General features: G+C 46.3%; 1 protein-coding gene across 1 annotated transcript; it reads left to right on the top strand.

The window, feature by feature from the left end:
* Nucleotides 1–29,431: 29,431 nt before the first annotated feature.
* Nucleotides 29,432–71,119, top strand: LOC108539192 (solute carrier family 23 member 1-like). The gene is given in 10 exon segments (XM_017887697.1): nt 29,432–29,585; nt 29,880–29,965; nt 33,674–33,828; nt 52,586–52,744; nt 63,775–63,957; nt 70,312–70,463; nt 70,466–70,517; nt 70,519–70,540; nt 70,781–70,889; nt 70,986–71,119. Coding segments are annotated over 10 exon segments (1,206 nt in total).
* Nucleotides 71,120–72,089: the final 970 nt, after the last annotated feature.

Here is a 72,089-nt window from a genome sequence, read left to right as displayed (position 1 = left end):
TCAGAGGAGTCCTGATTGCTCCTGTTCTATGGCAGGCAGCCTGGCCCCTTTCTAAAAGATTTCCTCATTAACCCTTGCAGCGAACTCAGCCTTCTTATGAGGTTCTCTTCCTTAAGTCCAGCTCCATTCGGAAACAGATATGGTGACTTAGGAAGACTTTCTGACAGTGAAGTGAAGGCCATTATGGGGACCGAGCTTGTGATCAGAATCCCAGTCAGGTGGCTTGTACTTTCTAGCTCGAACAAGAAAAGGCAAGGATTGGGCCCCTTGGAGGAAGAAGACAGAACGGATGGCCATGAGTGACAGTTCTCCTCTCTTGCCACAGAATCTGGAGGGGATGCCTCCTGCGGAGGGCAGTGTGCCCCAAGTCACCTCTGCTGTACTCGGAGGCCCATAGCAGGAGTCCAGGCATGTGAGCATCTTGCCCCAGCTCCAGGGATTCCAGCCATGCCAGGGAAGCTCGGTGGGTGGCAGGCGGCTGCTGGGGGAGGCTAGTGCGCCGGAGCAGATCCTTGGCTTCTGGAGAAGGTGGACGCATGTCGAAGCTACTGATAGGGCCCCTGGTGCAGGCACTTTTGGAGATGACCCTGGTCTGCCCATTGGCTCGAGGAGGCTACCCCAGACTGCTGCAAAAAAGGAGAGAAGAAGGAAGGAAACGAGAGGGAGCCTGGATGTGAACAGGTTAGAGCTGTGGCTGGGCTGGATGGGGTTGTCCCGGTTTGCACCGAACCTGCTGTCTTGCTCTTTAGACATGGATGCTCCTCCTGACTCCTAGGAGAGCGTGGGTCTCTTTTTCTAGTATTCTGTGGCTGAGGGGATGGGCATTTTATCTTGTGACAAGCCCCTCCACTGTTTTCTTCCTGCTTCCCCTAATGTATAGATGACAAGTGCCAACAAGGGCAGAGTCCTGCTCCCTGCTGGAGCCATTTTCCAGCCACATTTCTCCTGCCTCCAATCACCATCACCAGGAAGCTGCCTATCTAACTGCAGGCCTTGACCAGCCATTGGAATGAGGTCTGCATTGTCTTGCTGTGTTCAAGGCAAATGAAGTCCAGGTAACCAGTTCCTGGGCAAAAAAGGAGAGAAAAAGAAGGGGAGGTGGTACCTGCTTCTGGTGACACATGCTCAAGGCCCAGATGTGTCCACCCTCCCCCCGGCACCATGAACTTGGCTGGAGAGGGGAGCCAGCGAGGACACCCAGGCAGGGCCTGATGGGAAGGCAGGGAGATGCTCCAGGGAGCAAAGCCCTCCCTGCAGGGAAGGCTGGGTGTGTGTTAGGGCTCCGGCACCTGGAAGGGAGACGCTTCATGGAGACCTGGAGGGAGCTGGCAAGAGTGTGGCCAGAAGAAACTTGAGCGTGGTCCTGAACCCAGTGTCTGGGCCACACCCAGCACCCTCAGCTCAGTGTGCTTCTGGTCTGAAGCCACCATTCAAAAGTAGGGGCTCAGTTTCTGCACGACCCATACTGCCACCTCGCCTGCTCATGCTTCTGGGGCCCTGGGAGTCAGGCTGAAAGCCTGGCTGTCAGCCGGTGAGGGTGACGAAATAAATGGCACTGTGGGGGCAGGGAGATGGCTCTAGGACCCCTGCACATCCTTCTCCCTGGGTCCTAAGTGCCTCTAGGTGCCAGGCTCTTCCTCTTGGGTGGGGCTGCTTCCCTGGGTGGTACCTGGGGGCCAGAGGGTCAGGCCTGGTCCTGGAAGGGGCACTTTGATAGCCACGATGGCTGCGTGGGCTTCCCACTACACAGCCTGTGCTTCGGGGCCCCTGAGCCTCTGAGAGTGAACTTCAGTGTGTGAGGGCACCTCTCCTTCACCACCAGCTGGCAGATGTGGGGACAGCAATGAAGAGGTTGCCCAGCTCCCACCTATTTACTTAAAAAATCACAAGATCTATACATTTAGAAGAGGAGACTTTATTTTTTGTAAAGGCTTACAGCCTGCAAAGTGCCCATCCCACAGCTGGGAAGCGTAGCCCCTAGCGGAGGCCAGAGACAGGCCCTTAGGAGGAGGAGGAGTTGGGGCAGGGCTTTATGCCGAATGGGTCGGCTAAATGTACGTATTCAACAGGTTACAGGAGGAAATATGAATATTCATGAAGGTGGTCCTGACGCACATGGATTAAACATGCATGTAACATGCGACCCATGTTCACCTTGGGGTGGAGACTTAACATTTAAATGCGCTACAGTTAGGCTCTAAACGTCAAAAGGTAAGCAGAGACACAAAGGCACTCAAGTGTGCAGCCTCTGTAAACTGGCCAGAACCAGTCCATGGTCAGTGGCCTTCTTATTCAGGAGAGTTACTGCAATCAGCCTCTTGTCCAATGAAAGCTGTGGTTATGGCTGGTAGAACAGAAGGTTAGTCCATGCCTGTGAGCTGCAAGTGTTGTAATAGTTTCCGTATTGCTTATCTTGAGACCACTGCTTGTTTAGTGGCTGGAGACAAGGAAGACCCTTGTGGCAGTTGGACATAGTTTATTCTTTTAGTGTAGGGGTGCACAACTTAACTCTTCTCTGGCATGGTCCTAGGTCCTGTTGATAATTTGGTATCTTATTGCCACAAAGAGTCTGTTCTGTCAGGCTTATGACTTCTGTTGTAGCATTAATGCTGGTCAGTCATTGTGTCTAAACTGCAAAAGGGAGGCGGGTGTAAGGTGTGTCTGATTTCAATTCCATGATAGCCAGGAATTTAGTTTTTCAGGATTCTCTGGGCCCCCCTTGGCCAAGAGGGGATCCATTCAGCCAGTTGGGGGGCTTAGGATTTTATTTTTAGTTTACACACCTCTCCTGTGTCTATTCTCCCCAGGGTCAGATCAGGGCCCTGCGTGACACAGATCCGCCCTGCCAGTCTTGATGCACTGGTCTGGCTCATGTGGCTTCTGTGGTCCTGTCTGGAGGGAGCCCAGCCAGGGGCTGTGCTGCCAAAGCAAGGCATAGAAGGAAGGCTGGTCCTGGCCCCCAAGGGCCCCATCCCCACTGCTTAGTGCCCTTTTGCCTGGTCCTGGCTTCCTCTTTCTGCTCAAGGATCTCACTCAACAGTTCTTGAATCAGGTCGGACCGCAGTGACTGGAACCTTAGCCCAGGAACCCTAACAATGTGGGTCTCCCCTTCTTCCAGCTGCTGTTCCTGGACTGACCTGTGTGCCCTTGAGGCAGGTACCTTGAGGCTATTCTTAAGACGTTATTGTCGGGCAAGTGGTCTCGTGTCCACTCCTCATGCCGTCCTCTTCCTCTGGGCCTTCTCATCCATGCCTATGATGGCGGTGACCATGCATGCAGAGTTTACTCTCAAAGTTGACATCTCCACGTCTCTCCTGGGAGACCCTCTGCATGTACATATGCCTCCTTCACATTCTCACTTGCATGTCTCAAGTCACCCTGAACTCAACAACTGCATTTATGTTCATCCACTCCAGACCTGGGCCTCTTCCAGTTTTCTCTAACTCAATACAAATCCCCACCTTCCATCACGTCAAAAAAACCCCAAACCCCATGTCATCCCTAATACTTCCTTCTCCCTTATTCCACCCAATGGCCAATTCATCACCAAGTTCTGTTGACTTTGCGTCTAAATATCTCCTCTTCCCATTCAGTTTTGCCCATTTTCACCTTCACCTTCACCATCACTTTGGTCTGAGCCACCACCTTTTATCATCTAGACTCCTGCAAAGGCCTCCTCCCTGGCCTTTCTGCATTCATTCTTCCCCTTTCTAGTCTGTTCTCTACATAGCAGCCAGAGCAATCTTTTTGGAACATAAACCTGCTCATGTCACCTCCCTAACTAAAGCATATCCATGACTTTCCATTGCTCTTTAGATAAAAGACAAAACTCTTAACATGGCCAACAAGGCCTTGCATGTCTGACCCCTGCCCACTCCTCCAGCCTCAATTTACAGCCCACTCCTCCTCACTCCCTGAACTCCAGGCTTCTTTTAGTTCCTTGAGTGTTTTTGTGCCTTTGCACAAGCTGCTTCCTCTGCCTCAAACCCTCTCAACTCATCTACCTATATCAAAGCACAGTCATTATTTCTCAGAAAAGCTCTTTCTGGCTTCCTTGACTAGGTAAAAAATCTTGTAATAGTCTCACAGCACCACTTGCCTGTTCTTCATAGCACTTATCACATCTGGAATTATGGATTGATCTGTGGTAGTATTTGATGAATGCCTGTATCTTCTCCCAGACAATAAGTTTCATGAGGGCAGGGACCTGTGGGTCTGTTTTTGCTCGCTGTGATATACCCATCACCCAGCACGATCCTCAAAACATACCAAGTGGTAGTAAGTGCTCTAGAATGTGTTGAGTGGATGAATGGGTGGGTGGCTGGAAGGAAGAAAGCATGCAATGAAGGAAGGGATGCCTGTTTCCTAGGCATGCTCTAGCAAAACCCCACAGCTAACATTCTCTGTTAGGTTTCTGTTATTAATTGCAAAGGCTTTGTAGATTGAGAATAATATCTTTTATCTCCTTGCCTTCTTTTTGTAGAAGAGAAGAGGAATCGACCATTTGGTAAAGGCCAGGACTTGAGCCTTGCCTCAGGAAAACAGCATTAGAGGCTTGGGAGGTCACCTGTGGTTGGTGGCTGTGTGAGCTGTGGCCTTAAAGTCCCTGAGACAGCAGACATGCTAAGTCAGGCCCTGCCATCGACATCCCGTCTGGCCCACCCTTTCTCCCATCTAGGATGTCAGCACCATGGACAGGACCCAAGCCCAGCCCCGGAAGGTGGGGTCTGTGAGGAATTCTGGTGAAGCGGAGGGCAGTCCCGTGCCCATCTCTAGGTGGAAGGGAGCTGGTGTACATATCTCTACTGGGTGTCACTGCTGCCCTTGTTTTCTGTCACCTGAGGCTCTGGCAGGCTGCAAGGTGATGAATCAAAGGGCGCCCCTCCCCCTCCTCCAACAAGGGATGGGGAAGGAATTACCTGGATCAATTTAGATAATGCTGGCTTGGGGCCCAGTTATAGGTTTTAGTTTTCACATGCTACTTACCACACAGTGGCCCCATTTGACCCCAGTGGTAATAGAGTTTGGGAAAACTCTCTGATGGAACAACGTGAGGCTGTTTCCTGCAGCCAGGACTTCCTATCATGTCCATGTCATCTCCTGCAAACATCTCAGCAGGGTGGTGGCATGAACACTCCTGAGAAGGTGGAGGGGTACGGGGGGCTTGGTGTCCCTGCCTCCCTGTGGGCCTGTCCACTCATAGGGTCAGCACAGGCCCGTGTGTGCTCAGTGTGCCTGGCCCTTGGGAATTTCCACGGGCCAGGACAGGTACACAGAATGAGCAGCTGCAAAGCTGCCCTGTGGTACCTGCTCCCGGAGGAAGCACAGGGCGAAGAAGATGGAGTCAGCTGGAAAGATGAGAGAGAGGTGCTCACTGCTCTGTAGAAGCCATCCTTGGAGGGCTCAGGGGTTACAGGGACAAAAATGGCTTGAGAAAGTGAAGGGGCAGCTTTTGTCGTGGTTCCTGCCTCCAGGGAGAGCCTCACCATGTGTCAGGGTGGTGTGGGCTCACCCTCCGGAACTCTGAAGAGCAGCACTCTCCCCCTCAGGACAGGCCAGTGCTGTGCTGCCTGTTGGCCCCCAAAGGAACTTCAAGAAGCAGGTGACTCAAACTGCAGCAGCTTTCCTCAGCGCTAAGCTACTTTGCACCCACTTCCCTCTGAGACCTTTGGCACCCTCTCTCTTCCTTCTCAGCTCTGAGGTCAGTTTATTTTTCCTGTCAAGCGGCAGAGATTGTTCAGGAAGTATGCATGGGAGGGTTTTATTTAACGCTCTCCATTCTCTCTCCTAGAAGTCTTCCTTTGCCCTTTTCCATGGACCTTTTTATGGAGGAAGGGACTGTTGAGGTCATTACAAAGGGGATGGGCTGGTGTGCAGTGGGTTATGCCTGTAATCCCAGCATTTTGGGAGGCCGAGGTAGAAGGATCACTTGAGCCCAGGCATTCAAGACCAGCCTGGGTAACAAAAAGAGGCCTCATCTCTACAAAAAAATTTAAAAATTAGCTGGACATGGTGGTAGCACACCTGTGGTCTCAGCTACTCAGGAGGCCAAGGCAGGAGGATCACTTGAGCCCAAGAGGTTGAGGCTGCAGTGAGCCAGGTTTGCACCACTGCACTCCAGCCTGGGTGACAGAGTGAGACACTGTCTCAAAAAAACAAAAAACAAAAAACAAAACAAAACAAAACAAAACAAAAAACCCAACAAGGAAAACAAAAACAAAGGGGATGGTGGCAAAGGTGAGACTACTGGTTGACTGCTGTGGTGAGCAGGTACTGGTGAGAAACCCAAGGTCTACCCATCTAGCATTGTATTATCTATCTTCTGGCATTTGGGGTTCTCTGACTAGAGACCGTCTGCCTTTCTAGAGCAATTCTTAGAGTGTTTTTAGAGGTAGCAAATAACTTCCCTGCAAGCCTGCCCGTCATTTGCAAACTAACCAATCCAGAGCCCATACTCTCAACCACCTCCTTTATCAGGCCAAACCACTGTCTTCATGCCATAAGCACCCTAGGGCCAGGTGGCAGACAACTAGGGACAGCCCTATACCTTAGAGCCTGCCAGAATTATTCAAACCAGCCAATCCTAAGCCTGCTTAGCTGCTTAGCCTGGGTCACCCATACTTCCCCATGAAAATCACAATCAAGGTTTTTGCCTACACTTTCTCCCCAATCCTTCTGCCTTCTGATGACTTTGGTGCTTCCCCGTATGGCTCTGCATGGCGTGGTGTGCCCCCTCCTCTTGGGAACTGTGAGTAATAAACTATCTTTTCAATGGCTGTCATGTCCTGATCTGCCAGTCTCACCATAACCCAACAAAAACAAAATCCCAGGTACGTTTTAAAATTAGCAAAGGAGATGAAGGACCTTGGTAAAGCCATGCCCCTTTCTGAGGGACCATTTCACCCTCTGAAATGGAAATCAGATTTCTAAAGTTTTAGAGAAAATCCCATCCTGTGACTTCCCCTGTGGCAATGACAGCAGCAGCTTCTGCTTTGGGGGTCCACCCACTGAGTGGCCAGCCTCACATTGTCCATCCTGAGCGCAAGCACAGAGGAGCAGAACACAGCCTGTGCTTTCAGAGATCCCCTATTGTTTTATAGTCAGAGCCTGGGACAGTGGAAGGAGGGCCCTGAGGCCTACCTCTTTATGGACAAAGAACTGGCCCAAGAGAGCATAGGCACTACTCAATGACTGACACATGCTGAGTCAACTTGGATAATCTGAGCCAATCCAGTTGCTATTGGCTGTGTACGTACTTGTGTATGAGGTGCTGTGTGGGAGGGTAGTGGTGAACAGTGAGGCTTGGAGGAGCCAAATCAGGTCATGGAAGACGTCATAGGATGTGCTAAGGATTAGATTTACTTTATTCTCAGGGTATGGGGGAGTTAGGAAGAGTTAAAAAAATTTTTTTCCTTTGTTCTATTTATGTATTTATGTATTTATTTATTATTGATATGGTTTGGCTGTGTCCCCATGCAAATCTCATCTTGAATTGTAGTTGCCATAGTTCCCAAGTGTTTTGGGACAGACCTGGTGGGAGATCATTGAATCATGGGGGTGGTTCCCCCATACTGTTCTCGTGGTAGTAAGTCAGTCTCATGAGATCTGATGGTTTTATAAGGGTTTCCCCTTTCGCTTGGCTCTCATTGTCTCTCTTGCCTGCTGCCACGTAAGATGTGCCTTTCACCTTCTGCCATGATCATGAGGTCTCCCCAGCCACGTGGAACTGTGAGTCCATTAAACCTCTTATTCCTTATAAATTACTCAGTCTTGGGTATGTCTTTATCAGCAGCGTGAAAACAGACTACTATAATCTTTTTTTTTTTTTGAGATGGGGTCTCGCTCTGTTGCCCAGGCTGGAGCGCAGTGGTGTGATCTCGGCTCACTGCAGCCTCCACTTCCCGGGTTCCAGCTATTCTCCTGCCTCAGCCTCCTGGGTAGCTTGGATTACAGGCACGTGCCACCACGCCTGGCTAATTTTTTGTATTTTTAGTAGAGACAAGCTTTCACCATGTTGGCCAGGCTGGTCTCAAACTCTTGACCTCAGGTGTTCTGCCTGCCTCAGCCTCCCAAAAGTGCTAGGATTACAAGCGTGAACCACTGTGCTTGGCCTACTACAATTATATTTTCAGAGACAGGGTCTGGATTTGTCACCCAGGTTGGAGTGCAGTGGTGCAATCATGTCTCACTGCAGCCTTCAACTCCTGGGCTCAAGCAGTCCTCCCACATTAGCCTCCTGGGTAGCTAACAGAGGAGTGTGCCACCATGCCCAGCTAGTTTTAGTAATTTTTTTTGTAGAGATGGGGTCTCGCTATGTTGCCCAGGCTGGTCTCAAACTCTTGGCCTCAAGCAATCCTCTCGTCTGGGCCTTCCAAAGTGCTGGGATTACAGGTGTGAGCTATCATGCCCAGTCAAGAGTTTTAAAAGGGAAGGACATGACCGGATTTATGTTTCAAGAGTTTACCTGGACTTCTGTGCATAAAATCAATTAGTGGAAGAAAATAGGCTGTGATGTGACACGTAAGGAAGCCAGTGTAGAACTGAATGAGAAGTAATGAAGGGGCTTAAATGAGGTTAATATATTTGCTACCATCAGACAGAATGGAACACACATGAGATATATCTAGAAAGGGAATTCGGTGGAATTTGGGAAGAGTTGCATATGGTGGACCAGTTTACAAGGCTGACGCTCAGGCTGTGGCTTGGGTGGTTTGTTGGATGTTGGATTAACTGAGACAAGGAGACTGACCAAGTAGATTCCCTCCTCTGGGCTTTACTTTCTTCTACAGTTCCTTCCTCCTTTCATAGTCTAGATTTCTACTTCTCAGAAAATTTCTCTGCAAGAAGGTGGAGGCCAAATGTGGGAAGGGATGTTGACATGAATAGGCCCTGTTAGTCTCTGAACATGTTGCCAGGCTGGCCTTCAGCAGAGGACTGAGGAAAGGTGGGTCTGAGTGCTTCCCAGGAGAAGCAGCGGCCCACTCTTCAATTCATAGCCCAAGCCAGTGCTACTCAGTTCCCTTAGAAGCGATAAAAGAGAAGATGAAGATTTAACTGTGAGCAAGATATATTTAGGTCAAACTCCTATCGAGAAGAATTGAGGGGAAAAAAGGCCTGAAGCCAAAAGCACCATTCTCTTCTTATAAAGCCAACCATAGGAATTCCACATGTCAGATCTTAGAGGTCTCTGGCCCTGGGCCCCACACTTCCCAGTTGCAGTTGATTCACGTAGAGGAGCCAGTGCTGCACGCTACAGTGGAAGGACATTGTATCAGTTCATTTTCACCTGCTAATAAGGACATACCTAAGACTGGGGAAGAAAAGCAGGTTTAGTGGACTTACAGTTCAGTGTGGCTGGCGAGGCCTCACAATCATGGCAGAAGGCAAGGAGAAGCAAGTCACATCTTACGTGGCAAAGAGAAGAGAGCTTGTGCAGGGAAACTCCCCTTTTTAAAACCATCAGATCTCATTCACTATCACAAGAACAGTACAGGAAAGACCCACCCACATAATTCAATCACCTTCCAACGGGTTCCTCCCATGACACATGGGAATTGTGGGAGTTAGAATTCAAGATGAGATTTGGGTGGGGACACACCCAAACCATATCAATCATGCAGGAGCCAGGCGCTCCTCAGCCCTGGGCTCCCACATCCCTCAGCTGTAGTCAACCCTGTCTAGTGATGGAGCTGGGTGCCAGGACACCACCGCTGTAAGGACAGCACCAGGGATGGTACGATGAAGGGCACGATCTTGGGCCTCCTCCTTGAGGGCTGATCCTCAGTGTGAGCATTTTCCTGCAGGTGGCATGCAGAAAGGACAACCGCTCTGATTCTGTCCCATCCATGGCCTGTATGACCACAGTCACACTCCTGCAGAAATGTTCTGGGATCTGGGGGCTAGCCCTCCTTTCTCGTTAAGGTGCCCATAACAAATATACATTGAGTCAAAACTGCAGATGGGCCACAAGTAAAAAACATTAACTTTTATTGTGAACCTCCATTCTGCTGGGGCTTTGCAAGTTCAACCTTCCAGCCTGGGGTTCTCCCCGTCTCTGGGGTTTGCAGCTAAGCTCCAGTTGTAGTGCCAAGGCATTAAAGAAGGTCCCATCTGGCCCTGTGTCCCAGTCCTCAGGTGTCCCTGAAGTGTCTATCATCTGTGTGGTCCACATTCTTCAGTTCACATATGTTCCCACTGAGAAGGCCCCATCAGCCATCGTGACCAACTCTGAGTCAGGCTTGAGGACCCAGGAATTATTTGACTGCTTCTGTGTCCTGTGGGGGTGCTGTTTGTGGCACTGATTCTCTGGACCCATCACACAGATGTACCCTCTCTGGGTTCTTGCTGTACCCTCTGGACTCTCACGCAGGAATGGGGCACAGTTACCTCTTGGGAACACACCAACACCCAGCTGTCTTTATGTTCCTTATCTCACTATTCACCTCCCAACCCTCCAACCAACTACTTGCAGGGAGAAAGCCTTTCTCTATAAATAGTGCTGTTTTCTCTGAGGTATCCAGCATTAACTCCTGCATGGGTAAGACCTTCAGATGCAAATAAGAAAAAAAAAAAAAAAGCAAGTGACAGGTATACAGGTATTTTGCTTTCTGTCCTCTCACAATGAAGGGAAGGAATGAAAGAGGAAAATACTTGAAGAAAAAAATCGATTATTCTTCTCCAAACATTGTTCTTCCACAGTTTTCTTCCCAATAAGTCTGTGTCCCCACCAAGAAGAGGGGAACTAGGCTCTGCCCAAACTGAATATCCCTGGTCAGTGGCTGCTCCACTCAAACTGCCTGCTCTGTGGGTGAGACTTTCCCAGGATCTCTCAGGACAGCTGAGGAGGCTGCACACTGGGCAGAATTCTCTCCTCCCTCCTCCTGGCTGGGGGCCTGTCCCCATTCTCTCCCTTGCTTTCTCTAGCCTTGCTATGGGTTCAGATTTCTCCCCTAGCTCAGTCTCTGCACTGGGCCCCCCAACCGCTTGCTGAATACTGGGGCCCTTTGGTCTTGGCTGCTCAGTTAGAGGTGTCCCCACCTGATGGCCGGTGACACCTGTCAAGTGCCAGCCAGGGCTGCTGGCTCTGGTAGAAAGCCTCTTGCCCCAGAGGGCAGACCCTGACAGGTGCTTCAGAACTTCCCCTGGAGGGAAAATTCTTTCTCTCCAGGAGGAAGGTCAGTTCTTTTAGAAATTCTCAGTCTGGCATAAAGGGCTTAAAAATCATCCTCCATGCCCTTCTCTTTCTAGATATTTTCCTGGGAATCAGGAATTAATCTGGTCCACAGCCTCTAGTCGTCTTCATCACCCCCTTTCTTCATCCTGGTGACCGCCCTGAATCTGCTGAAGGCATTTACAGTGGTCTGTTGGACCCTCTCTCATGCAGCTTAGGGAGCGCCCTCTGAACCCGGGCCTCCTAGAGGCACACGAGTCTGCCTGGGCTCCCCACTGCCTCGAAGGCATGGCTCTGTCTTGGTTTGTGACCAGTCCCCGATACAGACATGATCTGCCTGAGGGGTCTTTGCCAACCAGGTTGAGTCTCCACACTGAAGGGTAGGACTCTGAGTCTGCAAAATCAGGGGTGCAAGAAATTACTCTATTGCTCTAAAACTTGGTGAAGTGAGGATTCCTGCCAGCTTCCCTTGGAGTGGTCCTCTAGGACAGATGGGGCGGAAACAGGGAAATACCCACACAGAAAATGTGCGTTCATAGTTCATACTGTTTGATAGCACAGTAAGGGAAATTTTCTGACTCCTCCACCCAGGATATTCCCACTATGGTAACCAGGGAGTATCCGCCTCTTTCTTACGTCTTCCTCCTGCCATTCTTTCCTTTCCTTTGGAAGAACTGCCCCCTTGCTCCTTCTATGTGCGTCCTGGAGAACTGCCACTCATAGGAACCCACTTCCACCCCCATTGGCTGCCTGAATGGGTGGGCACATTACCAGCCTGGGCCAATCAGCTCTTGTCTCCTGGGAATTTGACTGTTGAGTGATGGCACAAGGAAGAGAGGGTGGGTGGAGCTATGTCACCTGAAAGTAATACCCTATAAGAGAAAGTCCACAGATTTCTGCTGCTGTGATCTCTAGAGCAACCATTTCTATCCTTCCCAGTGCCAGGTTGTTGAACTCATTCGATGAGCACCCAGTATTCTTTAAACACATATTTGTTTCTTGCTTAAGTTGGTCGAGTCCATTTCTATGACTTGCAAGAAGAACCCTAACTCTATCCTCTGGTTTACACCTCTCAGGTGCCCTCTGGTTTCTAATTTCTCTGATGGCCAGGCAGTAGCAGGATGAATCATGAGTTGCCAGGAAGGGCTTTAGAATACTGTCCTCTGGGCATGTGGGTAGCAAGCAGCCACAGCAAGGCTGCAGGCTGGTCCTCTGGCCAGGGTGAACAGTCAAGGAGGCACACTACTGGACACTTTCAGGGTGAGGCAGTTTATTGGTCCAGGACCTCTCCCTCCAGACACATCTCTTTCTGAGAATCCGTTCTGACTTTCACAGGACTCTGCTCTGTCCAGCTTATGGGAGCCCAACCTTCCACTCTGAGCCTTGGTGAACCAGTGTGGGGAAACCCAAGTACAGTATATAGGAAGAGCTGGAATCAGGAAGATGCCAAAGTTGGCTGCAAGACCTGCTGCTACAGATCAGGAGCAGCTTAGAGCAGTAGTTACATTTTGGCAACCTGTTTTCCAGTTTGGAATCAGCATGATATTAGAGTAGTGATTTTCAACCATAGATACTAAGTCAAATCATCTGGGTTTAAAACAAAATCAAAAGCCATTGCTGTGTGAATGGGGTGGTGGGGAGTCAATTAAGTAGGAATCTCTGAGAGGTGAAGCAATATGCACCCAGGACTGGGAACTGCTTCCGACCAAGTGAACCTCTGTAAGCCCTGATCCTGCTGCATTTATGGGAAAAGTTTAGGCTGGGCCCTTGGCCCTGTGTCCTGGCCCCTCAAGGAAAGTTGCTGGCTCCCATCTCTGAACCTCTCTTCTGAGCCTGTTTGCTCTCAATTAGTGCCTTCTGCCCCTGGCCAAAGCCTTTGCACCTGGTTGCTGCCTTTTCTTTTTTTTTTTTTTTTTTTTTTTGAGACGGAGTCTCACTCTGTCACCCTGGCTGGAGTGCAGTGGCCAGATCTCAGCTCACTGCAAGCTCCGCCTCCCAGGTTCACGCCATTCTCCTGCCTCAGCCTCCCGAGTAGCTGGGACTACAGGCGCCGCCACCTTGCCCGGCTAGTTTTTTTTTTTTTTGTATTTTAGTAGAGACGGGGTTTCACTGTGTTAGCCAGGATGGTTTCGATCTCCTGACCTTGTGATCCGCCCGTCTCGGCCTCCCAAAGTGCTGGGATTACAGGCTTGAGCCACCGCGCCCGGCCTGCTGCCTTTTCTAAATGATGCTAAGGAAGCGTGGGTGACCTGACACCATAAGCTGATTTTGCACCTTAGTTCCACATGTGCCAGCTCCATCCCCTCCAGGTATTTGTTCCTGGCTCCAGGGACCCTACCTGGATATTCTTCCCTGGGCCCTGCTTGTCCAGTAAAAGACCTTGGAAATGGAGAGACAGAGACAAGCTGAAGGGTTAGCAGAAGCAGTTAGTTATACAAGAGCAGAGATGGAAGATTATAAATGGCAAATTGCCCATTATGACTGTTCCTGTTAAGCAGCCCTAGAGTAATGTCTGTGTTCTGCAAGACTGAACTCAAATAAAAGCTTGCAGTGTGCTTAATCCCTGAAGAGAAAAGCAAAGCTATTATCAGTTGAAGAGAAGAAAATATAGTTTTTAAAAAGTACTTAGTTATACTGATTGCTTCTGCTTATTTAAACCTATCTACATTGTATATTAGTTAATAATAAAGATTAAAATTATATGCTGAAGACTTAAAATTGAGTCTTTCTTTTCCTTCTCTCTCTCTCTCTCTCTCTTCTTTTCCTTCCTTCCTTTTCTTTCTTCTTTCTTTTGTTGTTTCTTTGTGTCTTTTTTTTTTTTTGAAAAAAACCAACACTATATTAACTATAGACTTTGGGCGATAATGGTAAGACAATGTTCATGTGTGGCTTTATGTACACTGGCTGTGTGAAACTGGTTTAATTTATCTGACTACTAGAGGCTTGATGGCAGGAGACAGCTTGTGGAATAAAATCAAGAAATTAAAAGGTGACCACCATCACTGCTTTTGTGAAGCTGAATGGCCTATGTGCAGATACTGAGTTAGGATGGGCAACAAAATCTCTATTTCCTCTGAAATTCCCCTAGGGAATAATCTGGCTAATGGGAAGGAATATAGTTATGAACCTTTGACTAGAAAAAAGATTATTTATTACTGTAATATTACTGTCTAGACTCAGTACCTGCTGGGTGACAATAGATTTTGGCCCCAGAATGGAAGTACTCAATATTGGACTTTGATAAAATTAGAGGACCTTTGTCAGAGAGTAAGGAAATGGGACAAAATACCATACACCCACTCTTTTATGCTATTGCAGAATCAGGACTCAGGACAGGAAAGGGGCCATAGGATATTAGCCATGCAGGGAGATGCGAAGAAAGTACTCCTAGATAGTCAAACTCAGGAAAAAAGGACAAGAAAGATTTAACCCTTTTATAGGCCTTGAACCTGGCAGCCACTATGGGTCTCATTGAGGCAGCTGTGGCTCAACCAGCAGCCACCCTTCCCCCTGGTCAAGGCAGACCCATAACACAGACATTCCCACGGGGCCAGCAGCTGCTTTCTTAGCTGCCATGCCAACTGCTTCCACCCCACCTTATGAAGAAGTAGATTTAAAAGAGGGAGCCACAGCCCCTTCTGAGTATGAAGGAGCTGGAATGGTCTCTCCCTCAAAGATCTGGCAGGGCACCCAGTTTGCACAGGGCAAAAGTAGGATTGGGGCAGGGCAATTCCCATTTAGGCAATTACCAGTAGAAGGTTTAAATAAAAATAGACAACCCGCAGGACATCATTGATAGATATACAGCTCATTTTTAACATATGACTTATTGAATTAGAAAACTTCCAATCCACCCTACTGGGAGGACCCCAAGAGGATGGCAGACCTTTTAAAATCCATTTTGCCACCCATCAATACACTTGAGCAGATGTACAGGCCTTCCTGAATATGCTTTTAGTGGCAAATAAAAAGATATTAGCAATTAAAGAGGCAAATGAGGAAGTGTAGCACCTCCATAAAACCAACCCATAAAATACTCCCAATCCTGCCATGGACATTCTAGGTACAAACCCTCACTGGGACCCCAACCAAGCAAATGATATGGCTTGCCTAGAACACTAATGTAAATGTGTCATAGTTGGACTCAGAAAGGGAATACCCAAGCAAAATTGCCTGAACAAAGTCCAAACAGTCATCCAGAAGGCAAATGAGGATCCTTCTGAATTCTGAGAACAAATCTACCAGAGTTTTTGTAGAAATACAGGCATAAACCCTGAGAAGTCTGAGAATTCAAGGCTATTAAATGTGACTTTTATTTAGAGAAGTACCTCCAACATAATGAAAAAAATTAGAAAAATATGATGAGTTGCTGGAAATGATCCCAGATCACTTGGTGGATGTTGCTTTGCAGCTGTATAACCACAGAGACAACAAGGGAGAAAAGGAACAACAACCTGGCACTGCATATATGGCACAAGCAGGGTTCCTCAATGCCCTAGGAACTGGGGCAAGCCCCCTAGGCCACAAAAAATGTGCTTACTGCATGGAGGAAGGCCATTGGAAGGCCAACTGTTCAAAACTAAAAGAGACAGGGGGCCAAAGAAAATCAGGATCCATCCAGGAGTGAGGTCATAAACGGATGCTGGGACAGAGCTGTGATAATTAATGGGGATGCCCATGGGCTCCCTTAGGTCTTTCAAAACCAATTAACACTTCCCCAGAAGAGCCCTGGATATTATTGACAGTGGAAAGCAAACTTATTAATTTCCTGGTTGATACAGAGGCTTCATACTCCATTCTTAACACCCCAGAAGCACAGAGCATAAGAATAACAGCACCTGTGATGGAAATAGCAGGGGGTATCAAGCAAAAAGCCTCTTTTCAACCTTTGAAATATAAGTTGGGGGATCTGGAACTAAGGCATGGTTTATATGTATGTCAGAATGCCCCAGCTCTCTGCTTGGATGATGCCTACAATGTAAATTAAATGCTCAAGTAGCCTTCTTCCCTGAGGAACAGCAGTGATGCTTGCAGGTTCCCCCACAGTAAGAACTTTGGTTACAGATGTTGCTTACCCTCTAAACAAAGGAGGAAAAACTTTTCCCTCCAGAAATCTACAAAAAAGGTGAGTAGTTGTGGCAGATAGAACTTTGGGAAAAACTAAAAATGTGCGGCCAGTGCATATATAATTAAATAAAGAGCTAAGGTGACCCAGAAAAACAAAACCCACTAAAAAAGAAGGCCTTAAAAGAAACACAACCAATTTTCCAAAACTTTTAAAGGAATGGGCTAATTCATCCTTGCAGATTCCCATATAATACCCTCATTCTGCCTGTAAAAAGGTCACACTGTGATGCATACTGATTTGTCCAGAACTTAAGAGCAACTAATGAGATAGACCAGGAAGTTCACCCAACTGCGTGTAACCTTTCTACTTTACTAACTGCCATACTTGGAAACTACAGATGGTTTTCTGTGTTGGACCTTAAAGATGATCTTTTCTGTTTTCCAGTTGAGGAACCAGCTCACCAGTTATTCACTTTTAAATGTTAAGACCTGGAGACCAAAGTGACTTTCCAATATTGTTGAATAGTACTGCTTCAGCGGTTCAAAAACTCTCCCACTGTTTTGGGGGAAATACTGGCAAGAGATTAGAGACTTGCAACTAGATGAAGGAATTTTGTTACAATATGTGGATAACCCTGATTATGAGAAGTACCTATCGCTATTCTAGTACTAAATCAACTGGCTCAGTGTAGGTAAAAGGTATCCCCTGTGGATATAAGATATCCTAGCAGAAAGCTCACATTTGCAAACAAAAGGTCATTTATCATGGCTCCAACTTAAAGCTAGACAAGAGAAGCCAAATGACTGATTGAAAACAGGCAATAGCAGCCATCAAAACCCTGGGGAAGAGGAGGCAATTGCATGGATTCCTGGAAATGACCCGTTTCTGTGGGATCTGGATTCTAATTTTGGGCTGACGGCCAAACCGCTTTAGAAAGCCTTAAAGGGACTAGACTCAGAGCCCCTTTAAGGATAAATTAATAACAACCCCAGCCCTGGGGATACCAGGTCCCCAGAAGCCATTCAAACCTTATATCCATAAAAAACAAGGAGTCAATTTGGGCAGGTTAATTCAAATGCAGGAGGCACACTGCAATCCATAGCCTATTTCTCTAGGCAATTGAATCAGACAACCAAGGCATGGCCAACCTACCTTCAGACTGTGGTAGCTACCTGTATAGTTTTGCAAGAGGTAGAAAAATTTTCCCCGGGACAGTCAGTTACAGTGTTTGTGCCCCACCAGGTATTGACTTTACTAAAACAAAAGGGAGATTATGGCTCACTGCAGAGCAATCGGGCAAACACCAGGCCATTCCCTTGGATGACCCACAGGTTACCTTGCAAACTACTACACCTCTAAACCCCACCACACTGCTCCCAGCTACAGGACCCAATTCTGATTTACAGCATGGCTGTTTAAAAATCCTTAATGCAGGCCAAGCAAGGTGGCTCACCTCTGTAATCCCAGCACTTTGGGAGGCCGAGGAGGGTGGATTGCTTGAGCCCAGGAGTTTGAGACCAGCCTGGGCAACATGGTGAAACCCTGTCTCTACTAAAAATACAAAAATTAGCCAGGTGTGGTGGTGCATGCCTGTAATTCCAGCTCCTCGAGAGGTTGAGGCATGAGGATTGCTTGCGCCCAGGTTGCAGTGAGCCGAGATTGCACTACTGCACACCTGCCTGGGGGACAGAGCGAGACTCAGTCTCAAAAACGAAACAGAACAAAAAATCTTTATGCAGTCTATTCCAGCAGACCAGACCTGGCAGACCAGCCAGAGATCGAGAACTCTACACCAGTGGGAGCAGTTTCATGGAGGATGGACAGCACCAAGCCAGGTATGCAGTGGTAACTATCAACCGGGCAAAAGAAGCCCTTGCCCTTCCTGCTGGTACCTCTGCACAAAAGGCTGAGCTAATTGCCCTCACCAGGCCCATGGAGCTATCCCAGGGAAAGTGGTTACACTGATTCTAAGTATGCCTTCATGGTAGTGCATGCTCATGGGGCTATCTGGAAAGAGAGAGGCCTCCTGACATTAGAAAATAAAGACATTAAACACCCAGTGAAAATTTTAGCTCTATGAGAGGCGGCTGCTCTGCTCACCCAGACCTCCATTATGCATTGCCCCAGGCACCGAAAAGATGACTCATTGACAACTAAAGGAAATTAGGCAGCTGCCGGGAGCTTTAATTCCCCATTTGGACTTGTCAGATTTCAAACCCTGTTACACTGAGCAAGACAAGAAGCGTGCCTAGGGACTAGGGATTTGATAAAACAGACTCAGATTCATTCTGGAAAACTGATGCTTAGGGAACAGTCTTACTCCCCGAGGCCCTGGTCTATCTAGCTTTAAAACATTTGCAGGAAAGAACACACAATGAGAGAGGCACCCTTGCAGACCTTGTGTGGCCATATCTCAGGGGCCCCACCTTTGGAAAGCTATTCAGAAAATTACACATGGGTATGTTTTGTGCACCAAAAAGAACCCCAAGACTGAACATAATCCTGCCAACAGAGGAATGCAACACAAAGGACTGTGCCCTTTTAAAGAGTGGCAGGTGGAATTCATTCAGATGCCTACAGCCAGTGACATAAATTCCTCCTGGTATTTTTTTTGAGATGGTATCTCGCTGTTGCCCAGGCTGAAGTGCAGTGGCTCGATCTTGGCCCACTACAACCTCTGCCCCACAGGTTCAAGCGATTCTTGTGCCTCAACTTCCCAGGTAGCTGGGACTACAGGTGCGTGCCACCATGCCCAGCTAACTTTTGTACTTTTAGTAGAGACGGGTTTTCGCCATGTTGGCCAGGCTGGTCTTGAACTGCTGACCTCAAGTGATCTGTCTGCCTCGGCCTCCCAAAGTGCTGGGATTACAGGTGTGAGCCACTGTGCCTGGCGCTGCTGGTATTTATAGACACCTTTTCAGGTTGGGTAAAAACATACCCCACCAAGTCCAAAAGAACCACAGAAGCAGCTAAGACATTATTCCAGAAAATCATTCCCAAGTTCAGACTCCCATGCACTACACAGAGTGACAGCAGTCCTTCTTTCATTTCAGAAGTTACCCAAAAGGTAAGTCAAGGATTACAGAGCAAATGAAAACTACATTCATCATAGAGACCACAGTCAATGAGCATGACAGACAAGATAAACCACTCTTTAATAAAGACAGTAGCCAAACTCTGGCATAAAACTAACCTGAGTTGGGATAGGGTTTTACCTGTCACCTTGCTCCTGGTCAGGGTGGCACCCCGAAGCAGGCTTGGGTTAAGTCCCTTTAAAATGATATAGGAGAGGCCTTTCCAGACCCCTTTGCCAGAAACTCCACCTTTGGATGTGGTCAGTAAGGCCAGAGAAACAGCATGTGCAGCAGTTGGGACAGACGTTGCTGGCTGGCCTGCCAGGGTGGGGGACTGTGGTGGGCAGTGGGGTGGCTCATTACCCTGATCCAGGCTGGCCAGGCCTTCCCACAGCAACCAGTGGATGTTGGCCCTACTCCTAGTCCTGGCCCGGCAACTCGCCCGGCCCAGGGGATTGTAGTCTTATTGTTTTCAGGGGAACTGCATAGCGGCAGGAGCTCCTGACTTCCTGACACCCAGCAGTTCCCATCTTACTTCTGGGGTGAATGTGGGGCCCTAAGCATGATGGTGGAGGATCCACACTTCCTCCATGGCCACACTTGCTGAACCTCAATCAGAACCTCTCTGGGCCATGGGCCATCTCCTCCGGAGCCCCTGCCCAGGCCTAGAGGGTGGTGTCTTCACTCACCATCCTCTGTATGTCATGGGCTGTGGAACAGCCTGGGTTTGAATCTCAGCTCTCACATTTATTATGAACCTTGAACAAAAACGTAACTCAACAACATCTGAATTTCTTTCTTTCTTTTTTTTTTTCTTTTGAGACAGAGTCTCACTCTGTCACCCAGGCTGGAGTGCAGTGGCACGATCTCGGCTCACTGCAACCTCCACCTCCTGGATTCAAGCGATTCTCCTGCCTCAGCCTCCTGAGTAGCTGGGACTACAGGCGTGCACCTCCACGCCTGACTAATTTTTGTATTTTTAGTAGAGACAGGGTTTCACCATGTTGGCCAGGCTGGTCTTGAACTCCTGGCCTCGAATGATCAATCTGCCTCGGCCTCCCAAAGTGCTGGGATTACAGACGTGAGCCACTGTGCCTGGTTGTCTGAATTTCTTATCTATAAATAAAGATGTGAATGCCAGGTGTGTCACGAAGATGAAATAAGACAGTCCATATAAAGGCAGAGCACAGTGTACAAAGCCAAGTGTCCAGTAACAGTCAGTGGCTTAGCGGCTTTTGACTGTCTCTTCAATCTTGGTTTTTCTGTCACAGCCCAAGCCTCATCTGTCTTCTCCTTCTTCAAACATCTTTTGAATTCAAAACATCTAAGACAGGTATCCTCAATCAACTTGAAAAGTGTATTTTGCCAAGGTTAAGAATGTGCCTGTGACGCAGCCTCAGGAGGTCCTGAGGACATGTACCCAAGGTGGTTTTACACATTTTAGGGAGATGTGGTGGGGGGTGCGGGGGGTTCCAGGTCAAAGGGGGTAGATAAGAGACAAAAGGTTGCTTTGTTCTGAGTCCTTGATCAGCCTTTCACTGAATACATAATTTGGTTTGGCTCAGTGAGTCCGCATTTTTTTTCTTTTTTGAGACAGAGTTTTGCTCTGTTGCCCAGGCTGGAGTGCAATGGAACAATCTCGGCTCACTGCAGTCTCCGCCTCCAGGGTTCCAGCAATTCTCCTGCCTCAGCCTCCCAAGTAGCTGGGACTACAGGTGTGTGCTACCACATCCAACTAATTTTTTATTTTTAGTATAGATGGAGTTTTGCTATGTTGGCCAGGCTGGTCTCGAACTTCTGACCTCAAGTGATCCACCAGACTGGGCCTCCTAAAGTGTTGGGATTACAGGTGTGAACCCAGCCAGAATCTGCATTTTTACATAAACAATAGGGCAGAGGAAGCAATCAGACATGCATTTGTCTCCAGTGAGCAGAGAGATGACTTTCTGTCCCACATCTATGAAGATGAGCCATCAGTTCACACTGCTAGGGTGAAATTCCACAGAGCTGTTTTAGGGTAAAGATCTGGAGGTCCACTAGGAGTTTCCTTGTAGGCAAATTGTGAGTGAGGTATGCAGCGTTTTTATCTTTGCAGCTATCTTATTTAGGAAACACATGGGAGGCAGGTTTGCCCGAGGCAGTGCCCAGCTTGACTTTGTCCTTGGCTTAGTGATTTGGGGGTCCCAAGATTTCTTTTCCTTCCACAATCTCATCGTCATGTTCTTCGGGGCTTCCTTTTGGACCAACTCCCATTGACTTTTATGTGGGTCCTGCCATGTGCTTCCTGAGCCTTGGGAGCCAGTGCCACCCTTTCCAGAACATTCTGCCACCATGAGGAGCTGGTATTTGCTTGCTTTGGACTTCATGAAGTGGGGTTTGATCAAGAGCTTTTGAGGAGGGGCTTTTAAGTGTTCTGTGCAGAATCAGCGAAACTACACCTTCCTGGACTTCTCTCTTTAGAAGGCAGATTATCAGGTGTTTCTGGGTCTTTGGGAAACCAGCACAAAGGGTTGGAAGCATTTGTCTCTCAGGCTCTCACCTGAGCCTTGTGAGGCCTTTGCCGTACCCATGAGCCTTAGCGGCTGTGGCCGACAAGGAGTAATCTTCTTCCCTGTTAATCATCTCATTAGGCATCGCAGGGGTCAGGCTGTTCCAGCTATTTTGCAATGATTTCCATTCAGCTCAACCAGTCACAAGGAATCAGCTTAGAAAATGGAAAAGCCTCTATGTTCCAGCCAGAGCCTCACCCTCATCCCCCTCTTTTTCTGTCCCCTCGAACCTGGTTTCCAGAAAGTGCTCTTCTGCCGCACCCTGATGGGCTGTCCTCCGCTTGGTTTCCTGAGTGCTGTGGGGGATCATTAACTCCTCTGCAGCTACCAAAACTTATGAAACATTTCCTGCAACCGAATGCACCTTGGTTCCCTGCAGGACAGGCTGGAGCGGCAGCCTGTTATAGATGAGCAGGCAGGTAGGAGCTGAAGGCCCCTCCCTCCTGGGGGCTGCCTGGGCAGTACCAGGACCCGCACTCGGTGCAGAGTTGTGCCTAGAGAAGTTAATCTCCGTCTCCTGCGGCAGCTTCACCTTGTGTGTGTGTGTCTGTGTGTGTTTCCTGCCCTGCTTCCCCAGAGGAAGCCAGAAGGAGAAGACCCCAGTTGCCATGAACTCTGCCGTCACCAGCCTTGAACACTCCACTTCCTCGGTGAGGCCCGGTGGGAGATAGAGGGAGAGAAAGATGGGGAGCAGCAAGAAGGGCTGGGGGGAGGTCCTACTGCCTTGAACAGGGGAACAGGAAGAAGGGCTGCGGGGAGGTCCTACTGCCCTGAACAGGGGAGCAGGAAGAAGGGCTGCGGGAGGTCCAGCCTCATGCTTTAGATCAGATGAGACCTGAGCAGCACTCCCTCCCCACCTCCAGCCTTAGTGCCCCTTAGTGTCACCTGTGGTTACCATCACAGCAGACACAGAATCTGCCCCAAATAAACAGTAAATTACAAAGGAGGGGGGAAGATTTGGAAGATTGGATTTCCTGGCAATCCCGGCAGCTGATCCTGTTTGCGACATCCTAATGCAAGGGGTGGATCTGTTGAATCTGAAGGCCTGTTTTCCAGGTTGCATTTCAGTTTCTCTTTTCGGAAGCTTTTTCTGAACGGAAGCAAAGAGAGAGAGAGAAAGAAGTCACTTTTATCAAGCAGCCAGTATGCCCTAAGCACTTTCTGAACTTTATTTTATTCCAAACAAGTCAATGGAAACAGGCACTTCTGTTCCCGTTTTACAGATGAGAGACCTGAGGCCCAGAGAAGTCAAGTCACAGTGACACATCTGATGGTCTCTCTAGCTGGGCCCTGAGCCCACCACCCCCTCCAACTTATTTTGGCCACCTGAACATAACAGGGTGGACTAGGGGGAGACCCTCTGTTCTTGCCAATACCTGCTGCACGGGCCAGTTCTGCAGCCCTAATCAGGCCCCGTCCAGATGTCTGGGGACAGGGACCACCCACCATCCGGGCTGGGCTCTCAGGCTTCCCTGAAGCCTGGCTGCCGGCCCCCGCCTGCTGCTGGTCAGCCTTCCAGCAAAGAGCCACACACATTCTCTTCTGAGAAAGTGTAGGAGGCACCAAAGAACTCACGTCACTCAGCGGAGGTGCCACTAGCTCTCGGGAGCCAAAAACAACCCCTAAACAACGACATGAAAACTTGGGAAATGAGTTGATTCCATTTTCTGGAGACTGTTGTGTGTTCCCACATTTTTGGCTTCCCTGAGGCAAACTTGAGAGTGGGGGTTCTGGGCACCTATCCCTCTCCTTCTCAGCGGCCTTTCTTCCTGCTGTTTTTCTCACAGTCTCAGATCAGCACCCAGATGACAAAGTCACCGTTCTGAGATGCTGCTGGTTTTTGGGAGCACATGGCTCTGCTGGAACCTCCTAGAGTTACAAACTGGGGGAAGGCAGCTTCCCGACCCTGAAAGCTTATGACCCAGCTAGGCAAAAGCAAGAAGAGGCAGCATCTAAAACATATCTCTGATACAAGGGAGAAAATGGCACATGATGCACCAGAGATAAAGGCCACAGGCAGTTGGGGAATCAGGAAAGGTGATGGGGCAGGAATTTGAGCTCCTCCAAGGAGGCCGCGAGTACAAGAAGCAGGTGATGGAGATGGAGGGGGCCCGGGGTGAGCAAAGGCACTGAGGCAGGACCATGGAGGCCACACCCGGAGAAACCCAAACAAACCCACTGGCGAGAGCCAGGTGAATGGGAGTGTTAGGAAATGAGGAAACGAGCCCAGGTCAGGTGAGCCTTGGAATCTGGAAAGAAGGAAAGGCTGTATGGGGTATAGATGGTGTCAGAGGGGAAAAGGCATTCACCTGCCCCCAAGGAATCCCCCGCCTTGTTATCTTATTTATCCTCTACTTTTTTTTTTTCTGGGGACGGAGGTCTCGCTCTTGGTGCGCACCCAGGCTGGAGTGCACCGTCGGCCAGATACCAGCTTCACGACAAGCTCCGCCTCCCGGGTTTACACACGCCGATTCCTCCTGCTCCAGGCCTCCCGAGTAGCGCGGACTCCACACGGCGCGCCCGCCCCGCTCCGCCCGGCATAGTTTTTTTTGTTTTTTTTTTTGTTTTTGTCTTTGTCGTTTTTGCGCTATTTTCTTAAGTAAGGCAGACGCGGGCTTTCACTGTGTTACCACGATGGGTCTTATCTCCTCGACTCGTGATCCGCCCGTCTCGGCCTCCCAAAGTGCTGGGATTACAGGCTTGAGCCACCGCGTCCGGCCTCCCCCACCTTGTTATTACTGCTCTCCGCACATCTCTGCTGCCTCCTGCTCTGCTAGTCTGTCCCTGGGAGCTGGAGGACTGTCCTTGTATGCCCAGGGCCACACCTGCAGGTGACTGCCCTGGACTCCACTTGTCCCTGTATGGAACCTTCCCCCTCTGGTGGACCTCAGACAAGCCTTGTAACCTCAGTGAGCCTCAGTCTCCTCATCTGTCAGAGGAAAGCAATGAGATGGTGGTGAGACTTAAATGAGATTTTTTTTTTCCCCTGAGACAGAGTCTTGCTCTGTCTCCCAGGCTGGAGTGCAGTGGTGCAATCTTGGCTCACTGCAACCTCCGCCTCCAGGGTTCAAGCGATTCTCCTGCCTCAGCCTCCCAAGTAGCTGAGATTACAGGCCCGCACCACCACACCAGGCTAATTTTTGTATTTTTAGTAGAGGTGGGGTTTCACCATGTTGGCCAGGCTGGTCTCGAGCTCCTGACCATAAATGATCCACCTGCCTTGGCCTCCCAAAGTGCTGGGATTACAGGCGTGAGCCACTGTGCCCAGCCTAAGCGAGATGTGTTGGAAAATCTTTGTAAACTGCAAAATACTATAAAATGCCAAACCTCAATCAGGATGCCTCTTTTGATCAAGTCTTATGGTGAAATTTACAATCCATGCATTGAGTTGACAGACTCCTCCAACCAGAAGAGGAAGTTGTGGCTCATATTCTCATACCATTCTCAATGTCAGGGAGCGCTCTGTGAAGAATTCATTCTTCCTCCAAAAAGGGGCTTGCAAGCTTGCTTCTGCCACTGAATGAGTCACAGGCACAGACTTCTCCCAGCAAGGGATTCTCTGGGATTAAAAAGTACTTCATATATATATATATATACACACACACACACACACACATATATGTGTGTTTATATGTATATTTTGATTTTTTTTTTTTTCTGGTAGAGACAGATTTTCCCTATGATGTCAGACTGGCCTCCAACTCCTGGGCTCAAGAGAATCTCCCACCCTGGCCTTTCCAAGCACTGAAATTACAGGTATGAGCCACTGTGCCTGACCTACCTATATTCTGATATGCTCTGAGGTAAGGCATCTCCTCCTCTAAGCTATCTCTGGGCTGTTCCTTGTTTCTGTGAATGTCTTTAAGCCCTTCCTCACCGACACACAGGACTCTTAGCATCCTGTATCCCTGCTGTTCATTTCTATGTCCCCCTCTTTGCCTAGATGACTTGAGGAAGTTTACAACAAAAGGCGTATTTATAAACAATTAGGTGAATAACATAGAGATCAACAACCAAGCACACAGAAAGAAGAAGAAAATGAGTATGTTCAGAGAAGAGCTGGGATTATTGAGCTCAAAGTATTCTCCCAGGCTCTGAGCTTTCTACCAGTTCTGGCTGGTGGGCTTCTTGGTCACACTGTCTTCACAAGGGAAGGACAAGTTGTTCTCAGGGAAGGCAAGGTTTCTCCCGGTTCTATGTTCTAATTTTTTTTTTTTCATGTGGACCCTCAGGATCCATTTCCAAGAAAACTGTTTTAAAGCAGATGCAGAAGTGGCTTCCACAACCTTCCAATTGTCCACATTGATATAGACAGACCTTAGATGATTCAGAGATCATCAGACTGTGAACAGTCTTTGACACTGGCTCCTGCTCCGCTGGGAAAAAAAAGACAAGTAGGTTAGAGACCACATTTTTTCCCCATTACGCTGTCTCCCTCGCCTTCACCTTCCCGAGAATTCCCAGAGGTCCTGGGAGAGGGTGCGATGTGAGCTTGCTGGCAGGACACACACAGCTGGAGTGGCCACGGCCCTGTGAGCTCATTCACGGGTACACACAAGTGGATGGCACACATGTTGCACGCATGCTAGCCTGCGGGCATCGTTATGACCCCTCCAGATTCTAGAGGGGGAGACAGAGGCTGGGAGAGGCGATGTCAGGTGCTTGTGGTTGCTGAGCCGGGGGGTGACAGAATCACATTGGCCCAACTGCTGCTGCTCTTCTGTGACTTGCCTGTTCAGAATCCATCCGTCAATCACTCCATCTCCCTCTCCCCCTCCTCTTTCCTCAATAGTGAATTTTCTCGCCGTTCCTCGTGGATCCCTCCACACATTCACTGAAACCTCAGCATAAGCACTCAGGACCCAGAGCTCCCTCCAGTCTACCTTTGGCTCAGCTTTGACCACTTTAGGAAAACCTGTGTTCCAAGCAGCCTCAATACATCCTTTTTTCCCTAGAAGTCTAAAGAGAGTAGGCATGATGTTTCGGAAGATTTCCAACCAGCTAAAGTTAGAGATTTATTTTAAAAAATCAGTTAGAAAAATTCTCCATAGTCATTGGTTTGTACATTTATTCATTCGTTTCATCAGTGCCAAGAGCACTATGTGCTAGGGATGGAGATAGAGAAGTTATGGGACTACACAGTCTTTTGAGTAAGGGATCATAGGATTATGATATGAGTGTTTGGGGCTGTGGTAAACATGCTCATGATTCCGTAGGAGTCCCTGAGGAAGGGCAGACCTTCTCTAGTCTGAGGCTGGCTGCGGTGGAGTCAGGGAGGGCTTCCTGGAGTAGGTGAGCAGTCACTAAACAGATGAGCTGAAGCAAAACTCTTACATAGATGTTTTAGGACCTAGAGTTAGGAAATAAATGAGCAAATGCTGATTTGTGCTGAGAACCAAATGATCCTGCAGAGCTGAACCAGAACCAGGTCAGTAGACCCCCGTATCAGGATCCTGGACCTTAGCCCTGGGTTCTCCTTGGTGTGCAATGCCAGGCTTCCTCCATTCCTGCCATAGGACTTCGCAGGAGTACACTGGGAAGGAATTAGGATGAGCATTTGCCAGCGCTAGGCCCCCATGGAGAGGGACTGGCTTCCTTTATCTCCACACAGGACAGGGTGCCACCCACTCCACCCACCTCCCCATCCTTTCCACCCAGCACCATCCCAAAGTTAGGGCTTCCTTGGGGGGATCAATACTCTTACAATAGTGGTTCTTAAGTGGGGGCAGTTTGACCCGCAGGGGATATTTGGCAGTGTCTGGAGGCATTTTTGGTTGTCAGATGTTGGGGGAGGGAGTGCTACTGGCATCTCATGGGTAAGGCCAGGATGCTGCTTAGCATAATATCACCCACAGGACAGCGCCCATGCCACCACACACAACACAACAAAGAATCGTCCAGTCCAAAACGTCAGTAGTGCCGAGAGGCTGAGAAACTCTGTCTTAGAATATAATGTTTCCTTAGCAGAGTGCTCTCCTGGAGATGGTAGGGGATGACTGCCCAGTTCTTCTGGTGGCTTGCTTGCCTCTTTCCACATCAAAGTTAGTGGTAACCCCCACCCCCATCTCATCTTCTGCTCCTGCTTCTGCAGAGCGGAGCTGCAGATCCATTTAGGTGCAGGAAGCACGGTGCTCAGGACCCATGAAAATGCCCTCATTTCTTTTAAAACTGAAAGAAAAATATGCACTTTAAGGTCAAAGAAAAGGTTTTAATATATTAATATAGGCCAGGCGCAGTGGCTCATGCCTGTAATCCCACCACTTTGGGAGGCCAAGGTGGGCAGATCACCTGAGGTCAGGAGTTCGAGACCAGCCTGGCCAACATGATGAAACCCCCGTCTCTACTAAAAATACTATACACACACACACACACACACACACACACACATTCATCTTTACACCAATGTAGTCCCCAAATATAATTTATTTTATTGTATTTTTGAGACAGGGTCTTGGTCTGTTGCCCAGGTTGGAGTAGAGTACAGTGGCACAGTCATGGCATACTGCAACCTCAACTCGTGGGCTCAAGTGATCCTCCTACCTCTAAGAATAGTAGTAGCTGAGACTACTGGTGTGCACCACCACACCTGGCTAATTTTCATATATTTTGTAGAGATGGGGTCTTGCCGTGTTGCCCAGGCTGGTCTCGAACACCTGAGCTCAAGTGATCTGCCCTTCTCAGCCTCCCAAAGTGCTGGGATTACAGGAGTGAGCCATCATGCCCAGCTTCCAAATACAATTTTAAATATGTTTTATATGGAGGAAGGGGCCCACAGAGTCCAAGTGCTCAGTGCCTGTGAGCATCATAACATGGCCCTGCCCCGGAAGTGATTCTCTGAGGCTGGGCTGATGTAAAGGGTATGTGGGCAGGGAGCTGGGCATTGGAGTGGATGACCTCGACATTCTCTTTGGAACTGTCTCCATGAGAAGCCTGCACTATCCTCAGGCTGTGTCGTTGTAGAGACCTGCCCTCTGTGATCTGGCTGGGGACTAGCACCCTGTGGAAACACATCACATAGAGTGACCTGGTCTTCATACTGGCAGCCTTACCACCTTCTGGCCACACCAGAGACAATGCTGTCATGTTCTTCTCACTCATGACCAGATGCTCAAATGGTGGCCCTAAGCGCATGTGCAAGGCCCTTTGAACATGTGGAAATATGGAAGCTCGGAGTAATTAGACCAGATAATATTGACGAGGTGATTATACTGTGCCAGGCGCTAGGCTATGCGCTCATGCTCCAATTTGATTTTCTCGTCCATCTATGAGGTAGGTGCTATTGACATTTCTTTTATATAGATCAGAAAACTGAGACAGAAATATAAGGAACGGGCCCGATTAGTAATTTATCCCACCAATAAGTTGGAGGGAAGGTCTATAACTCAAAGTTAATTTTGGTTAAGCCAAGAGGAATGCAAGTTGGCTATCATTCTGTATGCGTGGCACTCATTTACAGTGTTACATTCATTCATTTCATCTACACTGAGCACAGGGACTTCACTAGAAGCTGGGTGAGTGAGAAGAGAGAAACAATCCATGCATGCTGGAAACTGACATTTCAGCAGAAGGGATGGGTAAGGAAACCACCCATTACGATAAACATGTTGTGAGGAGGGCTTTGGCAGATGGAAACACTGGTCCATGTGGGAAAACTACCCATTTTCTGATCTTGGAGTTGGCCCCATCTCCTCTCCCACAAAGCTGCTTCTCTGCCAAAGCATCGGGTGAGGCGCCCACTCACCTTGTGTGGCCCCGGACGTCACACAGAGGCCCTGCTGCAGATCCTAGCATAGGAAGCCACTGCTCTTTTGAGTCTGCACCTAAAATCCCGAGCTGGCCCACAGCTGTCCCCATCCGACTGCCTCTTGCGTTTTGAAGGCCGTCTGTCCGGTTGAGATCAGGAAGTCCACTTGATCACTCTTGAAATGCCCAGAGGTGTCCTTTTCTTGTTCCTAGCAGAGGGGTGATGCTGTGCTCAGCTCCCAACCTGTGGCCAAGGCAGGAGGACAGATAGGCAGCCCAGGAGTCCCGCAGCAGCCGCCTGGTCTATGGCATCTTGAACATCCTGCCATGTTATCTCTGTATCTTCTTGGGGATCCAGGAAATTCCTCCTGAAGAGGCTCTGCCTCAAAAACCACATCAACACATAGTCAGGTCAAATGAAGTTGTTGACCTCTCGCAGGAACTCAAAGCTCCTCCAGCCTCTCTCTCCATGGGTGTCGGGAGGGGTGTGGAGGATTAGAGGAGGATTTTCCCTCCTACTGCATTGACTGGCCATATCCAAGACTGACTGGGCCATTGTTCTCCTAGGTGGGTTCACTGGGCTGGTTAAAGGCCCAGTTCTCTTGGAGGAGGTGAGAGGTACCAGGCCAGTTCTCCTTCTTCAGAGAAAGCCCTGCGGATGATAACTTCTCTTCCAAGTTCAGCTTCCATGAAAATGCCTGGTGGCCAGACAAGGTGGCTCATGCCTTAATCCTAGCACTTTGGGAGGCCAAGGCAGGAAGATCACTTGAGATCAGGAGTTTGAGACCAACCTGGCCAACATGGTGAAAATACAAAAATTAGTTGGGTGCGGTGGCTTGTGCCTGTAATCCCAGCTACTCAGGAGGCTAAAGTAGGAGAATTGCTTGAACCTGGGAGGCAGAGGTTGCAGTGAGCCAAAATTGTGCTACTGCACTGCAGCCTGGGCAACAGAGTAAGACTGTCTCAATAAATAAATAATAAATAAATAAAAGGCCAGGCACAGTGGCTCATACCTGTAATCCCAGCACTTTGTGGGGTTGAGGTGGGTGGATCACTTGAGGTCAGGAGTTCGAGACCAGCCTGACCAACATGGTGAAACCCCGTCTCTACTAAAAATACAAAAATTAGCCAGGTGTGGTGGTGGGTGCCTGTAATCCCAGCTACTCAGGAGGTTAAGGCAGGGGAATTGCTTGAACCTAGGAGGTGGGGGTTGCAGTGAGCCAAGATCTTGCCATTGCACTACAGCCTGGGTGACAGAATGAGACTCTGTCTCAAAAAAAAAAAAAAGAAAAAGAAATATTGCCGGTATGATCAAGAGATTTATTTGCTAATGAGGGGTAGTTGACCCTGTCTGTAAGGGTGGTTATAGCTAGTGCTTCTGGGCAGGCTATGAGATGGGCAATCTAACACTGGTGGATTCTTGGCCTGGAGAATATTATGGTCTGCATTGAATTAGTGGGTAGCAGGTCCAAGAACATCTATGAGAGACTATGAAGGACTGTAGGAACAATGGCAAGGATTGTCAAAGTGCCCCTACAACATGTAGGCACCTATTCTCTGAGCTCCCCCACCCCCTTATCGTCTTCCCCAAGGGGCAGCCAATTTTTAGATGACCACAATTTGTCTGCTGAATCTGCTGGGTTAACCAGAGAAAGAATGCAAGTGGGGGACTTGGTCTTTTAGTGAGTTCAAGGTCTCCCCTTCCTCCTACACACATTGCATCCTATCCCCTTATTCTACTGCCAAAGAGCAGCACTGATCACATCGGGCAGATTATTTCAGGGGATTAACCATGACTGGTTAAATGGCCTCTGAGATAGTTGAAGTGGTAACAGGAGCTGGAACTGCTCCCTTAAAGAAGGCCTGGCCATTCCTCTTCTGCTTTTCTTTTATGGCACCTTCCAGCCATGTGGCTGGAGAGACATGGGGCTTGTGCTTCCCATGTGGACTGGCCCAGGTTTCTTCTGGGGTCCCAGGCCTGTCTCACTATAGACGGTGGGCAAGACACTCATGTGCTCTCTCCCTCTGGCTTGGAGGAGAGGGTGTGGTCCTTGGTCCTGTTGGGATCCCACATTTTGAGATTCAGCTTTGCTTGGGGGTGAGTGGGGATTGCAAAAGCAGGCCTGTGCCATGTATGGATATTTTTTAGGTTTAATTTTTTAAAGACAAATCAACCTTCCTGTGGTCTAATTTAGCTCACACTGAGGTTTGGATCAGAGCCCCAACTAAATAAGAACATCCTGATTTGCCTTGCTTTGCCTTCTTTGTGTGCATATTTTGCTCTGTGTTGTGTGGAGCAGGAGTGGTTGGGACAAGGATCAGGTGTTCTGGGCCTAATTCCTCCTAACAGCACTGGATGGGAACTCTGTGTAGAGCAATGCCTTACAGCCAGCCCTTCCTTCCTTCCTTCCTTCCTTCCTTCCTTCCTTCCTTCCTTCCTTCCTTCCTTCCTTCCTTCCTTCCTTCTTCCTTCCTTCCTCCCTCCCTCCCTCCCTCCCCTTCCCTTCTTCCTCCTTCTTCTCCTTCCTTCCTTCTGTCCATCTCCTTCCTTCCTTCTGTCCATCTCCTTCCTTCCTTCCTTCCTTCCTTCCTTCCATCCATCTCCTTCCCTCCCTCCTTCCCTTCTCTCCCTTCCTCTCTCTTTACTTCTTTTGTTTTCTTTCCCATTTTTCCCTCTCTCCCTGTTTCTTCTCCTTTTCTCTTTTTATCCCTCCCTCCTTTTCTTCCTTCCTTCCTTTTCTTCCTTCTTTCTGTCCTTCCTTCTCTTCTTTCATTTTTTATCTTGACTAACCCAGCACCTAACTTTTATAAACCAAGCCTACATCTGCTGGCTTGATTTATGCTGTATTCTTAGGGGATGAGGTGGAGAGCCAATACTCTTGGGTAAACATGCAGTGGGACATTGGCCGCTCCTGCAGATACCAAATCAGAGTGATTCTACCAGCACCAGGAACAATAAGACCCTGTGGAAATGCTGGCCTCAGGTATCAGAGAGCCAGTTGCATCGAAGTGGAGAGAAGCAGGTGGCTTCACATGTCTGTTCTCAGAATGTTTGGCTCAGTGGCCAGATAAAGTGTGGGGACTGGAGCCATATATTGGCCAGTTAGCATGGCTAAGAACAAAACTGACAACAGCCCACAAATGGCCCCCTAGACCCGGCCAACCTTTCAGCTCTGGGGCTACAGTGTGTGAGATAGAGGCTGCATTAGTCTATTTTCACACTGCTATAAAGATACTACCTGGGGCTGGGTAATTTATACAACAAAGAAATTTAATTGACTTATAGTTCTTCATGGCTAGGGAGGCCTTGGGAAACTTACGATCATGGCAGAAGGCAGGCATGTCTTACATGGTGGCAGGCAAAACAGAGAGTAAAAAGCCCAGGGGAGACTGCCATTGATTGATTGATTAAGTCTCACTCTGTGGCCCAGGCTGGAGTGTAGTGGCTCAATCTTGGCTCACTGCAACCTCTGCCTCCCAGGTTCAAGCAATTCTCCTGCCTCAGCCTCCTGAGTAGCTGGGATTACAGGCACCTGCCACCACGCCTGGCTAATTTTTGCATTTTAGTATAGATGGGGTTTCACCATGTTGGCCAGGCTGGTCTTGAACTCCTGACCTCAGGTGATCTGCCTGCCTCGGCCTCCCAAAGTGCTGGGATTTGGGCCTTGTTTAATAATGGCCTTGTTTAAAAATGGCCAAATAATGGCCACAGTGGGCCTTGTTTAATAATGAGCCTCTTGCCTTGCTCTTAAGGCCCTGTCTTGGTTCCTGTTATGCCCTCCTATGCTTGCCTCCCTGCCTTGGTTTCCTCCCCAGGATATGAGTTCCTGGAGCCAGGGCCCTGATCCCGAGGCCAGTTCCTATGGCTGGGTCCCTGCTTCTCACCACCAGGCCTTCCTCGTTCCCCCTGCTTGCCTTGTCTTTGCCTGTCACTCATGGCCAGGTGACTCTCAGAGCAGTGGGAAAGGCACCCCTGTTAATGTTGGGCACTGTCTGGTTTGGATTATGAGAATGGAGCTGGAGGCCATAGCATCACATGCCCGCTCCTCTCATTCTCTGCCCACAGCACTTCCTCACAGCCCTGGGGGGCCTCGTGGCAGTGCCACTCATCCTGGCCAAGGTCGTGTGCCTACAGCACGATGTCCTGACACAGGGCTACCTCATCAGCACCATTTTCTTCATCTCCAGCATCTGCATGCTCCTGCAAGTGTTTTTAGGGGTCAGGTAGGTAAAATGGTTCCCCACAGGTTCTGACTTTTACCTGCCAGGGTGCCAGCAAGGCTTTCTTGGCTCATGGCTGGAGAGATGGTTGGGAAGCTGGTGTGGCATAAGGGAGGGTGCACAGGGTTAGGAGACAGAGCCTGGGTTCAAGTTTCAGCTCCATCACTTACTCTCCACATTGGCTAGGATCCTTGATGGGAAGTAACACAAATCCAGATCAGCTTGGGCATAAATGTATGCTTTATTAATGGATAAGGTGGAAACAAGAGAAACGCAGAGGTGCATCCAAGCCTCAGGAACACGATGAAGCAGGGACTAAAATGCTGCCGGGATCCTCTGTCTCTTGACTCTGCTCAGGTCTGCACTTAATATTTACAAGACCCCCAGCAGGAGTACAGATGGAGACCCAGATACTCCGTGTCTAAATATTGGAAAGTTATAAACCAAGCTGACAAACTCTGAAATAAAACATGTTCTCATCATTCTACCTGGAAGGCCAGGTTTGAACATAGAATCTTCTGCCCAGTTGGATCTCTGCTTTGGAACCTGGCAACATGGCAGGGACCAGTCCTCAGCCTGCAGCCTCCCAGTTCTCTCTCCACTTCAAGCTTTACTCCAAATCACAAATGGTCTCCTGTGTATGGATGTGGACACCCCAACCTGCACATCCAATTTCTTTTCTCGCCTCCATGACAGCAGACTCCCAAAATAGCTGCCCCCAAACAGCTGGCCCACGGCCATCTTTGGGGTGTGTGCACCTGTATCATTGCCTGCCCTCAGCAGTGTCTACAGAAGACACACAAGCAGCCTCTGGAAGAGGCTCAGGGCCATTTGGGCACTCAAAGGGGAGAGGGACACAGACCTCAGGTTAGCACATCCCCTTGGCCCTGCAGACTCCTCCCTGAGAAGCTAGAGTGGACCCTTTAAGGCATTGGGCTAAGTGCAGGAGGCTCTCTTCTGGCTGGAGGGCAGGACCGTCTCTTCATTACTCTGCCGGTGCCTGGTCTTCTTACTTGCAGACAGCCTTCCTGCACGTGTGCATTAGGGTTCTCAGAGAAGCAGAGCCAATAGGATATATAGAGATATATGAAGAGGAGATTTATTACAGGAATTGGCTCACACAGTTATGGAGGCCAAAGTCCTGCTACTTGCGATCTGCTACTTGTGAGCTGGAGAACCAGGAAAGCTGGTGGTTCAGGCTGAGTCCAAAGGACTGAATGTTGAGGTCAGGGTAGGGTAGGCCAGTATTATAAGTTTCAGTCTGAGTCTGAAGGCCTGAGAACCAGGAGTACTAGTATCTGAGGGCAGGAGGAGATGGCTGTCCCAGCTCAAGAAGGGAGCAAGAGAATCCAGTCTTTCTCTGCCTTTTGTTCTATTTGGGTCCTCAGTGGATTGGATGATTCCCACCGCATTGGTGATCTTCTTTACTCACTTCACCAATTCAAATGATAATCTCTTCCAGAGACACCCTCACAGACACACCCTGCAATATGTTACCAGCCATCTGGGCAGCCCTTAGCCTGGTGAAGTTGACCCATAAATTCAACCATCACAACGTGACTGCAGGCAGCACTCCTAGACATCCTCCTACTTACCACCCAAAAGCAAGTGAGGGCTGCTCTGGCTAGTCTCACATTGTAAAATTCCAGGAGAGCTCTGTTGCCCGGCTCTGGAGCTGCCTGAGCAACAAATATGGCAACTCTCATTCGGGAAGATTTCCCAATAAAGCAGAGTAGAGGAATTCTGTTCTGGGTAGACAAGACAGCAGACATTCACTGTGGTTTGGGACCTGTGCAATGCAGCTAATGAGTATATGTGCCTCTGCTCCCTTACAGTATCATTGAGATGCTCATTTGGTATAATCAGTGGAATCCCTTTTTTAAAATAAAAAAATCAAGTCCCGTGTTCATATGTGGGCTGCTAAAATTAGCCCGAGTAAAATGGAGCTCTATTCCTCTGGCCTGGACAAAACTGTGAAGCCAGGAAATGTGTCTTTGGAGACCATTCCTTCCTCATTTCCACGCATCCTCTTTTTTCACGCTCTCCATTACCATTCCCTACGTCATTGTGATTCCCTGGAACCTCACACAATGGCTTTTTTGGGTTACCACCTTCTTGGGAAATTTCTTTGTAGGTCCTCTAGATCTTTCTCATTCTCCTCCCTCCTTGCAAACCTGTTAGTCCGGTGTTCCTTCCCTTATGGTTATTTAGCATCCAGTCCAAAGAGAGAGTGAGTTTTGTGCAACCTGAAGCTTAGATGGTTTTTGGTGTCCCCTTTAAGAAAAGAACAGAAAATTACAAATATAAAAGCGTGCACAAAAGAAAATATTTATTTAGATTTAAGAAAGTAATTACAATAAATTACAGGTGTCAAAAAACATATAAATACTACAAATGTCACACATTTCAGAAAATAGCATGACATATTATTTAACCATCTGACAGTCACCTATGATACTTTCTCCCTCTACATTTTATGGTTTCATCTCTTCAATGACCTCATTTTGCAGAAAAAAAGGAAAGATAACTCAGTCATTCCTCTAGGATGGGTTAGTCTAAGTTTATTTGTTATTACTGCTAGCTGGGATGCCTCGTTATGACTTTCCATGCAGACTGTGGTACTGCTATAGATTTGTGCCTTACAAACACAGGAGTTCTGATAAACTTTATTGGACCTGATTCCTATCAAAAAGTGTTTAAATGCATAGTGAATTCATAAGTTTATATTCTGCATTCCTAAGTATATTCCTGATAGGAGAAAATGTCCACTTTTGCCTAGACATCAATAACAACCAATTCTCTAGCAGTTTTGCATATCTGATGATTGTCAAGTTTTCCACAGATAGCTTCTGGCTCCATACATTTCAAACCTTGTTGGTCACCCACTATCCGCATACATCAAGTGCCAGTTGCTAGAGGACATATTCACATCCTAATGTGGCCTCTGGTCCTGCACTATCATGTCATGACATTGGGTGAACTGGCCCAGCAGGTGTTAGGAGAATTGCTGGAAACTGATTATACCAAGAAGGCTAGCAATAAATTCCTTATACATAGGTGGGTCAGTGGTCTGCAACTGCATTAATATATCCCACTACATTCTAACTAAATTTATCCTGACTCGACTCCCCCTTAGCCAAGTCCCATGGCCTTTCAAATGCCATCTGAGCCATGGTTTAGAGTTAGGGAGATCAAAGTGGACAGGGACAGCTGTTGAAGTCAATGGCGGCTATAACCTTTTGCTTATACAGGTTTTACAAAGGCATATGGTTAGTGAACACATTGCTAGACTCCTATCTGGGCTTTGGAAGGAACTGATGATTGTCAAGTTTTCTACAGATAGCTTCTGGCTCCACACATTTCAAACCTTGTTTGTCATCCACTATCCACATACATCAAGTGCCAGGTGCTAGAGGACATATTCACGTCCTGAAGTGGCCTCTGGTCCTGCACCATCATGTTATGTCATCCGGTGAACTAGCCCAGCGGGTGTAATTCCACTTTACACAGTGACGGGAGGGGCCCGTCACTGTAATTCCACTTTCTATCTGATCTGCTCCAAGTCTGTGCTCCGCTCTGGGGTTGCAAAGGAAAATGGAAAACATTCCCCACAATGTGCTTCTGCCTATCTTAAGAGAAAATGACTCGGCAGGAACAATGAATACGCAATTAGTCTTAATTATCTGAATCCAAGCTACACAAGTGTAGACTGAGGTTGGCTAGTTATTTCCAAAGTAGATGGAATCTAGGCAGCATCTGGAGGAAAATATTCATTCCTAGGATGGTCTTTTTGTCTAAATCAAATCAAAAGTACTTCCCAAAGTACTTCCTTTGCAAGTCATTTCCAGGAGACCTAACAGTGCTTAAGCTGTCCCTTTGTTCTGTAGAGGATGGGAGGCCAGTGCCTCCCTCTTGCACAGGTGACTTCCCTTCCCCCTCTTCCTTCTTTGTCTCTATCTCTGTGAGCCAAGATGCCTTCCAAGGGTTCACTCTAGTCTCTCTCTCAGGCCCCTAAAATCCAGACCCCTCCCTTCCAGGATTAGCCCCACAATGTAAGATGTTGCAGTAGCAGTAGAGAGGCCTTGTAACTCCCCGCGGAGATACCCAGGAGCTCCCACGCCAGCCCCCGCCCCATGAAGAATTACAAACACAAAGCTATTATGAATGGGGCAGCCCCTCACCCAAACCTGAGGTGATGTTAATTTTGATTGTGGAAAAGCTTCACGTTTGGAAACTAGAGGGCTGAATTCCAGCTCTGTGCTGTGGGAACTTGGATGAGTCATAAACCCTCTCTAAGTTTCCAGTTCCTCATCTGCAAATTAAACAAGATGAACTAGGTAATATCAAAAAGTCCCTTCCATCTCTAATATTGTGGACACCTCTGATGTTGACAGAGAAATAATTGACCAAGTGTCCTATTTCTTTCCTTCTTTTTCATTTTTTTTGAGACAGAGTCTTGCTCTGTCACCCAGGCTGTAGTGCAATGGCACCATCTCAGCTCACTGCAACCTCTGCCCCCTGGGTTCAAGCAATTCTCCTGCCTCAGCCTCCCTAGTAGCTGGGATTACAGGTATGTGCCACCATGCCCAGCTAATTTTTGTATTTTTAGTAGAGACAGGGTTTTGTCATTTTTGGCCAGGCTTGTCTCACACTCCTGACCTTAGAGAATCCGCCCACCTTGGCCTCCCAAAGTGCTGGGATTACAGGCGTGAGCCACCCCGCCTGGCCAAGTGTCCTATTTCAACTGAATAATCAGGACTGAAAAGGCCTATGGGGCTAGCCTTCTGGTAAGTTCTGTGAAAAGCACAAACTAATCAGAAGTTAGGGTTCAAGGAATTTATACCCTAATTAAACATGCAAAGAAAAGAGGGAAATACAATTGAGAAATAAAATCATGCTCATGTCTTTAGACTAAGGTGAGGGCAGAAATAAACTTGAGTTTTGTTTCACCCCTGCAAATGGGCTTCCCTCTCAGATCCTAATGAGTAACTACCTGAGACAGATAGGCTGTAAAACCTAACTAATAGCTTATGAACTAAAGGCCAAGTAGATTTGATTGTTGGTTAAGCAGTATTTAATGATGGGCTTTTCTAGGTTAGAAACAAGAATGCCAATGTCGCAATAAGACTTCAGAAGATCTTAGCACTTCCTAAGTTAAACACTCAGAAGGGAAAAGGTAATAGCCACTGCTTTGGGCATAAGAGCTAACAGTTATTTCACCCAGGGTTGGCAGCAGCTGTAATTCTCAACAGTGTGGATGGCTGCCTCCTTCGTATGACTTTAGAGGTCTTGGGTGTATCCCCTAAAGGTCTTCCTTACTCAGTGCTCACTTCTGAAATTCACGTAAAGAAATGCATCACCATTCATTTCAAAAGAAGACATCAAGTTTAAAAGGCAATCGCTAGAGGAAGAAAATATTGACTGTGTGAAACTCCAGATTTTAACTAATCTCTGGAATTATTCATGATTTTTGCATAATTCTGGTAATTTCGTTTTCTGGAGTGATCCCAGGCGATATGTCTCCCTTTCTATTATCCTTGGAATATCTCAAATGTGGAGCAAGAACTCTTGCCACAAAGCAATTCCAAAGTCTCATGCTTACTTGCATACAGTTTGGCTGGAGCCAGCCCTGGCCTGGGTCCTTTTCATCTACCATCTTCCCTGCTGGCTGAGCCCTACCTTGCCCTAGCTCTGTACCTGCCTCCAGTTCTGCAGAAAGATCATGCTAACCACCAGGGGTCTGCAGCCATGTTGCCCCTGCCCCTGTTGAAAGGTAGGTTACCAGATGCAACCCTGGGGCTCTGGCCAGAGGGGTAGGAGAGTGAGCTGGTGATCAGCCATGTCAGAGAAGCTGGAGGTACTAATGTGTTTGGAGGAGTAACCTGGGTTTCTGTTGAGTAGTCATCACAAGGAAGGCATGGGAGGAGCCCTTCCACAATTTAGCAGGTCCTTCCCTGCTTGATGTAGGGAGCTCAGGGAAAAAAGTAACAAAGTTGGGTCCTGTGAGGTGCCCAGAATTTCTCAAAACATAGTGACCCTTTTAAATTGAAGAAGAAATAATCAGTCCCATTCCACATTCTGGAGGCTCTCCTCCCCTCCCTGACCTATTTCTTTTTTTTTTTTTTTTGAGACGGAGTCTTGCTCTGTCGCCCGGGCTGGAGTGCAGTGGTCCGATCTCAGCTCACTGCAAGCTCCGCCTCCCGGGTTTACGCCATTCTCCCGCCTCAGCCTCCGGAGTAGCTGGGACTACAGGCGCCCACCACCTCGCCCGGCTAGTTTTTTTGTATTTTTTTTTAGTAGAGATGGGGTTTCACCGTGTTAGCCAGGATGGTCTCGATCTCCTGACCTCGTGATCCGCCCGTCTCGGCCTCCCAAAGTGCTGGGATTACAGGCTTGAGCCACCGCGCCCAGCCTCCCTGACCTATTTCAAATAAAAGTCCTTGTGACATCATTTTTTACCCACTCACTGGATGGGCTCCAAGAAGGGAACACAGAGGTGATGACACAGGAGAGGTTGGATTCCAGCAACTGGAGCTCCAGAGGCATCCATCCCCAGCTGGTGACATCTCTTTCATTTACTCACAAGTTGGTCAAACTTCACATTATCTGTAAGAATTAAAGAAAGAGGAGAGAAACACAAAGGGTGGCTTTACAGTTAACAGAGTCAGATTTATTTTAAACAAACCTGAGAGGGGCTGCTGGCTGAGTTAGGTTAGAGCCCCACTCTTTTACAGACTAAGAATTTTTAAGGATTCACGGTGGGAGAGTTTATCAGAGGTTTGGACTTCTTCTGTGTCTTTTTGTTGTGCTTATTTGGGAGGGAGAGTTGTATGTCTGTTCCCATACATCTTTCTGCAGCTGCAGGCATATTCCCCAAGTCTGCTTTTAACTTTCCTATCTTAGTGCACCTGAAGGAAAAGGAATGTGCTTATTAAGGCCCACTGTTTTACTGGGGCACATTGTATGAGGGTGAGGTTTGACAGTTACCCAAGAGACTTTCCCCCCACCTCCCTCTGTGTCTGAGCTGTCTTATCTATATTTTACTGTCTCCTTGTAGTTAGAAGAGAAGTGATTTGCTTGAAATGCTTGAGGCTAGAAAGGGAGCTGGAACTGAAAGTGGCGGTGTTTGTCCGAGATGACGGTGCTCTTGCTGTCAACGTCCCAACCCTAAACCTAGTTGGGGCTTCATCCTCTCCAAGTCCCTAGGTGCAGAGGGCATAGTGCCCCACCTAGTGGGGACTTCATCTTGCTCCTTGTCCTCCCTACCCCTGGCAACATCTCCATTTATATTCTCTCAGAGACCTCCTGTTCCCATTAGGAGAAGCTACTTTGTATTTTTCCAAACCTTGAAAATTAAATTAGATAATGCACATAAAGTACTTCACTCAGTTCCTGGCACAGAAAATTTATTTTTCACATTAAAAAAAAGGATTGTACTATATATACAATTTTATATCTTCTCCCTCTTTAAAATAATTTTTAATTTTCTTAATTGTGGAGAAAAAAACAGCTCCATCTTTTTAAAAGCGTATATAATACACTGTAAATATCTTTCGACTTCAATTAACACATTCCTGCAATAGCACTTTGTAAAACACTGGTCATTTAGTATTCCATAGAATAAATATGTTTTGGTTTATTTAAGCATTTCCTATTAAAGAACATTTAAGTTGCTTCAAGTTTTCACTATTATTACTGTGACCAATGCAACTCTTGATTATGAGAGACATACATTATGGATGTGCTCATGTACACTTATCTAGTGAAAAATCAAAAAAAGACTGGAAGAAATGTTAATTTTTTTTTTCTGGGTGGTACATATATTAAAAGGCATTATAGTTTACGTGTGCTTATAAAGTTTATCTAGTTACAGATCAAAAGAATATTGGAACAAACTGTTAATGGTTATTTCTGAGTTGTAGAATTATAGTAATTTAAATTTATTCTTAATTTTTTCTTGATTTGCTATTTGCTTTTCTTCAAAGTGCATGTGTTTTATAACTGGGGAAAATAAAAACTATTCAAAGTGTTTTTTAGAATAGTATCAGGGCATATTTTGCGAGCTGTACCCTTTGAATCTGTGCCTAAGAGTGAAAATCCAGGAGGCTGCTCGTGACTATCTTGGAAGGGGGGCCTGGAGCTGTGGATCAAGGCCTCAGCCCCGAGACAAGTGCTGAGATTCTGCAACCTTTGTGGTTTCACCTGCTTTTAATCTTTGTCTCGCCAGTCTGTTTCTCTGTGATGATCAGCATTAAAGCCATAACAACAAAAGGGGCAGGTATGCTTGGTTTGGGAGCATAACAGAACAGAGGGCTGGAGCAAAGACCCCAGTCTGTTGCCAGTTTGGGGTGTCAGGGCACACTACGGGTAGCAGATAAGAAAGGCTTCCCCTCCCCACCAGAATCTTCCTTTTCTTTTCTTCTAGGCAGAGGCAAGCACTTGCACCTTTCTTAGCCAGTGATATAGATATTTTCTTCTGTATCTCTAAATAACACACTTCCATTACTGATTGATGTGCTAATACAAATGATGACAATTTCATTTTCTTTCACTATCCCACTCCCACCACATGCAAGCATACTTCCCATCCTCCTATCTTCCCACCCACCCGGTACAGGTCAACATTCAGTGTTTATATTAGAATGATGATGATGTTCTTCAGAGCTGAATCATGAAGTTCTTTTCCTGCCCAACTTTTTGTTTTTCCTGGAGTTAATATGTTTCTTGTTTTTGAGATACTTAATTTTCTGTCTACTTATTTCTAATTCAATTCTAAATGCTCTGCCTGTTGTCTAAATATCTTCTTAAAATTTTTATTCATATTAGAAGAATGAACTTCATCTTCTTGATGAACGATCTCCTGGGGCTCTCTGACTTACTACAATCTAGAACAGTTGCTGTCTACTTCTGGTGCTCAGCTGTCATCCAGAGATGCCCCTTCACCCTTATCCTGGGAGTTCCCTTTCTCTGCTGAATCTTTTGTTCCCATGTCTTTCTCTAAAAAAATTTTTTTTTGGTGAAACACATAATCCATTAACTCCCTGAGAGAGAATGCATGAGAGGTAAATTTTGTGAGACTTAGCATGTGTGAAAATGTCTTGATTCTCCTCTCAAATTTGATTGATAGCTTGGCTGGGTATAGAATTTTAGGCTAAAAATAATTTTCTTTCAGAAGATTGAAAATCACAGCTCACTGCAGCCTCAACCTCCTAGGCCCAAGCCATCCTCCCACCTTAGCCTCTCAAGTAGCTGGGATTACAGGCATGCGCCAATATGCCTGGCTAATTTTTGCATTTCTTGTAGAGATAGGGTGAAGTCTTGAACTCCTGGGCTCAAGCAATCTTCCCATCTCAGCCTCCTACAGTGCTAGGATTATAGGCATGAGCCACTGTGCCTGGCCTGAAACTCCTGTTATTCACATGTTGAACTTCCTGGACTAGTTCTCTAATTTTCTTTTTGTTTCTTTCCTATTTACATCTCTTTGGGTTTTTGTTTTTGTGGTGGGAGAAAATCACATCAATTTTATCTTCTAACTCTTCTTCTGAATTAAGAGCTCTTTTTGTTTTCTGAATATTCCTCTTGATGCATCCTGTTCATGTTTTAGAAATACACAATCTTCTCTTCTCTCTCAAAGACATAAATGAGATTGATTTTTTAAAGTTACCATCTCCTTGCAGAAGAAGTTACTTGCATCTGTTTCTGTTACTCATATTCCCTTTGTTGTTGGGGATCCTCGTATATCTGCACATATTTAAGAGCGGAGTCCTAAAATGTTGACTGGAAGGTTCTGAGCCTGAGAGTGGGTCTTGTTCTCTTTAGGCTCACCGTAATATGATATGCAGGAATGCCCCAAAACCCAATTGCAGAAAACACATTTCACAGTGTAATCTTTAAATGGCACCATGATCTAGCTCGAGAGGCCTAAATTTAGCCATCTTTATGCTCTTCCTGACATCTTGTCACATTCTCCCTAAAAGGATCTTCCAGTCCCTTGCCTAGAGGGTGAAGGCCTGGTTGGAAATATTCTGGAAGCTGAGTGAGAAAGTGAGCTGGAGGTTTTAGTGTTCAGAATGCACACATTAAATTATACCCCAGTATTCAGTATGGTATCCCTGCTTCCAAATCTACCTGATTGATTGATTGATTGATTGATTAGGAATTGCCACACTATCTTCCACAACGGTTGAACTAATTTGCACTCCCACCAACAGTGTAAAAGCGTTCCCATTTCTCTACTGCCTCATCAGCATCTATTGTTTCCTGACTTTTTAATAATCACCATTCTGACTCACGTGAGATGATTTCTCATCGTGGTTTTGATTTGCATTTCTCTAATGATCAGTGATAATAAACTTTTTTTCATGTGTTTCTTGGCTGCATAAATGTCTTCTTCTGAAAAGTGTCTGTTTATATCCTCTGACTACTTTTTGATAGGGTTGTTTTTTTCTTGTAAATTTGTTTAAGTTCCTTGTAGATTCTGGATATTAGACCTTTGCTAGATGGGTAGATTGCAAAAAGTTTCTCCCATTCTGTAGGTTGCCTGTTCACTCTGATGCTAGTTTCTTTTGCTGTGCAGAAGCTCTTTAGTTTAATTAGATCCTATTTGTCAATTTTGGCTTTTGTTGTAATTGCTTTTGGTGTTTTAGTCATGAAGTCTTTGCCCATGCCTATGTCCTAAATGGTATTGCCTAGGCTTTCTTCTAGGGTTTTATGGTGTTTGGTTTTACATTTAAGTCTTAAATCCATCTTGAGTTACTTTTTGTATAAGGCATAAGGAAGGGGTCCAGTTTCAGTTTTCTGCATATGGCTAGCCAGTTTTCCCAGCACCATTTATAATAGGGATTCCTTTCCCCATTGCTTGTTTTTGTCAGGTTTGTCGAAGATCAGATGGTTGTATATGTGTGGTGTTATTTCTGAGGTCTCTATTCTGTTCCGTTGGTCTATATGTCTATTTTGGTACATGCTGTTTTGGTTACTGTAGCCTTGTAGTATAGTTTGAAGTCAGGTAGTATGATGCTTCCAGGTTTGTTCTTTTTGCTTAGGATTGTCTTGGCTATATGGGTTCTTTTTTGGTTCCATGTGAAATTTAAACTGGTTTTTTTTTTTTGTTTCGTTTTTTAATTCTGCAAAGAAAGTCAATGGTAGCTGAATGGGAATAGCATTGAATCTATAAATTATTTTGGGCAGTGTGGCCATTTTCACGATATTACTTTTTTCTATCCATGAACATGGAATTCTTTTCCATTTGTTTGTGTCCTCTTTTATTTCCTTGAGCAGTGGTTTGTAGTTCTCCTTGAAGTGGTCCTTCACGTCCTTTGTAAGTTGTATTCTTAGGTATTTTATTCTCTTTGTAGCAATTGTGAATGGAAGTTCATTCATGATTTGGCTCTCTGCTTGTCTATTGTTGGTGTATGGAATGTCTGTGATTTTCACACATTGATTTTGTATTCTGAGACTTTACTGAAGTTGCTTGTCAGCTTAAGGAGTTTTGGGGCTGAGACAATGGGGTTTTCTAAATATACAATCATGTCATCTGCAAACAGAGACAATTTGACTTCCTCTCTTCCTATATGAATATCCTTTATTTCTTTCTCTTGCCTGATTGCCCTGGCCAGAACTTCCAATGCTACATCAAATAGGAGTGATGAGAGAGGGCATCCTTGTCCTGTGCCACTTTTCAAAGGGAATGCTTCCAGCTTTTGCCCATTCAATATGATATTGGCTGTGGATTTAATAGCTCTTATTATTTTGAGGTATGTTCCATCACTAACTAGTTTATCGAGAGTTTTTAACATGAACCAAATCTACCTGTTTTCTTGTGGCCCAGAGACCCTGTATTTTGCCTTTTCTAGAGGATAAACACCTAGTCTTCTGCCAAGATGGGAGGACTGTCACCTGGCTGGTGCTTAAAGAGGACTTTGAACTTGTTTTAGCTTCACATATATCCCACTTTAAGAATCAATTCCTTGGAATGTGTGTTTTTCAGAATATTGCCATCTACCTATTGCTAGCATAAGATTCTGCTTCTCCAGGGCTGTTTAATCAGTTACCAATCTATATCTGCTTTTCAACTTACAAAATTTTGCTGTGATTGTGTCCTGCTCCATTCTCTTAATCCTTGTGATTTATGCTTCTAAAATACATTTTAATGTCAGTTTAGTGGATTTTTAAGAGGGAGGGAGACTGCAATCTGACATTTTTATCCAGAAGTCAATGTTTTTCTTAGTTTACAAGGAATTCAATGCGTATAAATAACATTAAAGCTTTGTCTTTATTGTCATAAACATTTTTAGTGTGTCTTTCATTTTAATTAAGGTATTTTTCTATGCCAAAGGTTTTATGTTTCTATGGTAAAATTTATCACTTCTGCTCTTTCAAACTTAATCTAATTTTAGACTTAGAAATTCTTCCTATATCTAATAAATAAGATGAATATTGCCTTATTAAAAAGTACTGTGTAGCTAATAAATAAGATAAAATCATCTTATTAAAAAATATTGTGTTATTTAGATTTTTAAAATTTAAGCATTGAATTCACCTAGAATTTATTTGGGTATATGTTGTAAAGTTAGGTTTTAAATTTATTTTTTTCTCCCTAACAGCCAATTTCCTCAACATCATTTGTTGACTAAATCCATTCCTCATTGAGAATCATGACTTTATTCATCATGTATTAAGTTCTTTTATACTCTGGGATTTATCTGTTTCTGGGCTGCTATTTTTTCCATTAATCTGTTTGTTGTGTCTTCAATTAATACTGCACTGTTTTAAAATTAATAACTTTGTAGTGGACTTCATCTGGTTGGGTATGATTTTCCTCATCTTTTCCTTTAAAATTTTTCTAAATTATTTTCACTTTCTATTCTTCTACATTAATTTGAAGTGAATTTTATTAAATGAGATAATCTCATTGGGATTTTGATTGAAATTGTATTACAATTATAAATTAACTTGGGATAATTGGCATCTTCACAATACTGAATTTCTCTTTCATAGAACATGGTATATGTCTCATTCAAGTTACCATTTTGTCTTCTATTCAAATTTGTAAAAAAAAATTATCCTAAGTTAATCTATAATGCAGCTGTATCCTCATTAATGTTTTATAAGCATACTCAATAGTTTTCATGTGCTTCTTACAGAAAATTCCTCCCCTAAGTCTTCAGAGCAGGGAAACCTTTGCCTTCTTGTTAGAGGATTTTGTACAGGCCTCAGTCCTTCAGGGTTTTCCATTTATTTATCATAGAACCAGGAGGGATCTATCTAGTCACGGTGCCTAACATACAAGGTGACTCGAATGTCCTTTGTCCCCCAGTCATCTGAACACTTGGGTCCTGGCAGCCTTTTTCTTTTTTTTCAAACCAACCTAAGGTTGTGGATACAACCTCTAGCTTAGTTTGGGATACTTAGCTTCCATGCTTCTAGTTGCCAGACCTGAGGCTGGCTGATGTCCTATTCCAACTGCTGGTATCTCAGTCTATGCTTAAGAATCATTAAAAAAAAAAAAAAAAAAAAAAGAGTCATTTGCAGTTCCTTTTTGGGCAGTCTGATTTTGTAAAGACCACTCACTTCCTTCATCATGAACAATTTTGACCACTTTTATGCTCTCCACTCATTTATATTTCTTGTTAAGTGACTAAAAAATTCAGAATTCTGGAATTCTCCCCTTTTCTTGTCTTATAAGCCAAGAATGTCATCTCTGAAAGAATGTATCCTGGTATGGACCCTGGACCACCTGCATTAACATCATCTGAAGTGCTTGTTAAAAACACACCTTTACAACTAATCACAACCAGTTACACATTTCTTTGTTCCTTCTCTACTCCCACTGCTTCACTTGACTACAAAATAAAAGCAAAAAACAAAAACATAGCTTTTGGCTAGTTGTGGTGGCTCACGCCTGTAATTCTAGAACTTTGGGAGGCCAAGGTGGGAGGATCACTTGAGCCCAGGAGTTCAAGACCAGCCTGAGCAACATAGTGAGATCCCACCTCTACAAAAATAAAAGTAAAAAAAAAAAAATAGCTGGGCATAGTGGTTTGCACCTGTAGTCCCAGCTACTCGGGAGGCTGAGGCAGGAGGATTGCTTGAGCTCAGGAAGTCGAGGCTGTAGTGAGCTATGATCATACCACTGTACTTCAGCTTGGGCGACAGAATGTAATCCTATCTCCAAAACAAAACAAAACCAAGCCAAAATGCATTTTCCTGGGCCCTCTTCCAGGTCTACTAAAAAGTCAGAACCTCTCAGGGTTCTGGACATTTTAACAGAATCCCTGGATAATTCTTATGCACATTCATATTAGGGAATCAAGAGAGGCAAAAATAGAGTGGGAAGGTGGGGAGTCGGATGATGGCCTACTGATTTTCACAGCAATGTAGCCATGGACTTGGATGAATAATTGATAAGGTCACCTGGCAAGTTCTGGTTTAGAGGGTAAAGTGTGTGGCAGGTAATCAAGAATATTTTCCTCAATCAATCTCATCAATTAGGTAATTAATAGCAATTATGCCTGAACCTTGGTTTTTGCCTAAGAGTGCAGCTGTAAATTTTTGTGCATTCCCCACGTGTTCTAATGAAATCTGGAAGAAGCATATCTGACATGATTAGTTACTCTCCAAGTTACCCTGAGAGCACCCCATCTCCTTCAGTTACTGCAATCCCTGCTGTCCTTTATCAGGCCTTGGTGACCTCCTTGAGACCTGCAGATCCAAACAGGGCAGTTGAATAGGCTTCGCTCTGTGTCCTCCCAGAGGCCCTCCAGATCTAAGTGGGCTTATTTGCAGCTGATTTCCTCATATCTCATCCCTGTAGAGTGGGGAGAAACAAGGGGAAACTGTTGCTGATAAAGCGGTGATGAGGAAAAGCTCAGGTCGACTCCGTGATTCACTTTAAGTGAGGTGGGGCAGCAGCCTGAACACAGGGGCCCAGCCCAATACCTCATCTGTTCCCCCTTCCTGTAAGATAATAACAGTACGGGTGATGCATGAATGAGCACCGTATGACTTACAAAACATGTAATGCTCACTACACTATTTGAGGCAGGTATGATTATTAGGCTTATTGTACAGAGGAAGAAACTCAGGCATAGACAGATTAAGTGACTCACCTGTTTCCCGTTCCATCTTGTTTGCTAAGTGTCTTAGTCTGCTCAAAAGCCAGTAGACTGGGTAGCTGAAACAACAGAAATGTGATTACAGTTCTGGTGGGTGGAAGTCTGAGATCAGGGTGCTAGCATGGTCGGGCTCTGGTGAGGGCCCTCTACTGGCTTGCAGACAGCCACCTTCTGTGCTGTGTCCTTACATGGCAGGGGTAGGGAGGGGAAAAGAGTCTCTTCTTATAAGAGCACTGATCCCATCACGAGGGCGTCACCATCCTGACCTCATGTAAACCTAAATAGTTCCCAAAGGCCCCACTTCCAAATAGCATCATATTGGGGGTTAAGGCTTCAATGTAAGAATTTTGGGGGATACACACATTTGGTCCATAGCATTAAGTGACTTATACCTCCCCCAGAGGTGAGCAGTTTTGCTGTATTGGAAAATGGAGGCGATGTTAGTATCGTATTCTGGGAGCAACCCAGGGCATCTGTCTCCTTGGAGAAGACTCCTTGTAGGTTGCGAATCCCTGGATCTTCGTAACTGGAAGGCTTTGAATGCTTTCAGTTTCCTGTAGGCACGACCTCCACCCTCAATGCTGTAGCATTAGTAAGTCCTGAAATCGAGGTGCTAGCAGCCTTTACTCTCATGCCGCAAGATTGCCTGCCACATGTGGACACTGGGATTCCCCCATAGTTCTTGCCTTCAAGGAGATGAGAGTCTTAAAAAGGGAATTAGAGATGTGAATAAATAATTAAAACCAGTGTGGTCATATTGTTACATTCTAAGTGATGTGGTAGCAGGAGAAAGGAGTACTTAACTTTCTTAGGAAGCCAGCAAGGCTGTGGCACTTGACAAATGATAACCAGCTGGAGGTGGAGGTCAGGGTTGGGGAGAGCCACTGAGAGCAGAGGCAGTCACGCTCACATTTACGGAATGCCTGCTATGTTTCTGGCACGATGGATACTGAGGGGCAAAGTCAGACATGGTCCCTTTGACATCTCAGGCCTGAAGCAGGATATTCTAAAGCAGGGTATTTCCCTGACCCCTTTGCAGGACTCACAGCAGGGGTGCCTCAGTTACTCAGCCCACCACTTTCAACTCCTCATGGGAGGCAGCATGCAAGCAAATGAGGTGGGAACTGGAGTAATGAGTGTTGGAACCAGCTGGCTGCTTCAGCACCGGCAGGAACAAACTCCATGTGGGCCCTGCAGCAGCATCCAGGTGGGGGTGCCTGTGACCCCCAAAGTCCCAGAGAGTGTGGTACAGTGCTCTTTTAGCTGTGCCATTCACAGACAGCTTAAATGTTAACAGCTCAGTGGATCCTCTGCCTTTTCGTGTGAGGCAGCTGCCCTCCACCAGTGAGGACAAAGGACTGGTGTGACAGCCTTTTGTATTCACACTTGTGATTCCTGAGCTCTTGTCCAGCTTCCAGGAAAAATGAGGTCGCATGAACGAGTTTCAGGATGGTAAATGTGGGGGATTTTATTGCTGATGAAAATGGCTCTCAGCAGGAAGGGGAGCTGAAAAGGGGACTGGGGGTGGGGGTAGGTAATCCTCCTCTGAAGTCCAGCTGTCTCTGGCTGGATTCTTTCCTGAAGTGATGCCATCAAGCTGTCCCTCTGAAGTCAAGCCGTTTCTCTCCAACATCCAGCTACAGTCTCTACTCCTCTCCGACTGAGTCTGGGGTTTTTATAGGCACAGGATGGGGCAGGGTGGGACCATGGGTAGTTTAGGAAAAAGCAACATTCAAGCGGGAAAACAGGGATAGAAGTTCTCACTTTGGACCGCAGTTTCAGGCTTTTGGGCTTGAGGGTGGGATTTTTACCAGGGACCTGCCCTTTTCTGCCTAGAATTTCTCTGCCTCCTGTCCCCATCAGTTCCTTATCTCCATCATCCTAAACTGGGACAGTCTTCTCTGTTACATGCTTGCAAAGCACTGTATAATTTCCTTTTACAGCACTTAATCAGCGTTTGCTATGACATACTTGTCCTTCCTCACTAGAGAGGAAAGCTCTGTCACAGGGATTGTGTCTGACTTTGCTCCTATACCTGAAATGTAGGGCACACCTCCCAGACAGCAGATAGATTCATAATTTCAAAATAAAAAATATACACACATATATACATATTTACACACATATACATAGCGGCACCATTGTGTTCCAACCCCGTGTACACAATGTACTGTGCTCCATTCTCTTGTGGAGCTTTGTGGGTCTAGATTTGTGACTCCAGACCAGCTGTTCTCACAGATGGCTACACGTTAGATGTACCTGAGGAGCTTTAGGCAATCCCCATGCTGGGCCCATTCCCAGACAAGCCCACAGACTTGCCTGGGCAATGCCCAGGAATCACGCATCCTAATGTTCACCAGGTCACAAAGTCCATTTCAGCAGCAAAACTCTTTCATAAACTATATTTTCTTCACATAAGATGTGTTCCTTCTCAAGAATCATCCTTTATGCTTTCTTCATGAAACACTGATTCAAAAATACCCTTCTAGTATTCAGAAAAAGGACCTGGACTAGGTGGACCAAAGTGACAAATGCAGTCAAGATGCCACGGTCCCTCTGTCCCACCTTCCTACCCTCAAATTCTAATATCCAAAGCTGGCAGGCTCGGGAAGCCTTGATAGCCTCTGACCCTCTAGTAAGAGGGGTGGCTGGAGGTTGACTTACCAGGTTGCCTTCACCTCAGTAGGAAAGCAGGTGGGGCAGGCACTGCTAGAAGTTCTCACAGAGGCCAAAGTAAGAAGCCCAGCAGGAGTGAGGAGGGCTGGGCTGGGGACATGCCCTGACAAAGGACGTATCTTATTGCCCTGCGAAAAGAAGGAGCCTGAAGGTCTTGGCTTGCTTTTGGTTTCTGAAAACACACACAAAAAACTGGCAACCCAGATTTTAAGCTGTGCAACTCTTGATGGTGGGAGAATTGACTGCTGGGCACTGCAGGTATGGGAGCTCTGCTGTGGGCCTGGGGCCTGGGGAGGGTTCTCTGGGGCTGAGGTAGAGAATGGCACCCACTAGGTGTGTTCACTGAGCTTCATGCCATCCCCAGATTCTTTCTCGGGGCCTGACTCCTTCCTCCTGGGTTTGCATCTCCAGGCCCAGGTGTGGGTCTGGGTGCCTCCCTGCCTCCCTCTCCTCCCTGTCCAAAGTTTGACAGGGCTCATGGGTCTGCCTTGAAGCTTGGTAGGATCTCTCTGCAACTGAGAACAGAGGGGTCATGGTTTGCTTCTAAACTGGGCTAGGCCGGGCATAGTGGCTCACGCCTGTAATCCCAGCACGTTGGGAGGCCAAAGCGGGTGGATCACCTGAGGTCAGGAGTTCGAGACCAGCCTGGCCAACATGGTGAAACCCCGTCTCTACTATAAATACAAAAATTAGCCGAGCCTGGTGGTGGGCACTTGTAATCCCAGGTACTTGGGAGGTTGAGGCACGAGAATTGCTTGAACCCAGGAGGCAGAGGTTGCAGTGAGCCGAGACTGTGCCATTGGACTCCAGCCTGGGCAGCAAGAGAAAAACTCCATCTCAAAAAAAATAAATACATAAAAAACAAATAAATAAATTGGGCTAGGACTTCGGATTGAAGGCCCTCCTTGGGGCCAGTGACAGGCCAGTGCTAGAGGACCTCATGGGTAACTGCATCCTTTCCCTCCCTCTAGGCTGCCCGTGCTCCAGGGAGGTGCATTTGCTTTTGTGGTGACTTCTCTGGCTGTGCTCTCCCTTCCCACCTGGAATTGCCCTGAGTGGACACTCAATGCCAGCCAGGTGAACACCAACTCTCCAAAATTCACTGAGAAATGGCAGAAGAGGATCCGAGAGGCAGCAGAGCAAGGGGGATGGCTGGGAGCAGGAGAGGTGTCTGCAACAGGGACTCCTGAGTGCATGCATTTGTTCAACATTCCTTATCCAACTTTCTGCCAGGCAGGATCCTGGACTTTAAGATACTGCGGTAGATGAGACAGAGAAGGATTCTGCCCTCACAGAACTAATGTTCCAGTGGACATGTGTGGTGAGGTAGGGTGGAGAGAGAAAGACGCTAATAAGCAAATGGAAAAGGCAAATTTCAGCGAATTATAAGTGCAATGAAGAAAATAAAACAGAATGATGAGCAAGAGAGGCACTGGGCTGCCCAATGGAAAGGATGGAGAGTGAAAATAGGTGTTCTTGGAAACACTCCTGAATATATCAAGGAGGAAGAGCTCAAGCATTGCTCCAGCCAGTCCCAGGAAGTAGAGAGGGCAGCAAGTAGTACTCCCGCTTTATATTAATTCACTAAACATCATTAGTTGAACATCTAGCAGGTTGCTATTCACTGAATATCATTAGTTGAACATCTGGCAGGTTCCAAGCGTTGTGTTGGGACTATAAGGAGAGAGACACATCACGGTGGTAGTGGTGATGATGGTGGTGGTGGTAGTGGTGGTAGCAACAGATCGTGGTTACTCAGCTCTTAGAGTTTTCCAGGCACTCTACTACAAGTTTTTCACAGATGCACAAGTGCCATATTGATAAATGTCCGCAGTGGGCTCAGATTAATGGGAGGTCCAACATGCCGGACTAGGGCTCAGCACCACTTGGTTAGTGGGCACTGACAGCTTAGCTTGCCCATTTTGGAGAGTTGTGCCCCTGTGTTTATCCCACCATGAAGCATGACCCTTGCTAAACTCAATTGTATCATCTGGGGAGAAGAACTGGTGGCCTGGAGCGGGCTCTGAAAGTCAGCAGTGTTCCAGGTTGGCTTATCTAAAGGGTCGAGAAGAAAGTTAGCACACTCAGGATTCTTGGCAGAGAGATCACCACAGGCTTAGGGACAGACCCCGGCAACTTCACCCAAAGTGGGCAGGTGGAGGGGTAGCCTGTGGGTGGGGTGGAGTTGTAGGTGGTACACTGTGAGAGAGTGAAGGTCACTTGAGATCTTTAGGGAACCTTAACCATCTACTTCCCAGCTCAACCTGAAACCCCTAGGGCCATGGCATCTGTGCATGGGCTGGCCTGGAGCTGTGCCCGGCACCCCCTGCTCTGCAGCCAGGGTAGCATTACACAGCACAGCATGAAGGTGGGGCCCAGTTCGATGTAGTTTGCTCAGGCATGAATACGGCCCCCATTTATGACCTTCTGTACCAACTCCCCGGTATCACTGGGACTGGACCAAGGATGTTCCAGAACTTAGGGCTATGGACCTACAGCAGGGTGGGTTCCCTAGATATATCTGGGAGCCAAGCTAAGAAGCCTTAGACCAGGCAGGGCCCATCCTACAGCCCACCTTGATCCATGTTGAGTGTCCTCATAGCCTCATTGCTTCAACAATTGCCAGTCTCCCATATGGGAAATACAAAGGACAAACATGGAAGATGGGAAACAATAGTAAGATTCCTATTCCTACCCGTATTTGACCAGTAAGAAGCAACAGAATCCACAAAACATCTCAGTGCCTAACAGTGCTACTCTGTGCTTGATAATATTGCTCTAGTTTGGTTTTTCCCTCCTTCCTTCCAAAGTTTGAACTAGTACCCTTTAAAATAAACTTTTTCCTTTTTTTGAGACAGAGTCTTGCTCTGTCACCCAGGCTAGAGTGCAGTGGTACCATCTCGGCTCACTGTAACCTCTGCCTCCCAGGTTCAAGCGATTTTCTTGCCTCAGCCTCCCGAGTAGCTGGGACTGTAGGCGTGTGCCACCAAGCCCAGCTAATTTTTTTTGTCTTTAGTAGAGACGAGGTTTCTCCATGTTGGCCAGGCTGGTCTCAAATTCCTGATCTCAGGTGATCCGCCCGCCTCGGCCTCCCAAAGTGCTAGGATTACAGGTGTGAGCCATTGCACCCAGCCATAAAATAAACTTTTAATTTAAGTCTTACAAGCATAAAGCAAAGAACACAATAAATTTTCAAAGCTGAGCTGATCTATGTAACCTAGCTCAAGAAATAGGCATTAACAACACCCCTTAAGCCCCATCATGCCTCCTTCCAGTCACCCCTCCCATGACGGTTACCACTATCCCAACTTCTAATACCACAGATTATTTTTGTTTGTTTATGAACGTTGTGGAACCACATAGTACATATTCATTTGTGTGTGACTTCATTCATTCAATATTATGTTTGCAAGATTCTTCCATATTGTTATGTGTGGTGGTAGATTATTCATACTCATTGCCGAATAATGTTTCATTATATAATGTTCCATTATGTAAAAAGACAGCAGTTTATCAATTCTGTGTTATCCAAATTATGTTTTTAAGGGTGGTTTCCAGTTATTTGCTGTTGTAAATTGTGTTGCTATGAACATTTGTGTACTTGTGCTTAAGTGAACATATATATGTACATCCCCTGAACGTGTACTTAGCATTGCTTGGGTCATAGAATGCGTATGTGTCCACCTTTAGTAAGCACTACTAGATACCTCTCCAAAGCGGATCTTCCAACTTCCACTCCCGCCAGCAGTGTGTGAGCTCCAGTTACTTTACATTCTCACAAACATTTTCTATCTTTTTTATTGTAGCCATCCTGGTGGTACATTTGTAGCTTTTTTATGATGCTGTTGGGATGTTTTAGAGTTAACTATAATTGTCCCTCTTCAACTTGTAGTTCTGCTTGACTTCCTTGGGTCATTTTTTCCCTGTGCTTACCACATTAACTGGTGACTGGAGTTAAATATCCTGATATAGACTTTGTCAGATATCACCACTTCCATGATTTTCATTTCACTGAGTATCATGCAAATCTTCATCTAAGATAAAAGTTCAAGCAACAGACCATGTCCTAATGTGCCAGCATCACGTTAGGAATTGGCTTCATTCACAACGGTCCCTCCTCCTTGCCTATCCAGCTCAGCCAAGTGTACTCTGGGCCCAGTTTCATCAAGACAATAACATTAAATGTGTTCCAGTTTGGTAGAATCAACTCTGATGCCATCATCTCTCATCTAAGACTGAAGACATATCTAAAAATATTGCTAAGAAATAATTTTACTAGCAACTTATTTTAAAGATAAAGGGCAAAAGTAGCATCATTTGGTACAGCAGTATTTCTGGTGACTCCAGTTCCTTCTGCTACCATCTTTTTTCCCCCCACTGGGATCCCTGAGTCCATTCCCTTGCTCCTATTAAAGGAGGAGTATTGGATTCCTTCTCTGTTATCCTTCAAATAGTGAGCAGCAAAAGTAACACTGTTAAACCTACTTCATGTGTCCTTCCCAAGATACTTTCAAATGACTTAATAAGTATATTGTAACTGGGTCCTCTCCACTGGGTAGGGTGCCTCTTGAAAATACCAGATTTTTCAATACAGCTGATAAATGCCTTCAGGGTTCCAACAGGTGAAATTAAATTAATTTATATTATTCCTACTTTAGGGAACACAGTCAAATCCCTAGTCCTGGAAAGGTTTCCTTATCTCTCCATTTCTTAACCTATGCCTTAGACAATGGTCCACTGTTGACTTGCTCTCGTGCTCCTCCTACCCTGGAAAGCCAGGCCTCTGTGCCTTTGTCACCAACATTTTGTTGCTTCAAGCACACATTCCAATTTTTTCAAAATTGTGCTGCTTTGTAGAAGTAATGTGAAATATGAAGAGGTCATTTGATATTGTATTTCTTGGTCTACTCTTGCCCTGTTCATGCTGTGAAAAGTGATCCTTGAGCTGTTGATGTGTAAGTTGATATCATGTTGGTGGATGATCTGGGCTGCCAGTCTTTTTATAGTACTCTGGGTCAGATCTTTAGTTGCAGAATAGGCAAAGCTCAAACCAGAAACATTGTCAATACCAGTTTTTAAAAAGTCTTTAAATTTCCCTTGCTCTGTGATATGTCCAGGATAGGCAGCCTGCCAGCTCTGTGATGGGCCATAAACCCTCAAAGTGTATTTCCCCACCAAAGGCACAGGAGCCCATTGCTGTTAACAATCTGGACCATCCTGGGTGACACAAGTGGCAACAGATGGAGGTGGGGATTATGTTGTTTGTGAGCATGTGTGTGCATGGCTTGTGGCCCAAGGTGTCATCTTGTGGACTCTAGTGACTACTTTCAAAGATATACTTCCCTTCTCTTATTTTTTTGTTTGAGACGGAGTCTCAACAAAAAAGTCTCTACTAAAAACTATTTTTTAGTAGAGACCGGGTTTCACCTTGTTAGCCAGGATGGTCTTGATCTCCTGACTGCGTGATCCGCCTGCCTCGGCCTCCCAAAGTGCTGGGATTACAGGCATGAGCCACCACACCCAGCTACTTCCCTCCTCTTTTTAAGACTAAGGGGCATCAACATGAACAATCAGTCTCTAAAATTTAAACATGAAGTCCTGTCCCATGAAAGGGAAGAAATATAAATAGCGTTTTCTGTGATTCACTTGCCAGATCAGTTAGTTTATTGACTGTGGCTCAGGAATCTATGTAATTACATATGGTATAATTGTTGGTAGGATTTACATGTGCACAGTTACCACGTCACACATACCTTGGTCCATTGGCCTGACTTAGACTTGCCGTACTTCTATCAGGGGTCTTCTGTTGGCTGGACAGAATGTTGCATTCTTCTAGTTCCAATCTTTCCCAGTTAATTGAGTTCCACCTTCAAAAAGATGCCAACTAATGCTTTTGAATTCAAAGATTTATACAATGGGGTCCAAGTCTCTGTTGCTGGATTTAGATTATACTGTGAGGTTATGGCTGCCTTAGGAGATGGGGACTAAATCACTTGCTTGTGGATCTTATGTATCCTTCCTGGGTAATTGTCTTTTCTTTTCCTGAATATAACTATTTCCCTGCAATCAATACATTTTGTTTATCAGGCTAGTCCTTATTTGAATGTCTTTCTGACATCCCTCAAGACACAACTGACATCTGTGATCTCAGACTTATTTGCTTATTCATTAGTGGTCTAATCCCAAACAGTGCCCAGTGGTGGACTGCTTGGTAATGGTCTTTCAAAGGGAGAGTGGTTGAGTAGCTGCTTTGGGCTACATCTGCACCAAAAGCCCCATGGCAGTGCTGGACACCTGTCTTTTGCAGGGTCAGTCCTCACTCAGCGTAGACTCCATCACCAACACTTCCCGTAGCTCAGGAGCACTGTGCCTGTGAGAATGCAATAGACTAATCTGAGCCCTAACTTGTGAATTTCAGCTAGAACCTTCTGTTACTCTTCGCTACTTTCAGCAACAGCCTTTTTGCATATGCCTGTACTCTGACATATAGTCCAAAAGTACACCCAGATGTAAGCAGACTCAATCACCTCATCAAATTCCTGTCCTTCTTTTTTATCTCAGGGTGGACCTGGCGTTAACAAGGCATTTCAAGCTTTAAAGAACTGCTCCATGTAGCTCCAGACCAAGATATACTTAAGGCCTTCACTTGTCAAGCTGGTGGGACCTAGAGTTTTGCCAGGCCAGTTGTCCAGTCTCAGAGTGGTATGTGCTGCACTACCTTTTCCAAAGCAGGAAGTTCTTCAGTGAAGTCTATTCATATCGTATCATCAATAGAATGAATCACAGCACACATGCGGCTTGTGAGTTTGTGGGGTTTCTTGTTTTGTTGCTTTTGCTATCGCCCGGGGAGCCTATACTTGGCTTTGGTAAATTCAAATTAAAACTGAGCATCTGCTCTGCTAGATTCCAGGGCAGGGTTTCCCTACACTCAGCCCTGCTGAGAACTACGATTCCTTATGTAAGAATCTGTTGCCTCCCTACTTCCCAAGAAATAAGATCTGACAAGTGAATTCATCTTTACTCCTGGTTAAGCCCTTCTGCTGCTCAAATCCTTCCTGTGTTTTAATGCAATGTCTGCCTCTATCACTGCAATGGAACAACTAAAAAAACTTCAGTATGGCTGGGTGTGTTGGCTCATGCCTGTAATCCCAGCACTTTGGGAGGCTGAGGCGGGCAGATCACCAGACGTCAGGAGTTTGAGATCAGCCTGGCCAACATGATGAAACCCATCTATACTAAAATACAAAAATTAGCCAGGTGTGGTGGCACATAGCTACTTGGGAGTCCCAGCTACTCGGGAGGCTGAGATACAAGAATCACTTGAACCCGAGAGGCGAAGTTTTCAGTGAGCTGAGATTGTGCCATTGCACTCCAGCCTGGGCAACAGAGCAAGACTGTCCAAAAATGCAAAAACAAAAAACAGTGCATTTAGAAGCAGTTGCCTTGTGTTTTGAGGATAGTGGACAATAGTTATGGAAAAGAATGTTCCTGGGGCCTGAACAGTATCAGTAGTGAGAGTGGATGTTTAGGGATTTGGGTCATGCCCTGCCAGCACTGAGGACTAGATTCCAAGTGACAGAGGCATTCTTATTTTCTTTAATACATTTGTTGTTTACTTTTGTGCTTGTGATATGTAGAGTCCTCTAAAGCAGGAATTTGCAAAATATGGCTCTTGGACCAAATCCAGCCTGTGACCTGTTTTTTTATTTTTATGGCCCATGAACTAAGAATGTTTTTAAAGGTTGTTTTACAAAAGATCACGCATCAGAAACTATATGTGGCCTATAAATTCTAAAATATTTACTATCTGGCCTTTTATGGAAAAAGTTTGCCAATTGTTGCTCTGAAACACAGGGCCCAGGTGTAAGGGAGCCGTCTTCACCCACACTGCCCCCAAGTGTCTGACACAGTGAGCCACAAACCTAGGGTCTTATCTGTGGTATTTTAGCTCCCTCTGCTGGGCCAATGTTTTTCACCAGTGCTGTAAATGCGAGAAAGTTCTTGCTAATTTCAACTTCATCTTATTGATGATTGATTGGTTTCATTCACCGAGTCATCCTATTGGAAGGGAAGACAGATTCCCATGTTTCACTAAGTTATACTGATCCACACACATCTCAAGACTTGAAACCACTGACGGTCAGCCAACCAATTGTACAACACGATACTAGCCACAGATGAAAGTGTCAGCAATATGGAACCAATAGGAACATCATTAGTCATTTGGGATGCAAGAAGTAGTGGAGAGGGAAAAGTGAATGATGATTCTGTTTTGCGGGAACGGTGGTTGTAGTAAAAGTGGAAAACCGTGGGCAGAAACGGCAAATTCAGTTTTCAACACCTTAGACCTATTTAAACGTCATTCTCCAGTATCATGGTAGTTTGAGCTAACGTAGAACCCACAAACATTACCAACACCTGAAAATGCTGGATGAACTGTTATTAAATCCAGAATCAAGTTCAAAACCAAAGGGAAAACATTACTTTCTAGAAACAAAGATGGCAATTATAGCCAGGATCATGGGGCTTATGATGGTTGGGTAAAGAATCAGACCCAGATATACCACCAAAGGCTAGGAGCTTGGGTTGTAATGATCATCTGGGATCTGGAAGAGCACCCGCTTCAGTGAATGGGTGAAATAATAATCCCACCATCCCAGGAAATAAACAAGGAAAGTTTTATTCTTCCTAGGGATCTGTGGGAAGTGTTAGAATATGGAGTTGCATGAAAAATAAGGACTCCAACTCTACAACGTGTGAACACATATGGGTGTGGTGGAAAGATGTGCCAGCTCAGAAATTAAAGCTAAAACTGGTCCTGTCAATAAAATACCTGTGGTTCTCACAGAAGAAAATGTACAATTATTCTTTAGGGATATTTTGACATTCTAAAGCACATAAGACATGGGGGAAAAAACAATTCCCCTGAAGATGAGTTCACAGACATAAATTTTGTCATTTCACACAAGGTAATAATGTATTATGAGAGAGAATCAGCAGAATCAAGAGCTAATAGAACAATTTAAAAGATGATATTAAATCAATATGTTTAAAATAATTAAAGAGAGTAAAGAAGCAATAGAAACCATAATCTAGAAGATAAAATGAAACAAGAACAAGGAAATTTGAGCAGAGTACCAAACAGAAGTTTAGTAATAAAATCAAATAAAGTCACTGCAATTTAAAAATGCATTTAATGATTTAAATAGCATGTAGACACAGCTAAAGATATATTCATGAACTGAAGGATCATCTAAGGAAATAATCCAGAATGCAGCCCTGAGAGGTAAAAAGATGGGAAATGTGAAAAAGAGGATGGGAAATATGAAACAGAAGTTAAGAAATGTGAAGCTAGACTGAGAAGTCCAGCTTGTTTCTAGTAGGAATTCCTGAAGGTGATAATGAGAAAATGGAAAAGTGATAGTATTAGAAGAGATATAATGACTAATAATATTTTAGAACAGATGAAAAATATGAATATTCAGATTTAAAAAGCACATGTAGTCTCAAGTGTAATAAACAATTAAATCTACAATTAGATGTATCAAAATGAAACTGCAATACAAATACAAAGAGAAAAATTTTAAAAGTAAGAAAGAAAAAATACCTACAAAAGAATAGCAGTTGGACATTTAGCAGCCTTCTCACTACCAACAGTAAAGGCTGGAAGAAAATGGAATATTTTCAAAATGCTAAGAGAAAATATTATCATCCTAGAATTCTATCCCACTGTAGAATCCCACATCAGGCAACACTGATAGCAAAATAAAGACATTTTCAGGTAAACAAAGACTAAGAATTTATCAGTCACAGACCCTTATTGAAATAATTATTAAAAGCTAAACTTCAGGAAAAAGGAAATGGAATCTTGAATGAAAGAGTGGTGGAAAAGAAGCTATAAGTGAGCAGAGGAGCATACGGGTAGAAAATGTAGGTGGATTAGTCAGCTTGGGGTGCCACAACAAAACACTATAGCTGAGTGCAGTGCCTGTATATGTCTATAGTCGCAGCTACTTCGTAGGCTAAAACCGGAAGACTGCTTGAGTCCAGGAGTTCAAGACCAGCCTGGGCAACATAGTGAGACCCTGCCTTTACAAAACAAAAACAAAAACCAACCATAGACTGGGTGATTTGAACAACTGAAATTTATTTTTTCATAGTACTGGAGGCTGGAAGTCTGAGATCTGGATGCCAGCATGGTCAGCTTCTGAGGGATGCTCCTTTCCTGGCTTGCAGCTGGCCACCTTCTAGCTGTGTCCTCACAAAGACTTTCCTTGGTGCGTGCAGAGAGAGAGAGGAGAGAAGAGACAGAAAAATCTCTTCTCTTTATAAGGGTACTAAGCCCATCAAAGGGGCTTTTCCCTTATGTATTAGTCTGTTTTCATGCTGCCAATAAAGACATACACAAGACTGGGTAATTTATAAAGAAAAAGAAGTTTAAGGGACTCACACAGTTCCAGGTGGCTGGGGAAGCCTCAGAATCATGGCAGAAGGTGAAAGGCACATCTTACATGGCGGCAGACAAGACAGAATAAGAGCTAAGTGAAAGGGGAAACCGCTTATAAAATCATCAGATCTTGTGAGACTTATTTACTACCATGAGAACAGTATGGGGGAAACCACCCCATGATTCAGTTCTCCCATCGGGTCCCCCACAACATGTGAGAATTATAGGAGCTAAAATTCAAGATGAGATTTGGGTGGGGACACAGTCAAACCATATCACCTTACGACCTCATGTAAACCTAGTTTCTTCCCAAAGCCTCCATCTTCAAACACCATCATATGAATTTTGAGGGAACATAAACGTTTACTTCACAGTACTAGGTAAATCTAAATAAGCACTAATTGTAGGAAAATGGAATAAAAACAATAATGAGCAATGGCAGTAGAAACAAAACAAATATTTGACAACAACAGCAGAATGGTGGTAGAAGTTCAAGTTTTCTAAGGTCATTGTACTATTTGATGGAAGACTGACATTTTATTTACCTGTGGACATTATTACGTGAAGAATTCACATTAAAAAGTTGTGAGCGACTTCTAAAAGAATAAAATAACACATCGAACATCCAAACAAGTAAAATAAAAAGGGGAAATAAAGCAAACTTAATCCACAGATAAGTTGGCAAATTGCAGCCCAGGAGCCAGATCTGGCCCATCACCTCCTTTAGAGCAGACAGCCCACGACTAAGCATGGTTTTACATTTTAAGTGGTTAAAAAAATCAAAAGAAGAACATTTCATGACACATCAGCATTATCTGAAATTCAAATGTCAGTGTCTATAAGCGAAGTTTTATTGGAACACAGCTACACTCATTTCTTCACATCTTGTCTGGAAAAGTGACAGCGCCCGTATGAGCATAAAGCCGAAAATATTCACTTTTTTGGTCCTTTACAGAAAAAGTTTGCATAGTCGGGCATGGTGGCTTAGGCCTGTAATCCCAACACTTTGGGAGGCTGAGGCAGGCAGATCATGAGGCCAGGAGCTCAAGACCACTCTGACCAACATAGTGAAACCCTGTCTGTACTAAAAATACAAAAAAATTAGCCAGGCGTGGTGGCACGCACCTGTAATTCCAGCTACTCAGGGGGCTGAGGCAGGAGAATCTCTTGAACCCAGGGAGGCGGAGGTTGCAGTGAGCTGAGATCGTGTCACTGCACTTCAGCATGGGTGATAGAGTGAGATTCCATCAAAACAAAACAAAACAAAACACCCAAAAACCAAAAACATAAAGTTTGCCTACCTCTGCAATAGAAACTAGGAAAACAGAAAAATGCTGCAGCAAGATGTTCAATCACGACCAAGTGTGCTAGTGTTGGGAGTCATCAACATCATCATCATTGTGACTACAATCAAGAATTAATTTTGAAGCCTATTTCCTGAAAAGCTTTGTTAAGCGAAAAAGTCCAACACACAGTTGGAAATACAGACTGGAGACAGGAGTGAAATCAGAGCTGTCCTCTCAGTTCTTTTGGGGTCCAGCTTTGCCCGTGCACTGTCTAGGAACCACCTAGGGGTCACAATATTTCACCATGGGCTGCAGCATCCCGGACTGTTATGGTGACCTGGGCCACGCTGAGGGGCTGCACATCCCGGACTGTTACAGTGGTCTGGGTTGCACTGAAGCCCACAGTCCTGAACACTTCTCCCCTTACGTTGCAGGGTGCCGTCATGGTCACTTCCTGTGTCCAGATGCTGGTGGGCTTCTCAGGCCTCATTGGCTTTCTCGTGGGTTTCATCGGCCCCTTGGCCATTGCTCCAACTATCTCCTGGGTGGCCCTGCCCCTCTTCGATTCTGCAGGCAATAATGCCAGGATCCATTGGGGGATTTCTGCCATGTAAGTGCTCCCTGGGGAGGAAGTGCCATGTACGTTCTCTTTGGTGGAGAATCACCCAGAAAGAATAATGGAGGTCCTGGATATTGGTAAACTCTTGTGGTTTACAAAGACTTTCATGAATGTTGTCAAACCTTAAAAAGCATCAAAGTTGTTACCTATAATTCATCATCACTGCTCATTATTATTATCCTATTTGTATTCACAATGAGGTGGAGGTTTCAGTGAGCCAAGATTGCACCACTGCACTCCAGCCTGGGCAACAAGAACAAAACTCCGTTACAAAAAAAAAAAAAGAAAAGAAAAGAAAGGAAAAAAAAGAAAAAGAAAAGAAAGGAAAACAGATTCACGGGTGTTGGAAAAGCTGAGGGTTGGGAGAAGCTGAGGCAGGGCTTGCATGTCTGACATAATGTAAAAGAGTCTTGGAACATGTCCAGGGTCTAAAACCCCTTGTGGCCTTTGGAACACCAAGCTCTGTGCTAAAGGGTGGAAGGCTACCCTGAGGCACCATAATCTAAGCCCAGGGCATAAAATCCCTCATGGCTTGGATAGAATCCAGGGCTTGTGGCTCTGGAACGTGTCTAGACTCCCTGGTTCCTTGCTCTCCCAGGATCAATTGTATCTTGAGTTAAAAGAACCTGCTTTCCATTATCTCAAGTAGTAGAGCAAATGCTAAATGATCACAGCTGTAAATCATGTGCTTAATGCAATGTGCCCTTTTGACCTCCACATTCTCACCACCCATTTCTCTGTTGGATTACCAATAAATAGCATGGGCTTCCAGAGCTTGGGGCCTTCGCAGCTTCCACAATCACGATGGCCCCCTGGTCCCACTTGTCTCTCTCAAACTGTCTTTTCTCAATCCTTTGACTCCACTAGACTTTGTTGCCCCCACGACTTGGTGTTGGGTCTGATCACCCCAACAACAGGTTTGGGGAGAAGGCCATGGGCCTCTGTAAGGGGCTATGATTTTGTCTTCCACATCTGGCCTTCTTTGCCTGTGGCGATTCCACAGGCAGAAATTCGACACTGGCCCTGGCAGAGCTCTTTGGTGGCTTTCTGAAGTGTAGTGGGGAGTTTCATTACCTCTGACCCAGCCCCGCATCTGAGCTCCAACCCTGAATATTCACATGTGTCCTGACCAGCCCTGTCTGATGTCCCAAAGGCACCTCACCCTCAGTGGCCTCTGTGAAGCTCAGTCCGTGCCCCCATCCTGAGTTCTCCTGTGATCCTTGTCTTACTGGGCCCACCCAGTCACCCATGTTATCCGTAGCTTCTTGCTGTCCCACACCCTCACCAGCGGGTTCTATTTTCTCAACACTCCCACTTCCTTCCTCTCCTCTTTTCTCCATTTCCAGGCCCATGGCTTAATCATGACACTTGGATGCACAATGACCTCTTACATTCTCTGTTTCCAGGATCTTGCCCATGTTATTCTACCACATGGCTACCCAAAGATCTTTCTAGAACCTAATTCTGATGAGATTAGTCTCTGCTTAAAATCTCTTCATGGCTCTCCATTTTTCACAGGAAAGCTCCATAAGATCAGTAGGAATTCTTCAGGATGAAACTTTCTAAGGTGACACAGAAACGATAGTGTCTAATCACATTGCTTTCCACATATCTCAGTGGACCTCTGCAGTTCCCAGCACAAGTCTTGTGAGCTTTGGAACAATAGAGACCCTCCCTGCTGCCCACACTCCACCTTGCATTTTCTTTTTTCTTTTCTTCTTCTTCTTTTTTTTTTTTTTTTTTCCTTTTTTTTGAGATGTCGCCCAGACTGGAGTGCAGTGGCCCAATCCTGGCTTACTGCAACCTCCACCTCCCAGATTCAAGTGATTCTCCTGCCTCAGCCTCCTGAGTAGCTGGGATTACAGGCGTCTGCCACCAAGCCTGGATAATTTTTGTGTTTTTAGTAGAGACCGGGTTTCACCATGTTGTCCAGGCTGGTCTTGAACTCCTGACCTCAGGTGATCCACCCACCTCGGCCTCCCAAAGTGCTGGGATTACAGGCCACCATGCCCCCCTTGCATTTTCTTATAGCTCCATCAGTGGTTCTGACATGCAGCCTGGTGGCATCGTGTCTTTCTAGCATCAGATCTGCCCACCTCTGTCCTCCTGCATGGCTCTGGCACACAGCTATAGGTGGTATCTGTGAGCAAATAGCTGAGCCAGCATCTACCCGAAAAGCAGATTCTATATTCTTGACACTATGGACTCTTTGATATTTGTCCAAGATTTCAAAGCCTTTGGCACAGGCGAGGGGAACATTTTTCCACAGGAGGACCACTGAGCCATGCCAAAACATAGCTGGAGAGGAACAAGTAAGTATAAAGCAGCAAATATTTTCTTTTCTGCTAAAGGGAGTGCATTTCATGCAGAACATAAAACTATATTCAATATACAGAACAAACATTTATTTGATATATTATCTCTAAAATAAGGCCCTTAAAAGAGAGGAAAGAAAGATACATGGACACAGCAGGCTACAAATCAATTAGAAGGCTTAGATTAACCCTGAAAGAGGCACCCGTGCAAAGACCACTTTATTTATGGACTCACACCTCCCCCTCGTGGCCTTTTAAGGTATTGCTTTGTGTTGCATCTTTGCAATGATGAGCTCTGGCCGCTTGGTTCTCCACGTGAGTCGGGGGACTTGAGGCCCAAGGCCAGAGATCTCCTGCTACTTCTCTGGGGTAGCACAGCTCCCTGCCCAACAATCAGTTCTGAGGCCACGATAAGTGGACTGCATGATAAGTGGAATTGGTGGGTGACTGCAATCTTTATGAGACCATCAGCAGATCCAAAGGGCGGTGGTTGATCCTCACAAATTGTTCCCATAGTTAATTGTTAAGATTATAAACAAAACAAAATGTTCTTTTGATGTGGTAAGAATTTTTTTCTTTTTTTTTTTTTAATTTGAGATGGAGTCTCACTTTTGTCATCCAGGAGGGAGTGCAGCGGCGCTCTCTCGGCTCACTGCAACCTCTGCCTCCCGGGTTGACGCAATTCTCCTGCCTCAGCCTCCAAGTAATTTTTGTATTTTTGGTAGAGATGGGGTTTCACTGTGTTGGCCAGGCTGGTCTTGAACTCCTGAGCTCAGGCAATCTGCCTGCCTTGGCCTCCCAAAGTGCTGGGATTACAGGCATGAGTCACCTTGCCCGGCTTGGAGTTCTTTTTTTTTTAAATTTAATTGCCATAAAAGACATATAATATAAAATTTACCATCATAACCATTTTAAAATGTACAGCTCAGTACTGTCAAGTATGTTCACATTGTTGTACAACAGAACTTTTTCATCTTACAAAATTGGAACTGTATTAGAATGTCTTTGCAGGGCTCCCCAACTCCTATACTGCAGAGCAGTACTGGTCTGTGGCCTGTTAGAAACTGGGCTGCACAGCAGAAGGTGAGCTGTGGGTAAGTGAGCATGACCGCCTGAGCTCCACCTCCTGTCGGATCAGCAGCAGCATTTGATTCTCATAGGAGCGTGAACCCTTTTGTGAACTGCATATGCAAGGGGTCTAGGTCACGCGCTCCTTATGAGAATCTAATGTCTGATGATCTGAGGTGGAACAGTTTCATCCTGAAACCATCCCCCACCCCAACCAGTCTGTGGAAAAATTGTCTTCCCTCCAAAAAGGTTGGGGACCACTGTTTTAAATGCTGGGAGTAGACACAAATGAATGAGAAATAGATTCAAGAACTATCTAAATCATCTACTGTGGCTGGGCACTGTGACTTACACCTGTAATCCCAGCACTTTGGGAGGCTGAGGCAGGAGGATTGCTTGAGGCTGAGCTCAGTTCAAGACCAGCATGGGACCTTATCTCTACAATTTTTTTTTAATTAGCTAGGCATGGTGGCACATGCCTGTAGTCCTAGCTACTCAGGAGGCTTAGGCAGGAGGATCACTTGAGCACTGGAGGTGGAGACTACAGTGAGCCATGATCATGCCTCTGCACTCCAGCCTGGATGACAGAGTGAGACCTTGCCTTAAAAAAAAAAAAAAATCATCCATTAACAATAGAGTCATGATAAGATATTCAAACAAGAACATTTACAAACAGCCCTAACTTTGGAGAATGATACCAAGTGCCTCAAAGTCAGGAGTCTTTTTTTTAAGACTTAAATTTTTTAGAGCCACTGCACTCCAGCCTGGGCAACAGAGTGGGACTCCGTCTCAAAATAAATAAATAAATAATAATAATGAAACATTTTACAGAGGGAGCTTTAGAAATGTAAATCTCATTATGTCACTACCTTACTTAAAACCCCTCTACCGAGGGTTTCTCTCATCTTTGGATTTTTTATTTTTAATACACATAACATGAAATTTACCATCTTAACCATGTCTGAGTGTACGGTTGGGAAGTGTTAAGTACATGTACATTGTTATGCAACCATCATCACCATATATCTTGTAACCTCTTTTCATCTTGAAAAATTAAGACTCTGTCCCCATTAAACAACAACTTCCCATTTCTCCCTCCCCTGGCTTCTAGCAACCACCATTCTCCTTTTGGTGAATTTGACTACTCTGGGTACCTCGTATGAGTAGAACCATAAAGGATTTGTCTTTTTGTGATGGGTTCATTTCACTTAGCATAATGTGTTCAAGGTTCATCCATGCTGTAATGTGTACCAGAATTTGCTTCTTTTTTCTAGGCTGAATAATATTCCATGGTAGGAATATGCCACGTTTTGCTTATGCCTTACCTTTGGGTTTTAGTCTGACTCCTTTCCATGGCCCCCAAGGCCCTGCAGGACATCCCATCTCCTCCCTCTCTCCCTGTGTCACTGAGCCCCAGGCACAATGATTTTCCTTTTGCTCTCAACCCACCCAAGCTCCTCCTACCACAGCGTCTGCATTTGCTGTTTCCTCTCTAGAATTCTCTTCTAACTAATCTTCATGTCCATGACTCCTTCTCTTCCTTTGGGTCTCAACCAAGCTCTCACCTCCTGGGCAGACCTTTTCTGACTGCCCTCCAAAGAGCCTCCCATCTCAGCCACCCTCTGCCCTGTGACTTCATTGTGGAAGACCGATTGCTATCAGAAATTGTCTTCCTTCTTAATTAGCCTGCCTGTTCGCTGTCTCTTCCGAAGATAATAGTAGCTCCATTGACAAAGTCACAGGCAACATGGATATGGAATATATGTGGTGTAAATCAAGCACCCTGTCGGTGAACTCATAATGCTGTTTACAAAACCCAGGGGGCTGGGTGCAGTGGCTCATGCCTGTAATCGCAGCACTTTGGGAGGCTAAGGTGGGCTGATCACGTGAGACCAGGAGTTCAAGACCAACCTGGCCAACATGGTGAAACCGCATCTCTACTAAAAATACAAAAATTAGCCAGGCATAGTGGCATGTGACTGTAATCCCAGGTACCTGGAAGGCTGAGGCATGAGTATCCCTTGAACCTGAGAAGTGGAGGTTGCAGTGAGCCAAGATGGCACCACTGCACTCCAGCCTGGATGACAGATCGAGACTCTATCTACGGAAAATAAAATAAAACAAACAAATAAATAAATAAATAAACTCAGGGTACTAATTACCAGGCTGGACACGGGAGACCTGGTGCTATGCAAGTGTGACTACCCTGTGGCCTTGGGCCCCTTGCTCCCTCTCTTTGGGCTTTGATTTTCTCTTCTGTAAAATGAGAGGTTTGAACAAGGCACCCTCCAGGTTTCCTTCCTGCCCTGGCCCTCTAGGATATATTAAAGGTGTGCATATCAGGTGCTGTATGGCCACAGGAGTGTTGTGGTCAAGGTGCGGCTGTAGGAGGTAAAATGAGCGAGATTCCTATCTTTGGGGAGTAGATCTGATGGGGAAATAGAAACACATGGTCTGAGTGGACAACAGCATGAGCCACCCGCAGAGATGTAGCATCATACAAGAGAACTTTACACCTCTGTCCCTTGCGAAAAACCTCTGCCCTTTATTGAGCGCCGACTATACTCAATGCTTATTATTGTTGTAAGCACTTCACCTACAGGAGGTGACTTAGCTTTGTGAAGTAGGTGTTACTAATCCCTGTGGCTCACATGGAGGCTGACATTCCGAGAGATTAGGTAACATGCCCAAAGTCGCAGAGCTAGTTAGAGGCGGAGCTGGGATCCGCTTTCAAACCTCCATTCTGAAGCGCTGGGCCACTCTCCCTTGGTGAGCGATCCCTCGCCTTGCTGTCCAGGCTTCCTAGGGGAGAAGCATCAGAGCCAGGACTTGAAGACATGAGAGCAGCAGAGTGGCGAGGCGAGAGCACAGGCTGGGTGCCCAGCTCACACCTTCATCCTTTCCCAAGCCCCATTTGGGAGCAGAGGGAGTGGTGTGGGATGAGGTGATGCTGCTCCTGCAGTGGGCAGCGGCCTCGGGGGCACCTGACCTGGCTGGTGCTCCTCACGTTCTGTCCCTGGCTGCTGCAGGTGGGGAGCCGGGCAGTGATTGTCACCGTGGGCTGTGTGCTGCACCTGATGGGCGCGTTTGGGAAGATCGGGGCTGCATTTGCCACCATCCCACCCCCGTGATCGGAGGCATGTCCCTGGTCGTGTTTGGGGTCATCACCAATGGGGATCTCCAATCTGCAGGTGAAGTGAGCGAGGTGCTCTTGGGACGCCAGCAGCAGCGCCTCTCCTGAGAGGAGCCGGTGGGATTGAGATGGATGGGACGAGGCTGGGGCAGAGGAGGAGGAGAAGGGAGTCCTGGGTCCCAGAAACCACATTGGCCCCTAAATGGAGCAAAGAAACAGCCAGAAGCATCCAGACCTCTGCAAACCAGCGGCAAAGGCGCTGACCGCCCTGCCTGCCTCTGGGTCCTGTCTCCCGCAGTACGTGGACATGAACTCATCCAGGAGCCTCTGTGCCTTTGGCTTCTCCATCTACTGTGGGCTCACTATTCCCACCTGGGTGAGCAAGAACCCCGAGATGCTCCAGACAGGTGACTGTTTCGTGCCCTCTGGACTGTCACTGCTCCAGGGGCAGAGCCAGCGTGGCCCCCGGGCCCCATGGATGTGTTGCTTTGTCTCCACTCCAGGGATTCTCCAGCTGCACCAGGTCGCTCAGGTGCTGCTGACCATGAGCATGTTCGTCAGTGGATTTCTGGGTTTTCTTCTGGACAACACCATCCCCGGTAGAACTCACCTCGCTCCTGAGGTCGGGGCAGAGTAGGGCAGGCCTGAGGTAGGGCAGGGGTACACATGGGGCCGCTGGCTCTAAGGCGACGGGATCGGTTCTCTTCTTCTGTAAAGAGGCAGAGGGTCCTGCTGGCCTCTCCATCCCCTCCCTCTCTGGGCCCACCCCACCAGGCTGGTGTTTGGGAGCAATGAGGGGCACCCCCCTCCTCCTGCCCCTCCTCTATATCCCTGCCACTCCAGCCTCATCCAGCTCAGGGAACCGTGGCCCAGTGTTGTCTACCCAAGCAGGAGGAAAGCTGAATACATAGCCAGCAGTCCTCTGTGGTGTTACCACACACTGCTGTCCCCTGCTCTGTGCACACATGCCCCATAGCCCCACCTTCCCACTGCTCTTCAGCCTCCCCTTCAGCAGTTGTGGGGTGGGGACTGAAGAGCCCTTCCAGGTAGGGAAGGGGGTACCGGGCCAAGGACCTAAGTCCAGGTGTGGCAGGACCGGACCTGGCCTGCTCAGACCCCAGACTACTTGTCTACCAGAGTAGACTGCAGGCTGCTGGGAAGTTGAGCTCACCGCTGCTTTGGGCTTCTCCGGAATCTTCCATTGTTTCTCTAGGGGACTTAATCTGGCTTTTTTTTTTTTTTTTTTTTTTTTTTTTTTTTTGAGACAGGGTCTCACTCTATCACCCAGGCTGGAGTGCAGTGATATGACCACAGCTCACTGCAGCCTCAGCCTCCTGGGCTCACTGACTAATTTTTGATGGACTCTGGGTCCTACTAGCAAGAAAAAATAGCCATGCCCTCCTTCAACACCTCCTCTCCCACCAAGAACTCTCTCCTTGCTTGGCCAAACCCTCTCCTCGGGGGGAAAGATGGGGAGACACGTTGCTGTAGGGATGGGGGAAGGGGGAACATCTGTGATTGTTCCAGGAGCCCCTTTTAGCACGGGCTCCTCTGCCCTCTGTACTGGCCACCCATCACTGCTTGGCACTGGGTGGGGGGAGTCAGTC

The sequence above is a fragment of the Rhinopithecus bieti genome, unplaced genomic scaffold (genome assembly GCF_001698545.2).
Source record: "Rhinopithecus bieti isolate Rb0 unplaced genomic scaffold, ASM169854v2 scaffold_17275, whole genome shotgun sequence".
In the NCBI taxonomy this organism is placed as follows: Eukaryota; Metazoa; Chordata; class Mammalia; order Primates; family Cercopithecidae; genus Rhinopithecus; species Rhinopithecus bieti.
The sequence above is the reverse complement of the archived record's forward strand: the minus strand, read 5'-3'. Positions and strand labels throughout refer to the sequence as shown.